Consider the following 72,089-nt stretch of genomic DNA (forward strand, 5'->3'; position numbering starts at 1 on the left):
CTAGTTATTTAGAATCATCGATTACCTATGACTTTAAACCATAGGGAATGTTGTAGAAATGTCATCATGCTGGGCTTCTCTGACACATATTGTGTTGATTAGATAACTTGGTTTGTATGAATTTACTACTTAAACATTTGTGGTTCGTAAAGGTTTTTGTATATTGTGAAACCAACGGGTATTGAATTACATATTGCATGAGACTTCATATGCTACCTCATGATATATTCATAAGAATGTTGAGAATATATATGTTGTATGTACAATAATTGAGTGGGAGTTGCTATAGTCTCACGTTTTTTTAGCTGTTTGGATATTCAGATATACAGGTCCAAGCTATGTCACAAATCCAGATGATGCGAAGTCTACATCTGGATATGTGTTCATGCTTTGAGGAGGTGCAGTTTTTAGAAATCAAAGAAATAGGATGTGACGAAATTCTCTACCATGAAGGCAGAGTACGTGGCATACTGTTTGGTGATCGAGGAGACCGTATGGATTAAGAAATTTATTAATTGACTTGACTTTCACTTCGTACGTTGTGAGGCAGTAAGAATTTTCTGCAACAACACGATGACGATATGCATGTCAAAAGAGCCACGATTCCATAAGAACTCTAAGCATATAAAACCATGTTTTTATCACCTAAGGAATGAGACTATAATATTGTTCAGCCATAGAACCAAAATGTTTGGTGCTGGTTGTATGGCTACAAAAGGGAGCAGTTTATTTGAAGAACTCTTTTGAGCCCATGAACATAAGACCCCATGCGAAGAGGGTATGTGATAGTCTTTTGCGACAACAGGTCCATGATTCGCGATGCGATGTGAAAGATGAGTTACGACCATTTTTTGGATGAGATCCGAGCAACAAAGAGAAAAATATGTTGCCTTTATAAATCGTTTTGTGAAAGGATTAATGACGAAAGTCATGATTAATGTATTGAGAGAATAAGTAAAAATGCTTGAGAGATATTGCAATTGGGAGAGAGAGAGAGATGGGAATGAGAGAAAGTGAGAAAGAGAGAATGTAAGGCCTTCAAAGGCCAAGTGGGAGATGTTGGGTTTTAAAGGCCTTATGAGTGCTTGTAAAATGAAATGATATAGTGGAACATGAACTCAATGAAATGATATAGTGGGCCATACTAAGCAAACGATGTTTGCAGATACCAGACTGTGCTTGGCGATCTAGGTCAGTCGGTTGGGAAAAACCCATGTTACCTGGGCATAAAGAACAAATCGAGAAGGGTTCTAATGGGTTAGCCCTTGATGATATCGGAGAATATGCCCGGATGAGTGAACTGAGAGACTGTGTGACCCTTGTGTGTGATGGTGGGCTACAGAGATGGGAGCCAAAGCCTCATCCATGTACCATCACACGGCATACATATCGATCAATCGTTCGAAAACGCTATAAATCCACCTTTTAGCGTATGCATGTGCGAGAGATACCCCTATGCACCATAGGAGCTATGGTCGCATCATGACTAGGTGACCTTGACTCATCTATAGGGGAGGACTTGAAATCCACATATTGGGATTGCGATCCTTTGGCTTACCGGCCGGACTTTGATGACCCGCTAATGAGCCCCTACTTCATGAGAAACACTGGGTCGGTCTGATAAAACAAGTGCAATCTGTAGTCTATAGTTGAAGGTGGAGTGCCTCAAGATTGTTGATTCTTAAACTATATGGATATTTTTCCCATCAAATTAATTTATTTGTACTTGTTTTATGATGGAAATTATTTTAAGATTATTATTTGAATTTTTATGGACCCCTAAATATTTTATTTATAATTTTTGAAATTATAAAATTAAATTTATTGATTTTACAATTGTTGAAATATTCAAATAATATTTTAAAATCTTTTTATTAATTTTAAATATATTAAAATATCACGGGGGCCCATTGTGCACATGGGCCCGCCATATTTTTAGAAGGTGGGGCCCATGAGTGCCTCCCTTGGGTGGCACGCCCCATCCTTATTCTCTTTCATATTTTTTAGTGATATGACATGTGGCCATATCCCGCGCCATCGGATGGTGGTGACTCAGTGTGGGGTGTAATAAGTCCGATTAAGGTAATATCCGGCACTCTTCTTTTGTTTCTTGTAATCTTATCTTTTATTCTCAAGCATAGTGCATAGTTGTTTCAATAACATCAAGTTGTTAAGATCTTGATTTTATTGTTATGTTGCTTTTATTTTGAAATTTATCTGATTATAATAAAGACCACATGTAAGTGATTCTTTTGCCAAAAAAAATGGGTGAAGGGAATATATATATATATATATATATATATATATATATATATATATATATATATATTCCTCGATAAATAATCACATAAGTCTTTTTTTCGGTGCCCAGTGCCCTCCATCTCTCTTGGGCAAATGGCCAAAGGCCCCTTTTACCCTTCCCTTTTTTGTCTTTTTGCTTTTATTTTTATTTTTAAAATGGTTACTGCTTGAGCAAGTCCACTCCGACTCGCCCGAATAACTCGGTTTTGGGTTAGGCCCGAGCAAAGTTCTAAATTGGTCCCTTATTTTCTCCATCCCTATTTCCTTATATTATTCACTTTTCTCCCTCCCCATTCCCTCAATTATATGAACTAGCGATGGACACGTGCTTCACATGTGTTTCAAGTTATGATTTTGAAATTTCTATTTCATCATACCTAACAAATTAGTTGATGCATTTATAAATACTATAGGACATGATAAATGTTGTAGCAATTTTCTTGTCAATTCAAGAATCTTACCTAACTGTAGATCGACAGATCTATGAAAACGTGAAAATCTTGAAAATTAACGGTCCAAAAATGCATTACAAAAGACACTATTTCCAAAACTTAAAATCCATTTTTTTTTTCATGTCCATGCATCTTGATGCTGAGATGATCAATTTGAAGATATTTAGACATTAAAACAACATCTTCTAGTGAAATTTTTGAAGTAAGCTCAAATTTGATTGATTAGAGCCTCGACTCCATATAAACTTTTTTCTAATATATTGTATAATAATATATTATATAACATGGTTGAATAGAATTATATATTAAATAATTTTTTATTATATTATATAATATAATTTTATTATTATTATTTTTTTAATATTTGAATTTTTTACTATTTTTTTTTTTAAAATTGAATTTTCATTTCATTGCATTACATAATAAATATATAAAGGCTTCACATGGCTTCCCAAGGGCATATTCGTCTTTTTGATATAACGTAATATATTATAGTATAATATTGTGTTTCAAAGTTGCTTACCACTGAACTTTTCGGAGCTTTCGGCGGTAGAGGCAAGGCGCGTCTCCACGAGAAAAAGTAAATTCAGGTAGACCTTGGGTGAGTATTATGCACTTAGTCCCTCGATTATATATCGATAAAAAAAACTTTTTATAAACACACAAAATAAGTTTCTATATCAACGAAAAAATTAGATATCATAAAAAAATATTAAATATATATTTAATTACAGATGCAAAATCAGCAGGACCACCAACATTGAACTTACGAGGATATTTTGCTAATTATTGGATCAAATCGAATCCAAAATGGTGCATGGTACTGCTACAATGTGAATGCCTGAATGCAAAAGAAGCCAAGATGGGCCTCATACGAACAAAAAAGCAAAAGTTACAGGCCCAGAAGTTATTATATATCAATTAGCATCATTGACCTGGTTCTCCAAAGAGAAACACCCTCGATGAAAGCCATCAATCCTCTACTCTCTACGCAATAAATATCCACCAGATTTCCGGTTTGAATTGAATATTGAGGTACTCGAATCATTGGTGGGTGCACCTATGGCGATCCTAGACTCGTATGGCACCTTGGTTTGCATGAAAATATTTTTTAAAAAATACTTTAATATGAAAAATTCTTTGGTATGGTCAAGAGTGGAAATATTTTTAAATCGATTAGTTGTGAATTGGTGTGAAAATATATACTAAGACTGAATGGTATGAAAATATTTCCAAATTTAACCATATGAGAGAATTTTTTCATATGAAAATGTTTTCAGAAAAATATTTTCACACAAATCAAACGTGCTACTAGTGTTATTAAATTTCATATTTTTTGAAAAATATTTTCATATGAAAAAATTCTCTCATGTGATTCAGTGTGAGAATATTTTTATACAAATTGTTCTTAGTGCATCTTTGTAAACCAATTGGCAACTAATTGATATAAAAATATTTTCATATTTAACCACATGAGAGATTTTTTTTATGTGAAAATGTCCTTTGGAAAATATTTTCACGCGAACCAAACATGTAATTAATAACTTTAATTTTCTTTTAGATCATATTTCATGAACCTTATGATTAATTTCGCATATGTGTGGGTGTTGTGTACACCTTAAACAATCAAAATGAGGCGCTTCTTCACATTCCTTGAGAAAACTTTACATACCTTGAAAATCTACTTCTACCCTAATGTAAAATTTAGAGCTTAAAAAATGGTGCAAATCAAGCAAATATACAAAAATTTGAAAATTTTAAAAATAGATGTTTCTGATAGTATGTTACAAGATGCATTATTTTTAGGACTTCAATTTTTTCATGGTAATATATTTCAAGATTTAGTTGATCAATTAAAAGGTTCTTCAATGTTTTTTTATGTGTGTCTTATTTCCACAATATAAAGTTGACATGTTATATAAATTTCTTCACACACACATGTATATATACATATATAATGAAAACGAAAAAATATATACAATGAACAAGGAGGTCACAACATTATTGACCATTAGATTTGAAATCGGATGGTTAGAGATGTGCCATTGTTTGAGTACAAATTTCAATATAAAATTTCTCAAATGTTGGAACATACTTTCATCTATTAGATTTCACATCTAATAGCTAAAAATAATTGTGACCTCTTTATACCAAAAATAAATAATCTCATAGTATACACCCATCTCGAAAATCTTCGATATCCAAGGCGTATTGGAGGGTTTGAGCTGAGCCATTAAATTTTCCTACCTAATGTTAGTTTTTGACCAAGGCAAGATGTAAAATTTAGATCGTGTGGCAAGAAAACTGTACTATTTTCCATATTTAAAAGCACGATCTCACTTCAAGAGATCCACCACACTTGGGGTTGAGATTCTACTCAATCCAAATTATTAAAAGGAAAAAGTTTATACAAGGATGAGGCCCTAAACAATCAGATTAAGGTTCATGTCTAAAATTGACTAGAAGATATTATTTTGATGTCGAAAAACCCTCAAAATCAATCATCTCGACTTTGAGATGTATATCCATGAAAAAAAAAAGATTTTAAATCTGAAAAATTATGTATATTGTAATAGATTACTTGAGCCATCAATTTTCAATATTTTCAAGTGCTATAGATCAGCTCAATCTATACTTTTTTTAAATTTTCAGGCAGTCACAACATTTTTTTCTCCACTAAGAAAACTTTCTTCATAGAGATGGAAAAAGTTTATATAAGGATGCAACCTTATAATACAGAACTACGGATGCACCTCAAAAATCCATCGAAAAATGTAGTTTTAATACTAAAAAATCCTTTGATTGATCATCTCGACATTGAGATGTATGACCATAAAAAATAAAAAGATTTTAAGTCTCATAAATAGTGCATTTTACAACATATTATCTACACCGTCCATTTTCAAGATTTTCATATGTTTCTAGATCTACTTTATTTTAACCATTTTTAAAATTTAAATTTTATAATTAGACATAAAAATAGATTTTGAGATAATCCTAAAAACATTTTACATCAAAATTATATACCACGATAAAATTTGAAGGTGCACCTTACCTCTACAACTACGAAGGCATCCATATGCCAACTGCACCCTTTAGAGATATGCCTTAATATAATTTTTTGGGACCTCAGCCTTATACAAACCACACCCATTAAATAATAGGTGAGGTTTGTATAAGGTATCAACCTTATACTATTGAACTAAGGTGTACCTCAAAACTATGTCGAAAATGCAGTTTCAGTACTGCAAAGCCTTAAGTTGATATGGAAATCTATTGTTTCCCCAATTATGAAATTTAAAGTTCCAAAAACGGTGATAATCAAGTAGATCTAATAAACACTTGAAAATGGACAGTCCGAAATAATGTGTTAAAAGATGAGCTATTTTTAAGACTAAAAATCCAATTTTTTTCCGGCATGACAACCTTCACTACGAGGCTTTTTTGGTGCACCTTACCTGTACAGTATAAGGTTGAAACCTTAAATAAACTATTTCCTTAAAGAATAAGAGTAGTTAGATATATATTCAACGATCCATAACTTTGGGGATCTAGATTCCTTAAAAACATTAAGAATAAGAGTGCATTAAGAATAAGAGTGATGAAATATTTCAAATTTAAAGATTTATTATTTCTTCATGTGTCTATCAAAGTCAAATATTTTAAAATTTAAATCTCTATTATTTATTCATCTGTCTACCAGTTATTCGTCTATATTTTATCTCTCGTTCCTTTGACAATCACGTGTTTCACATACTTGCTTTCCACAGTAAGAAAGTGATTTTCGCTCAAATGATTGATAGACCTCCAATAACATGCTTTATGGCTATTTGATAGTAAGAAACCGATTTCCCTCAAATGATTGATTTGACCTTCAATAAAAAAAGCCTCGTGGCTGTTGAATGGCAGAGCAGATATTCATTCCTAAGGCCAAAACCATGGACAATTGAACATAAAAGAAGAAGAGAGAGAGAAGAAGAAGAATTGGGGTGGATTTTTCATGGAGAACAGCAAACATGGCCTTCTCTCTGTAAAACATGAGGAGCTCTGGTCCGATTCGGATAGTTTTGAAGCCAAAAACTGTGAGTTTTTCAGGCGAGTTGGTCGCGGTTTTAGAGAGAGAATTGATGGGGTATGTGATAACGCTTCTTATGCTTGGGAATTTGCAAAGGCAGATCCAAGAAGAGTGATTTTTGGAGCTAAGATGGGTTTGGCTTTGGCCACTGTTTGTTTGATTGGTTTCTTTGATGTGCCATTAATGGATCTCTCGAGCTTTGTGACTTGGGGTATCTTCGCAGTCGTTGCTGTTTTCGAGTTCAGCATAGGTGCGTTCAGTGAGCTTCTCTCTCTCTCACTCTTTCTCTCTCTACTTCACATTATTCTCTATTCAGAGTGAAATCGTCTTGTGTTTCTCTGTTAATGGATTCAATTTCTTAAATTTCAGGAGCAACATTGAGCAGAGGTTTCACCTTGTGCTTAGGAACTGTATTAGCTGGAATTCTGGCTCTCGGCCTTTCGGAGCTTGCAGCACTCATGGGAGATTGGGAAGAAGTACTAGTTGCTTTCATTTTCCTCATAGGTCAGGCTCTCAAATCCCAAGTTCCTGAGAACTTTTATAGATGTCATTTCACTGGAATCTCCTCTGCGTTTGTTATTTTTGAATCAAGATTTGCTGAATTTCAACGGGAGAATTTCTCCTCTGTTTCTTCTTCAATGTTTACTCAATTTCAATGGTTTTTGCTCTGTTTTCTCTCTCTACAGGCTCATCAGTCACCTTCATGAAGATATCTCCAAAGTTTAAATCCTATGATCTGGGCTTTAGACTGTTCTTGCTCACGTTTATCTCGGTAATGGTCTCTGCTTATCGAAAGAGGACATTTTTAGAAACAGCAGCTCAAAGATATACAGTGATAGTATTTGGGCTCTCTGCTTGCTTTATTGTTAACCTCTTCATCTATCCAATTTGGGCTGGAGAGGACCTTCACAAGCTCGTAGTCAAGAGCTTTAATGGAGTCGCTACCTCTTTAGAAGGTCTGAAATTATATGACTGGTTCCTCAATGTTTTCTTCTATGGCATTTTTTTTATACTGAGCATTGAAGGTCTTAAAAACGGCTTTCAGGCTGCGTTGATGGGTACCTTCAAGGACTGGAAAGAGAGAGGATCGGTTCGAAATATCTTGATGATCCTGTTTATAGTGGGTTCAGATCAGCTGTGGAATCGACGAGCAGAGAGGATACTCTGGTATTTTTTTTGTTCTGAATTTCTGATGGATTCTTTATGCTTTTCCATGGTCAGAGAACTAGAGATTTTAATAGATTGTTTATTCATTGTCAATATTTATTGATCATTATTTTTCATTTCGATGGTTCGGTTGGAAACCAGTAAACATTTTGTTCAATGGATTCTTTAATTTCCATGATCAGATAACCAGAAATTTTCAGTGATTTCCATAATCTATTTAGAGGTTTAAAACTTGCCCCAAATCATGTCGTGTCGATTAGGTCAGAGAACTAGAGATTTCCCTAATTTTGGAAGTTCTGATATCTCTGCAACTTTAGAAGCTTCATCTTTGATGCATCCTTTCGAAAATTTTCATGTTCAGAGAATCAGAGACCTAGTAAATGCGTAAACTCCCCAGTTTCATGTACTCTTTTTCCTTCAATTTCTATGGCCAGAGAGCCAGAGTTTTCTATCATCAAAAAAGAAAAAAAGGGTCCACCATTTTTAGTGAATTTTTCTGCAATTTCCATGACCAAAGTACCCGAGAGATTTCTGGAACTTCAAAATTTTATTCCTTTTCTTAAACAGATTGGATTTGCTCTGTGGGAGCCACCCCATGGCCCTTACAAGATGATGAAATATCCATGGAAGAGCTATGCTAGAGTAAGCGGAGCTTTAAAGCACTGTGCTTTCACTTTAATGGCGTTACACGGCTGCTCAGTTGCAGAGATTCAGGTACCTTCTCTCTCTAATGAGGTAACATGAAATGCTGATGGCTTCTCTAACCTCTCTCTCTCGTTGGGTGTGATGAAACCCTAATTTTGGCAGTAACGAATACGTCGTTAGAATTTCTAAGCTCGAACGAAAACCAGAAAAAATAAAAAAAAATAAAAAAGTCTAAAAGCTGCATGCGTCTAAGATTACACGGACAATTATATTAGGGTTTGCATGGGAAATAGGTGATTTATTTGGGATTGCCTCCCAACCGAAGTCATGGATTGCAAAACCCAATAGAAAAAGTCCTCTCGGCCAGTGGTATCACCTTAGTACCTGGTCATCATGTTATTGTTTTTATTCTCATTAATATCACTACTGTGGTTTTCATTCTCATTAACACCATCATGTATAATACATTTTAAAATTAACTCCTAAACCATTTGAAAAAATGGACAGTAGCCTCTTATTTTGTAATAGGATTAGTAATCTTCTCTATATTTGGGCTTTCGGCTGCATGTAGCATGTTCTCGGGGGAGCATAGTACATAACAACTACCTTGGGCAAAATTGTTACTTGGGGAATTTTTTCAACCCGAAAATTGGGGATCTATCTAAGTAATGCTAGATGATTCTTTTTAAGATAAAAAAGCTCGATTTTGAGTTCCCAAATGCTTGGAAATTTTGCTCTAGATATTGGACGGTTCCAATTCAATATTGGGATGTCAATATTTTTTTTGGCATATAAAGAGCGAATATATATATATATATATATAAATATAGGATTAGCCCACTAGCTCATATGAACATATAAGCCCAACGATTCATATTGAATCTGGGTCAATCTGACGATCACAGATGTCCAGTAGTTTTTGAATTTTAGTTTTTTTTCTACAAATCTAAAGCACTTGAAATTTTAAGTGTATGTTCTTCTCATCAAGTCGCATCTAATAAAAATAAAAATAAAAATATTCGTAAAAAAAATTGATCAAAATACCTTCTGAAGAATTTCAAGGGTATTTTGATCAATTTATTTCATGTAAAATATTTTTTTGATATTTTTCAAAGATTTAACTATTTTTTATGAACACATGTCTAAATTTTCAAGTGATTTTGATTTGCAAAAAAAAAAACTAAAATTCAAACACTATCAGGCATTCGTGATCGTCAGATCAACCCATAATCAATCTGGGATGTTGAGCTCATATGTTCACATGAACTAGTGGGCTAACCTCATCTTTTTCCTATATATATATTCTTTGATATTGATCCTTCGGATCTAGAGATCACATCCCTAAAATGTGGCATCCCAAAAAAGAGCAAATCTTTGCACTTTACATAAAGACACCCTAGTTTCTCATAACTAAGGCCCAATGGAGTAATAGGATTTTGCAATGGGATTTATTGTTTTAGTGTGTTAGGTGGTCGGATTGATCACCTAATAGTTGGATTTTCTTTTTTGACAATGTAGTGGTTGGATTCTCCTTATTTGAAAGCTTGGAATCTTTCTAGGCTTTGGCTTAGTTGGTAGCTTAGTATCAAACTTGTCCCAAAATTGCTCCTGGAAAGTTAAAGCCTAGTTGGTAGCTTAGTATCAAACTTGTCCCAAAATTGTTTCTGGAAAGTTTTTGATTATATATATATATATATATAAATAAAAGTGTTCTAACAAAATGCTCCAAAAAGTTATGAGGAAATTTTTTTTTTGGTTTTCTTTTTTATTTTAAAAAAAGTGTTTGGTGAATCATCCGACTCACACTATTTTCTTGCGGTCTCCCAACAAAATATATCTCAAATATGTTTTTTCAATCCAAATTGTTATGGTTTGATAATCTAGACCATGACAATGATCTGATTTTGGAATTTTTCTTTTTCAAAAAATATAAATGTTATCTTTTGAATTCATTTCATCACCATCCATTTTAACTTACAGTGGAGGTAGTATTTTTTGATCTATCATAGAGATGGACGTTAGATAAGGGACCGAAACGTAATTGGTGAATCGGCTGACTCACCAAAACCATATCTTTTTTTTTTTGTCTCTCTCTTGGAGTCGTTCCCAACGTGAATCAAGGCGAAGTTAAAACTATAATATTAAACAACTCACTTGTTCAAGTTTTTTTTTCTGTCTTTTTTGTGTAGCTAGGCCACCTATTAAGTAGTTTGGACAGACCAACAATTTTCCCATTTTTAGACAGGTTCTCCCTTGAGGGATATGTAACCAATATATTGTACTACTTGTTTATATCCTGGTTGATGATAAACAGCTCCTCTGACCATCAAACTTAACATGGTGCGGGGGACGGTTGACGGAGCTGTTTATATCCGAACAAGATAAAAATTGGTAGCATAAGGGGGACCCTTTATTGTTATGTTTCTTATTTCTGTTTTATTGTTATTATTATTGATAATTAAGTGGAGAAGACAGGCTCCTACCCATTTTTGCAAATGGTTTTAGAGTTATTTTTTTTAATGACTGTTAAAATGATAACCACATTGTAGTAACTTGGGTGTGGGGTGCTACCCCTTTATTCATTCTAATAAAAATATGGTTCTATACGACCCCACCTCCTTTCCCTATTATTGTCATGTATGTCTTAAATTTTGAAATGGCCTTACCACAAAGGCCAAACCATGACTAAGGTGCGTGGGCTGAGTCTGGGTTCGGAAAGGAGATGTGGTCCTGAATCCAACCCACTAGTTAATACTCCATATGTAAGCTTACATAAGCAGGACAAAGGTCAAAATTACAAAGCATTCAATAGATGGATCCAAAACTCGTGGCTCACCTACTCTCTTTTACCTTCCCACTGCATTCCTACCCTCCTTGCTCACTCTATCTAAGCAAAGTGGAACTCAAGCTCTTTTAAATATCTTTTTTTCTTCTTTTTTTTTCCAAATTTATTTTAGAAGAAAGAAAATATACGAGAGGAGGTAGTAGAAGATTGAGGATGGATCCCTTCGTTTGTTTAGGACAAGGAAGGGATTCTTTGGCCCAGTTATCTTAAAAATGGAGTGATGGTTCTCATTGGTCTAGAAATTTCTTGCCCATAAATTGGTTCTTTAGATTTTTTTTTCCTATTGAAAATCATAATGATCATCATCATCCAAGTTTTATCTCAATTATTTGGGATTGAGTACACGAATAAGGTTCTTCCATTCTTCTCTATCAATCGTCATACCCTCAGTAAGATTAAACGTCACTATATATTTTTTCACTATTTCTATCCATGTTCTTACCTTTTTACAACCTTATGCTTGAATCAAATCTCACCCTCTAACTAGTATTGTATTAGGTCTATGTTACATAAGGTCAACCTTCCTAAATTTACTTTATTTCGTCTTATCGCTATTGAAAATAGATAGAAAAATAGTGAAAACTAGAGAAAACCAATAGAAAAATCAATGGATATTAAACCTGTTGGTGCCACTGGTTCTAAGATCGCTTAATGATATCTCAAACCCTTTTCTTTTATTTTTTTTTTTGTTTTTGTTTGTAGTTAGAGAGATGGGAGGGGGAGCCATGTCAAGGGGTGGCAACGGGTCGGGTAGGGTCTAGTACCAGCCCCTAATTTATTGTTAAATTTTTAGATTTTTAAATTAAATGATATTATAAGATAATTTCAAATTTATTCTTATTTGTATAGTAAAATAATTATAAAATAATAAAATACATACCAATATTTCTAATTTTAATGTATAATATTGTCTTTAGTTAGATTTCAAAAAATATTTGATGAGAATCTTCATACAGGGAACGAAAGTCTCAATATTCACATATTGATAAAAAAATAAAAGTTAATAATGCAGTAACCCCATTTCTTATTGAATTATTTTTTTTAAAAAAAATTATAATAACTTTTAATAATTTTTTGTGATTTTTTTTAAGGCTTAATCTGACCGATTCAGCCGACTCCCGATCTGGATTGACGATTCACCGATTCGGATAGGTTTTTGGGATGCCTGATCCGAGTCACCCTAAACAATCAAATTAAGGCGCACCTTAAAAATTCACTAGAAAGAGGTTGTTTTGATGCCCAAAAATCCTCAAATTGATTATCTTGACCTCATGATGTATGGATATGAAAAAAATAGATTTCAACTCTTGAAAATAGTGCATCTTGTGAAGCATTTTCTAGACCATCAATTTTTTAAATTTTAAAATGTTTATAGATTTGCTTGATCACAAAGATTTTCAGACTATCACAAATATTTTCAATAATGATATCTTTCGATACCATTTGAAGGTGGGCCTTATTTTGATTTTTTAGGGCATCAACCTTATGCAAACCACACCCATTTAAATACATTTCGTATATTGGTACCCGAAAAACATTACCTAGACCCCACCAGAGCTGGACTTCCAAGATTGGACCTGACCCAACCTGATTCACAGGATCCAATTTTTAAACCCATACCCAAAACCAGATCGGGTTCACCCCTCCGGTCCCTATTCAGGTCCTACTCCATTGCCACCTCTAGAACTGTCGCCCTCTTGATGTATAGCACATGCTGTTTTTCTCTCTCTCTCATAAATGATGAGAAGACTGGCATGTGTTTTTTGTATCAGGTTCGGATAAGTGAAAGGTTACTATTTTCTAAGGCTGAGACATTGCACCGCTAGGCGCTGCATATGAGCCTCTATCTGCATGCCAGTCATGAAGGGGACCACTCTTTTCTAATAATTTTGTTTGGGCACAAAATCATTTAAGAGGTCATAACATCTTATAAAATTATTAAGGGACTCAACACAAATCAATTAACATTAAATAGTTTTATAGAGTTTACCTTTTAGTTTTGATTTTACTTACGTACTTCCTCCTTAAAATTGTCCAAGTTAGTTGGAAAGTAGAACCACAAATGAGCAAGGGTGTAGTAATTTGACCATCTAAAAGGTCCCAACCAAATGATCGGAGTACTTTTGCTTGTTCAAGATTTATCAAATTATTAAAAACTTTATCCTTGTTCAGATTTCCCAACCCTAAACGAGAGCAATTTCAGCATAGTTTAAGGTAGTTTTTTAATATACAATTGAGTGAAACAAAAAATAAGAATTGAAGCCTTTAATGTCAATTAGAATCTCTTTTACTGCCTTAATGATTTTGTTAGAGGCGTGTATCCTAACTACATAATGGGAATACCCTTGCTTGTTCAAGATTTATCAAATTATTGAAAGGCTTATATTTGTTTAGGTTTCCAACCCTGAACAAGAACAATTTCAGCCTAATTTAAGATATTATTTAAATATCTTTTACCACGTTAATTATTTTTTTAGAGGTTAGTACCACTTAAATAATATTTTACCTAAATACATTGCTATATAGGTGATAAGCGAGTAATTGGCCAAAAACATTATATAACTAGGTGTTTTAAAACCCGAAATTGGATCTAGATTGCTCCTCTAGTGAACGGACCTGGATAAATAATTGTAGTCCAAAATGCCTATTTTTCAGAGATAAAAAATTTAAAATATAGTAAAAAAAATATTAAAAATTAAATTAGCTGGAAATTGCTCAGTTCCCTAACTCAGGTCACCTATTTTTCGAGGTACATTGCTTGGTTATACGACAGAACCGAGCTATTCAATGGGATGATTTCCAATTCCACAAGTTGAATACTGACGGTCGTCGAAACTCAAATAGGTTTGGGTTGGATATTAGTACAAATCAGTGTTTTACAAATCACCCACTAACTTGTGTCGAATTACTGGATCATCGATCTTGATCTAGTTTGAATTGGTTTGAATTAGTAATAAAAAAAAATATAAAAAAATAAGATAAAATAAATTAATATAGGAATTTATAGGGTTAGGATTTAAGGGGATCCAAGAAAACAATAGATAACGGATAGGGGCATATCTTCCTCACTGAATTACCCAAAAAAAAAGAAAGATAAGCATAAAAAAAGGGGAGAAAAATATGAAAAGGGAAGTTTTAGGGGGGAATCGAGCCAAACTCATATCATAGTGGTTCAGACTCGGCCAATTTTCACTTAGATTGGTGATCCGGATTGGAAATCATCATGTTTTACAATACTAATGCAAACCATGCTTATATATATATATATATATGAAAACTCTTAAAAATGCATATACGTGATTTTGAACAGCGTTTAGCCCCACCACATATATGCTATATCCGTGGTGGTTTATTGAACAACGCCTCATTGGACGGCGCACAGTCCGTGCCTGCCTTCGCATGTTTTTTTTACCCCCATGGCCATGCTATGTCAGTGATGTGTTACGGCCATGGACATTTCCATGACGCTCTTTAATCCTTGTTGTCTGAAAAATCGGATGGCGATGTGCTTATAGGCAAAATCACTGTACCATTTCGCCTATAGGAATTGTAAAGTGGCTTCCACACACATATATGTATATATGATCATTCGACTTTCCATGAACGATAAAAAGGAAAACAAAAAAGAAAATTTTATGGTTAATTTCTTATGAAGAGATGGTTCTTCCAAGGAAAGAGTTTCGAAACGGAAACTAAGGCTTCAAATATTTTATCGAACTATATTACATGGTATACATTCTTTGCTCTTTTATCGTATTAACTCTCTTTTAGCCATTTCTCATCTCATACAATGGATCTATAACTATGAAACAAAGGCTCATATGGTTAGTTGAATGTGTTAATACATTAAGGACACGGTGTTTATGTCTCACACTTAATAAACCTCATTTTAACTTTTTTTAACATTGCTATAAAAGTACTTCATAGCACCTAATATTCCATGTCTATTCTTTAGATAAACCCCCTATTTGAAAAATATTAATTTTAAAGTTCATATTTCTGATAATTCATATCCATGTCAAATATATACACACTTATATGTGGTTGTAACAAAAACTTGCACGATACATCACATGAAAACTAAGTCATATCCAATACTCGATACATCACAGGCAAACTAGGTCATATCCATGTCAAATATTTAATTGAACAAGTCACCTAATATATATATATATATATATGGGATAATTCAGTGGAGAAGGCATGCCCCTACCTGTTTTTTCAAATAATTTAGGCGTTAGTTTTTTGAAGGTATTAGTGGGGCGATGTCAGTGAAATTTGAAGGTGCTAGTGGGGTGATGTCAGTGAAAATGGGAACAAAACCACAATGTGGTGACTAGGCTGTAGGGGTGCTACTATCACGACCCGAGCTCTTTTTCCAGGTGTTACTTATATTGTTCTTGCAAACAAGCATAACTTACTGCCCTCCTTATTCTTTCCATATTTAACAATTGGATTATTACTAAACTATGGGATTACAGGCACCATTAGAGAGGAGACGTGCATTCAGCCAAGAGATGAAGAGGGTTAGCACAGAGGGTGCTAAAGTTCTTCGTGAGCTTGGAAACAAGATTAAGTCCATGGAGAAACTGGGCCATGAGGATATCCTCCTAGAAGTGCACCAAGCAGCTGATGATCTCCAAAAGAAAATCGACAAGCAATCGTATCTCCTCGTCAACTCTGAGAGATGGGAGATAGGGACACGCCAAGAAAACTATGAAATTGGAATGGACACTGAATACATGGAGAATATTATTGGAGTGAAGTCTAAAAGTGAGGCAGTGCTTGGCTTAGGAGAACTGGTGTTGTCCAAGAGTTGGGACCTGAGATATTCTGCAGGTGCTGTTAACCATGGGTCTCATGTGGGAACCAAGGGCAAAGTTCTCCATAAGAAGGTATCTTGGCCTTCAAGACATGCATCGTGTTTCGATGTATTCGATGTAACCAGCAATCTGCAAGAAGAGAGAATTTATGAGAGTGCTAGTGGCTTGTCTTTGGCTACTTTTGCTTCTCTGTTGATAGAATTTGTGGCCAGGCTTCAAAACTTGGTGGATTCATTTGTGGAGTTGAGTGAGATGGCGATGTTCAAGGAGCCTTATGAAATCATCTGAAATTAAACATGGGTTATGGGACAGGTTGGATCGGTGTTTCAGAGCAAAGAGTCGAAGCATATTTCAGATTTGATCATTGGATTTAAGTTTTTGGATTATGGGGATTGAATTTTTTTTGAGAGGGATGAACTTCATCCGTTTTACTTGTGAAATTGAGGCTCGAGAGATGGGAATATCTCAGACAGTGAAAGATTTCATATTCTAAGGAAAATGTGTTGAAATTCGAATTGAAGGCGCTTGCAATCTTCAGCAACATTGCATCATAATTGGGGCTCTATTCATGAGGATGAATATAATGTAAAATCTAATTTAATGTGACTACTTAGTATTCAATAAGGTGGACATTAAATTAATTCTTGAAAATTTATTGGGAAGGTGAAATAGACTTAGGCTTGATTTGTGCTTGATCTTCATTTCTTTTCATTCTAAATGAATTTTTGACATGTCTTGCACATATTATGTAAATGCGTTGTATTTACATCTTAAACCGAACTTTGAAATTTCAACTAATATTAATATCAGTGAAATGTTCGCCATGCTTTGGACTGCCCTCCTTCTCTCCCACCTCTGTCTTCTTTCGAAAGAAAATTGTGACTAACGCTCCGTTTGGCAAGACTAAATTTCACCGTAGCGCCATTTTTCCGTGCACCCATTTAAGAATGATAGGTGTGCAAGCTTGGTCCCTTGCAATTCGAGATTATCTTTTTCAAATTGAATATCCCAAAAATGCTACGGAAACTCTCACAAGACTAAAAAAAATATATTTTTCTGTTGTTAGCAATTATGATTTCCTTGTACTTAAAGTTCTTTCGTTCGCAACTATGATTTTTTTGTACTTCAAGTAAATGGTCTCTTTGTACATTTTTATTTTTCTAATTTGACTAAGACTACTTAAGAGTACTTTTTTGAAGATTTTATCAAAATACACCTAAGTTTTCAATAATTCAACACCTAATAGTCATCATATTTTGATGAGTATTTTGAAATTAAATCGAAAGTTTTGGATCAATGTTAAATAGTTAATATTTTGTGTATATTTTGATAAATTTCCCTGAATTTTTCTGAGGTTGTCCTAAAATTGCAAGTAGGGCTATATCTTTGTCATGGCTGGTCCGGAGAAAAACTAGGCCTAACTATTTCCAAAAAGAAAAGACTGTTTTAGATGTCCTCTCTCTATTCTTGCTCACATTCTCTGTCTGACACACAAAACATATGTGCGCAAAAATTGGTGAGTTCTTGATCCACCTGTTTAAGTTGATACCAATTGCAAAGGCCAAAGCCTAGTTACGAGAGACCACTTAAATAATTATATTCATTACTTTTAAGCAGTGTTTTAAAAAACGCCGAGTCGAACCGGACTCGCCCGGTTCGACTCAGAAATCGCAAAAGTGGATCGAATCGACTGAAAAATCGGAAATCGTCCGGTTTTAGAGAGAACCGGACGATTCTGTACAGTGACTCGCCGATTAACTGTACGGAATCGGCGAGTCGGAACAGTGAATCGGCGAGTCCGTACGGATTTTTTTTTTTTTTTTTTTTTTTTTTTTTTTTTTTTTTTTTTTTTTTTTTTTGTAATCCATGATAGATTTTTTTGTAATACTTGATCGATTTTTTTGTAATCCATGATCGAATTGTTTTTGTTTTTTTGTAATCCATGATCGAATTTTTTGTTTTTTTGTAACCCATGATAGAATTTTTTGTAATCCATGATCGAATTTTTTGTAATCCATGATCGAAATGTTTGTTTTTTTTTCTTGTAATCCATGATAGAATTTTTTGTAACCCATGATAGAATTTTTTGTAATCATGATCGAATGTTTTGTAATACATGATCGAAATGTTTGTTTTTTTTTTGTAATCCATGATTGAAATGTTTGTTTTTTTTTTTTGTAATCCATGATTGAATTTTTTGTTTTTTGCTTTTTTTGTAACCCATGATAGAGTTTTTTGTAATCCATGATTGAATTTTTTGTAATCCATGATCGAATTGTTTTTTTCTTTTTTTGTAATCCACGATTAAATTTTTTGTTTTTTTATGTTTGTTTTTTTTTGTAATCCATGATCGAATTTTATGTAATCCATGATCGAATTTTATGTAATCCATGATTGAATTTTTTGAAAATTTGTGATTTTTTTTTTTAATCCATGATCGAATTTGTTTTTGTAATCCATGATAGAATTTTTTGAAAATTTGTGATTTTTTTTTTTAATCCATGATCGATTTTTTTGAAAATTTGTTTTTTTTTTTTTTTAATCCATATTATTCAAAGGGAAAATGAGAGAGATGATGATTCTGAGGCCACCCTATCCCAGCCATATTATTCACATATCGAGTCCCAACAGCAACAGTGTAGGGATGAGTACGACAATGTAGGTGAGCATAAAGGATGGACAATCTTCGGGGATTTTAGATTGGGAACACAACAAAACACTAACACTCAGGGATTTGGGAATAGTCAGACGCCTGTTAATATCGATGATTCGTTTTTAGATCGAATCAATTAATTGTTAAACGAATTCAATCAATGGCACCAGCGTGACCAAGAAGAACAATAACGTCGTCTATCATTTTATTTTTAGATCATATGTTACTAATTTTATGATTTATTGTAGTCCATGTATGTTGATATACTTATTCTATGATAATTATATTGTTTATCCTTTTGTGTGATGTAAATTAAATGCTGAATGGCGGTTCATGCAGGGAAAGAACATATCAATATTCGCATATTCATTCAAAAACATGAAAATTCTTAATGGAGTACCTTCATTTCTTATTGAATTCCTAAAAAGCAATATTTATAATGAATTTTAATAATTTTTTCGGATTTTTTTGAAGTTTTATTCTGACCGATTCACCCGATTTTCGATCCGGATCTCCGATTCGTCGATCCGGATCGGTTTTTTGGAAGCCCGATCCGGGTCACTGATCCGTTTTTTAAACCATTGCTTTTAAGTGAACATTAAACGAAATGGGTCTACTGCCTATGGCAAGAATAGAACTTTAAGATGTCGGCACCGCACCCTTCCACCTTAATCACCTAGCCTTAAGCCTATTCCTAACACAGGTCTTGTGTGTGAGAGAGAGGTGTATGACATACACCATAGGATGGTCCTTTATTTCTTATATGGATGAAGGTTTACAACATTACCTTAAAACCCGAGTCGACCGGGAGGTTTGGCCCTCCATATCACCGTTGTGGATTAGCACAATCGGTTGATTTGGATTTGGTATAATCGGCAATCCAACAAAACAAAAAAAAGAGAAAAGTTTTATAGAACGATGTTTCTTATATTTTTGTGGTGATTTAAATTTTTAAATAATCATCATCATCATAGGATTTTTTCAATTAATTTGGGTAGGCTACATGAATTTGGTCCGCCGTTCTGTTATATTAAATGCTATACTCTTTGAGACCATAAGTCATTATATTTTTTAAATAATAAAAAATTAAATAAAAAATATAGACTTTGATAAATTAGTAAAATTCTAACATTCTCTTTGATCTAGATCGACGATTTTCAATTTAGATTAACAATTGTTAAATTCCTGTATGAATGTCGCCTTTCACCGCCGTTAATTCACACTGTCCATCATCTCATCAAGAACAACCTACGGTGAATGCCATGATGTGTACCATATTGCATACACTAGTGGTGCATGTTTCATGAGTAATAACTCTTAAGAATCTAATACTGGAACGGCTACAATAACACGTTCAAGATGAAGAATTACAGCCGTCAATTCTTAAAAAACGGACGGTTGATATTTCTTGGGAGGGTTATTTCTGGAGATTTCAAATTCGTGCATAATGCAGGCCCGGCAAAGTTTCCGTTTTCTGTTTTGCGTTTTTTGGTCACAGTGGCGAACGCTACTCTTAGAGAGAGAGCGCGAAGGAGAGAGACGAAAATCTGGTTTAGAGAGAGAGGTGTGGTTAGAGAGAGAAAGACCCTGTTTAAAGGGAGAAACAAGAAAACAGTGTTCTATGTAAGTAATCGAAGATGTCTCTCAGAGTGCTAAACCCTAATGCTGAGGTCCTCAACAAATCTGCTGCTCTCCATATGAACATCAACGCTGCAAAGGGTTTACAGGATGTTCTCAAAACCAACCTTGGCCCTAAGGGCACCATTAAGATGTATGTATCGTCGTCATCATGCTACGTCCCCATGATCATCGTCATTTTCATCACCAATACTATTGTTCTGGTTTCTGTTTCAGGCTTGTTGGAGGAGCTGGAGATATCAAGCTCACGAAAGATGGAAACACACTCTTGAAGGAAATGGTCAGTTCAGTTTAAAAAAGAAATGAAATTTGCATTGATTTTAGGGTTTAGTTTTATTGGCTCTACTTTTCTATGCAAATGCATAGATTTGGTTTGTTGTCTTGTTGGTAATCATTCAAGGGAACTGTCTTCTGTCATTTTTCTAGGGTTTCTGTTACATGTCACAGAGATCTCTGCTATTTGATTGCAAATTTGTCAAATGAGGCATTCTCAAAGTAATATTTCGAGTTGGTTGTGATCTAGATAACATGTAATGAACTATATAATATGTCTCTCTGAAATTGTTGCATAATTCCGAAACTTGAGTAGGTTTAGGTGAAGTTTAAAGTTTACGTTTATGATGTTTATGGATACTCTTTGCTAATTTATATCTCTGGAGTTTGATTTGACAAACCGTTTTCTTTGATTATCAAATCCAGGAAAATGCTCTACTCAACAAAGACAAATACCTGAATCGAAAACTTTACAAGATGGTTTTATCTATTGGCTGCCCATTCTCTTCTTGTCTGATTCTGTATCATATACTTTGGGAGAATCAATATATTCTTGCCTTTTTGTTCCCTTTTCTGTGAATTTTTTGATCATGATATTCATCGGAGAGGCCTGGAAGTGCTGCTTCTTTAATTGACATACTATTTCTGTGATTTGTGGGCCCAACTACGATGCATTGATTGACTTATGATTTTGACTTGTCTGAGAGTTTCGTTGTTTTGATTCTATCAAATAAATATGAGGATCCAAGAGTGATTCTCTACTCTAACTGCTTTTTGGGGGATTAGTTATTGAAAGAAAATTGCTTATTGGGGAAGGCAGAACAGAAGCTGAGTAAAAGACCATTTATTGACATGACAAGGGCCGTTCCATGTTAGCAATCAACTGTTATTGGACATAATATGTTGGCTTTGTAGTAATCAACGGTTATTTGTGAGGGCTTGTAGTTCATTCTTTAAGTGTTAACACATCTTTGCATTTGCCATCTCTGCTCTAATTTTTGACATCCTCACTTACCAAGGGGAGACTTCCTGTGTGTGATTGATGTTAAGCTCTTCTTTTCTGTTTCTTGATCAGTCATTGACATTATGATCTGTTGATATAGATGTTGATGCTATTGTAAATCAGCTGTTATGTCTTCTTTTGTAAATCATTGAAATGCTATTCAAGCTTGGGAATGGTAGTACTTGGGCTTTGTTATTTGGCTTTTATTAGTTTTATTATTGTTTTTTGTTTCTTTTGCAGCAAATGCAGAATCCTACAGCAATAATGATTGCAAGAACAGCTGTTGCACAAGATGATGTAAGTGGGGATGGTACAACATCAACTGTGCTCTTTATTGGTGAGCTCATGAAGCAATCAGAACGCTATATTGACGAAGGTTAGTTATTTTCATCAATTTCTGTGTTGCATCACGCTGTAGCACATGTTGGTTGACATGCTCTTCTTTTTCCCTCACCTATCCCATGTTCTTGGGTGAATAATATGGTATGCATTTCTTTGCTTCGATTGACACTCGATAGTAGTGTATTAAGTTATAGCTATATATATGTGGGGACTTTCTCATGTGACATGTATTTATGCATGGGTATCTGGGAAAGTACCTTGTGTGTATATTATAGACACTTGAGTTTTTCTATTTGGGGCATAGGTGTACTCGGATGCTTGTGTGCACAAAAAGACATGTGCATGCATCAATTAAATAATGTCTTAGAAGTTTCCACTCATTTAAGGGGATCCATGATACCATATCTTACTTAATGAATACGTTATCAATTTTTTTCTTTGTCTTACCATAGTGTGTCAAACTGGGGAATCATAAAGCAAAAGCATCATATCTCCTCGTATTTCCTCATTTCTGAGTAAAAAGGAGTGTGAAGAACCAATAGAAGTAATGTGCATAAGTTCTTCTTTTTGGTGTAACTTGTTACTCACTCATTTGGAGAGCTAATGCATTGGTGTAGCTTCTTTTGTTATTAATTAGTGTCTTGTTAGTTCTTGTTGTTGTTGTTGTTGTTGTTGTTGTTATTATTATTATTTGGATAGGTATTTCTGTTCTAGTTTTCACTTTTTCATTCTATTTTCTTAGGCATGCATCCGCGTGTTTTGGTGGATGGTTTTGAAATTGCCAAGCGAGCCACACTAGAGTATCTTGAAAAGTTCCAAACCCCTGTTGTGATGGGCGATGAACCTGATAAAGAGATTCTTAAGATGGTTGCAAGGACAACACTCAGGACAAAGGTAGTTGGATTTATTCAGCCATTTTATTTATATGATCCCACTTGCAATATGGGCAGCATAAATATTCTTTGCTGACATCCTTGTATTGGTTTTCTTCATTCTCACTCCTACAGCTATATGAAGCTCTGGCTGATCAGCTGACTGACATAGTCGTCAATGCAGTGAGTGGCTATTAAAGTTATTTGAAATACTGCTGTGTCATTCTCTTTGTGATGGTGCAAAATAGTTTACTAGCAACTGAAGCATTCTTTCAGTTGGAAAATTCTATCTTGTAGAGTCTTGAAGTGTCATCTAGTGTGCTCCCCCATCCATCTCTACAATCACAAAAAGAAAGGAGAAAGGAAAACATGGTTTGAATAGAGCCTTTTACTTTTCTATGGGTGTCCTTTCATATAATCACTGTATTTGCTTTATGGATGTTGCAATTTTGTGTGGCTGATTGCCTCAAAAGTAAAAATTTGTGTGGCTTCTTGTTTCCTTTGGGTTTTCAAATTTAGTGGATTTGTTTTTGCCCTTTTTAATCTGACATGTACATGTGTGCTACAGCGCAAAAAAAATGTCTGCTTGTTGTTACCTGTATTTATCTACCTATTGTGCATGATTTAAGTGATCATACATAGACAGAATTTTTAAGCGGAATAGCAGAATTTTTAACAACTGAGAGGCTTACATAGAGAAACTGGACAATCAGCTGGTAGCGATTATTTTGAACTTCCACATACTGGGAACAAATCCTATGTCTCAAGCCTGAGAACAAGAGTCGGACGTGCCACTGGTTACATCCGGGGCAAGGAGTCATCGAGCTAAATTTCAATGGAGGCTCCCTTGGCAACCCTTAGCAAGCAGCTATTGGGGGTATTATCCAAGATAGTGCTCTCTTATTTGGGTCCTATTGGAGTTGCGACTCAGCCACTGCTGAAGTGAGTCCCTCTAGGGGTCCTCAGAAAGTTTGACAACAGTTGGGGTTCCACCCTTGTATTGGAAGGGGATTGCCAAAATGTTATTTCATGGGCATCTTATCCGGATTTCGTGCCATGACTGCTTCTGTTCTTTGAACAATATGTGGAAATCAAGATTAGTTTTAAATGACTTTCAAGCACATATAGAGGGAAGCGAACAGGAAAGCTGATGGGTTGGTAAAACAGGGTGCCTGGCACACCTAGTTCCCTGTCCAAATGCTCAACATGTTTATTATCATGCTAATGATGTCCTTGTGGCATGATGTTTTTTGCCCCTCCTCAACCCATGTCTCCTCTATCTTTTCACATCCCTTCGGTGTCCTTGTCTCTCACATCAACCACCCGTTTTTCCCATTAAATCTTGTTTGTTGTAATGGTGATCGGCCTTGCTGACCATTCTGATATATCACCACCCATATTCTGAGTTCCTCTTGTTCTCTCACTTTCTCTTCACCTAATTTTTTCTCACTCACTTAGCAAAAATAATCCTGATGTACAGCCTATATAGAACAGCAAGCCCTTGAGCACAATTTACAGACACGAAAGTACTGTTTTTGTAAGCATAAATTGCATATATTACAATGAACTCACCTTTTGTAAGAAGAAGTAATAATACATGAACTGATGTATAGAACTTTGAAAGAGATCTCTTTATGTATGATGCAGCTTTAGGAGCCAGGTTTGAAAACTCAGCCGAGTGAACTTGGACTTGGCATAGTTACATGGCCTTGGGTGGTAGCTAGGGGGAGTTCCCATGTACCTTCTGGGGTACATGGAAAGTTGGAAACCTTTTAGAACTAGGGTGGGTAATATATGTTCTTGTCTACTGATAAAGGAAAGCAAAAAGGGGGCCGGATTTTGGCCTCCATTTTTCATCTCTCTCTCTCTCTCTCTAAAAGGGAGGCATAAATGCGCCCACCTATTTTCATCTCTCTCTCACCCCTCTCTCTCTCTCTCTTTCTAAGGGGGGTGGAAATGTGCCCTCCTATTTCATCTCTCTCTCTCTCTCTACATCTTTCTATCTAAAAGGATGGAAATCTGCCCCCAATTTTCATTTTTCTTCTCTCTTTAAGGGGGCAGAATCCCTCCCCCCCTTTTTCATCGCTTTCTCTCAGAAAAGGGGCAGAAATCCACCCCCAGTGTTCATTTCTCTCGTTCTTTATGTACCAGAGTGTCTCCCTCTCTTTTCCCAAATGTCCTCTCACTCTCTTTCCCCAAGTCTATTTCCCCTTTTTCTGATCTTTTATTGAATTTTTCTGATTTTTATTTTTATTTTTATTTTTTGCTTTTTTTGAGGCATTTTAAGGACTGTACCCTACTCGGATGAGACAACTTGGATATGCTTGGGTTACGTGGCTTGGGCAGGGGCTGAGTCCTGAGCCCAAGCTGAGCATTTAAACCTTGCCAGAAACACATGTATCTACATCACAGTGAGATGTGCAGTGATGGCAAAGTGTTGATGAATAAGGACTAATTTAATTTGCACACACATGCAAAAAGATAGGGATTCGGGGGAAGGGAGCGGACAACATGAACAAAAAGTAAATTATGCCATCTGAAAGTTGTGTTAGTGAGAGGTTAAAACATTGAAATTGATATTTTGGATGGTGAATCCCAACAAAACTGAAAAGAGTTCGATGACAACGGTTGAGAAGAGGTAAAATAATTAAAGAAACACATCAAAGTGAAAATTTAGTCATGGGAGTTTTTGGGTGCTATAAGTTTTTTGGGAAAGTTTACTTAATATTGTGGCAGACTCAAAGTTAGATTTCGTAAAAAATTGTTGAAGCAGTCAGCTAAATTTATGGAAGGTTTCAGATTGTTATTTTTAATTGATTGAAAAATTTTATATGAGAAGAATTAAAATTTTTGTTTAGTTTTCGTGATAATTTACTGTCAAGTTGCATTGTTGTGATTGTGCATTGGAAGAAGATATTAAATGTTCTTTTTTGGCCATGATTAAAATCTTGTTTTCCGCATGATGTTGCATATTATATTGTCACTGTTATAATGAATTTTCTATGGATGTAGTTATATCTCTTCACCTCAGGCATTTAATTATTATTTGTAGTTTTAGGTCTCTGGTCTCTTGCTCTATCACTCCATCTCATATTCTAGTGCCTTTGATCCCAATGTACTTCTGCAATGGAGTATCAATGTTGCTATAACATTATGTTCCTTGCAAAGTTGCTGAATTTTTAATTCTAGGAAGTTTGACTCCATTCTTTATACATGTATTGTATCATATGGTTTATAGTGTGCTACAACTCCTTTCTATTAACTTAGGTCTTAGTTTCATCCTTTAACTATTATTTTGGATCTCAATAGGTGCTTTGTATTCGCAAGCCCGATGAACCCATTGATTTGTTCATGGTTGAGATTATGCATATGCGCCACAAATTTGATGTAGACACACGCCTGGTATGTTACTTTTAATTTGCTGTCAATTGTTGGTGCTCATGTCTCAAGCTTTAGATGCTCTACATTTACATTATTAGTCAACAGGTGATGGCGGCATTCTTTTTCATGCTTTGATATTCGAAAATGCTGTGATTTGTTTGAGCATGCTCAAGAGTTGTTCAATCTTTGGAAATGACTTCCTTTATTTTGGCATTTAGAGGGTTTGGAAGGGTGACGAGTGATCACTTGTTTCCCACGTGAGTAGTGTTGTACAACTGTTGATCTTGGTGATCTGAAATGAAGTAAGGGTAAGGGAGACCTACACATTTATTCTTCACCCAAGAAGGATTAGTTGATTTTCTGCAACATTTTATTGGAGAAAAGCGATTACCAATTGGACTTCCACTATTTTAAGAGTCATTCCATTAAACCTTCGAGTAGTTGATTGTGGCAGTCAGTAATCATGTTTACAATTGTTTTATGAAGAAAAGGAACTCAATTATTGGTTGTTTAGTTTCTGGTGAAATGGCTAAAAACCGGTGTTCAAAAGCATAAACTTGATTAAGGACTCAGTCCCTGCCAAAACTGATTTGACTCATCGAGTCAAATAGTTAACCCGAAAAAACTTGATGGATTTTCCAATTGTTCTCTTGAAGCAAATAAAGCTGTCTATAATGGAAATAGAACCCAGCTTGTCTCCTAAGACGTTAACAATGCTGCCACATTCAAGAAAATCATGTATCAAATGCATGTAGAAAATTACAATTCAAGAAACTCATGTGTCAAATACCTGTAGAAAATTACATGCAAGGAAAACTTAGCTCATACCGAGTTTTTCATTCATAGAATTCTCACTGGACGAGCAGAATTAACTTAGGGAAGTTTTCCGACACAAGACGAGTTTTTGTTCTCTACTGGAAACTTGCTCTCTCATGTAGCACTTAGGAAGTGTGGAGTGTAAAGGAGATCGGATGTGTGTAAACTTGGATTTTTTTTTCTTATTCTAATTTTCATGTGAAGAAACCTTATGAAGCCCCATGAAAATTTACTGAAGTATATTTAGTATCAGGGAGTTGGGTTTTGGTTGCTTAGATTTTTAGGGAAGTGCATGCATGTTGTCTAGTGTTGTGGATATGTTTGGTGCTTATAGCAGAATTAGAAGCATGGAATTTGAAAGCAGTAGCCGGTATGCAAGACGGAATCATTTACCTATACTTGCGACAATTGTGCATAAAACTTTGGGCTTGAACTGAAAGGTATCTTGTGGTATGCCACAGCTTCAGCCTTGGAGATCCGTGATACAACCCCTTTCGTAGTTTCTGCACTGCTGCTAGTCATAATCGCCTTAGATCCATATTTTGGTCCCCACTCAAATGTGGCCTCCTTGCCATTCTACCCTCACTGTTGATCAAATTCACTGGGCATGAATATATCTGTTGTGCAGAAGCTTCTTGAGAATCTCTCAATTTGGGAATGTAAATTTTGTTTAAACTAATGTGTTGCTTGATGGGTTTTGGGGTATTGCTTGCTTATGTAAAAAAGATCCATCCTGGTGCTTACAGTTTAGATTGTCCATTTCTGTCAAATATTGATAATTGTTTTCTTCTCTAAATAATTTTAGTTCTCCCTTTGCATCCATGAGGCTTAGGATTCTATTCCACACCATCATTTGCTATTGACTAAGGTTTAATATTTATCATGATTCATTCCATTAATTGCCCAATGAGGATTTGATTTATTTGAAGTAACCTTTGTTTTCGCTATGTTACTCATTTTTGTGATTTTTGTGAAATCGTTGAATTTTTGGCCTTCGCTATTATGGATAGACTTTTTACCTTTATATGAAATTTGTTTGAATTCACTAGACTTACTCTTTCCACTTTTTGGCCATTGTTATTTTCCTAGGTGGAAGGTCTCGTCCTTGATCACGGATCCAGACATCCAGATATGAAGAGACGTGCTGAGAATTGCCATATTTTGACTTGTAATGTCTCATTGGAGTATGAGAAGAGGTCAGTATAGACTTGATAGTGTGTACAAGTTTTTGGTAGAAGTGCATGCATTGTTTTTTTTTCCTCTGGAAATGTAGAGCATGTATAAGTGTTTAGAAGGATGGTTTGGGCATGCCATGCTTGCGTTAAATTAAATTTGTCCTCTTTTGGTACGATTATCTGAAATCATTTTCAATTTATAAACTCCATCTAGAATAGAAATTGTAGTTTTTATTCTCATAAATTATCTTGTCCATCAATGACCAGTTGGAAAACAATGTTTCTTGAATGGAGCTTGTTACATATATTCAATGCTGAATTTCTGTTTAGCGCAGTAAACTACAGACAATGGAATCGTCATCATCAGCAGAGTTTTTTCCCAACTATTTGGGGTCGGCTACACGAATTCTGAAGATTTTGGATTCATGGAAAGATTTGGCAAAGTTGTACGTTTGCTGCCTAAGTAACACAACCCACATCCTTCATCAGGCTTGGGACAAGTTAAGGGAAAGTTTAAGGTCGTCACCCTTCTTAGACCAAGAAATATACATAAGTAAAAGTCCACGAAAAGAAAACACTAGGACCTTGGAGGGTGCCCCAAGCTGGCAGCGTCAACTCTGAATAACGCATCCCCCTATGTGTTAGCTTCCCACCAAATATGATGGAATCCAACGTGAAGATGCTTACACAGGTAAAAGATGTGGTAAAAAATGGGGTCTAATCTCCATGGACTCATAGTTAATCTTTTGACTCCCTGGATGATGTTTGTGTTATCACCTTCCACTAGCAGAGATTCTCCGTAACCTGAGACCTTCCATAAGTGCATTGGCTTTGGCCTTGGTAGAATCACCTAAGCCAAGGTAACCAGAGAAAGAAAAAGAGTTTGGCCATTGATGTTGGAATAAAATTGTGAAACCACCCAGGCCGTGGTTTTTGAGGGAGTTATCAAAGTTCAGTTTAATGGACCTCTTGATTGGTGGAGCCATTAGGAAGAGCAAGAGGTCTAGGAGTTCTCAAGCTAATGATACTTTCCTAGTGAGAGAAAAAGTCTGTCTTAGACAGTAGAGATGTTTTAGGGGCTTAAAATTGGCAGCCCAAAAATGGTAAGATTGCAAGCTTTCTCAAGTAAATTCACTGTGAATTTCCCTATGAAGTTCCTCGAATTATGTTCACCGCATAATGTTCATAATATCGCCATTAGCAAAGGTCTCCAAAGGAAAATGACAGCCTTCTGAATGAATGATGGGAAAGTTGGTTAATTGAAGTAGGGATTACCTAGGTTTGGTTGCAGAGCACAAGTTTCGTTGGTGATTCTTTAAAGTACAAAACAGTACAGTTTGGTGAAGCCAAATGAAATAACTCATATGGAGCACATGAATATGACCATGTAGTAATGTATAATAGGACAATTTCTCAAACACTTTTGTCCAATACTCCAGCAAATGATACTCAAATGGCCACAAAATACTCACTGGTTCTCTTGAAAGAGTGCCTAAAATCTCATAAAAAATTAGGTGCCCAAAGCTTTAAAGAAGCTGATGTCTAATAGAATGGTCCAAGGACTTTATGCACACTATATAGCATATATGCATAGTATAAGAGGGTAACCAAAAACTCAAGAGAATAAGATGAAGATGTTGCTGTAACGGATGAATTACAACCTGTGAACTATAAGGTAAAGGCTCAAAATAGGAAGGAAATGGTAGGGATGATTACCTTAGATCATGAGGACTAGACACTTTAGAGCTTAACATGCACCACCATGTTCATGAGTCTTCACCAAGGGAAAGCGGAAGAAGCTTAATGGATGAAAAGAAAGAATGCAATAGGAGGGGCATGGAGGTTACAAGGTTACTTTCTTCTCTCTCTTTCTAAGATGGTTCACAAGTGTATTGAGAATGAGGGTGAGCAAGGGTTTATATAGTGTTGTGGCAGTGAAATATTGGTTAGTGACTGAATCTAGGCCCTTGATGCTATTCATTTATGGCACATGTGAGGGATGTGATCCTAACCACGCATCCATGCCTAGCCATCAAGATCAAATAAATGTGTTTTGCACACCATTAGCACTTCATAGAACTCTAGATTAAGCCATTTTACTAAATTGTCCTTGTTCCATAAAAAGTTTCCTCATATGTCATTTACTCATTCCATAATTGTTCATAGGACTTTGTGAAAATATAAAACAGCACAAGGATAGGAGCGCCCTTTTGATAATTTAGAAAAGATACTCCAACTAGGATAATATGTCATAGACATGCCAATCACAATTTGCCATTTTATAGAATTCACATGGGGTTAGCCAATAGAATCAAGCCACCTACAAAGGCAGATCAAAGAACAACTTCCATTTTAATACTTAGGGTTTAGATCATAATTTGATAGCTAGTCTCAACTTAGGCACATCTGTTCCATCCCACGTGTGGCAAAACTCCCTGGGATAACTAAAACATCACATGTTATAAAACATACTTTTATTACAAACCTTATAACTTAATGAACCAAACACCTAGTACCAAATGATGGTTGCATGTCTTATTTGGTGACTGAGGGGGAGAATTCCCTTGGCTTGATGTCTTGTCCTGTCATAAGTTTTGATATTGAGTTCCGATGGTTCTAGAGCTTTTGGCTTTATGCATACCCTCTCCATAAGGTCATTGGCCTTAGAATTGATAACCTTATCTGTGGATGCTATTCTAGTAGCATGTAGCACCATTAGACCTAATAAGGGAAACAAAGGCATTGCTATGAAACAACTTTGACATGAAGGACAAAGGAGAAGTTTCATGTGTTGGGAATCCAAATAATACATGATAAACCAGCCCGTACTATTCAATTATCCTAATCCACATATTGTAAAAAGATTGTTGAGAGATTCGAGATGAGTGAGTGCAAGCCCATTGATACACCCGTTGAGAAAAGAATAAATTAAGTATCAATACGAGCCTAAGAGAGGACTATGAGAGAAGTGAGTTGGAAAGAGTACACCATATAGGAGTGTCGTGGGGTTCACTACTGTATGTGACGATGGGTACAAGGCCCGACCTAGCTTTTGCTCATAGCTTAATAGAGCGTTTTCAAAGTGACCCCAAAATTGAACATTGGAAAATTGTTAACAAAATCATGAGATACTTGAAAGGAGCCATTTATTATGCCTTGACCTATGAGATTGTGAGTGAGTTAAGTGTCTTGGGTTACTTGTATTCCGACTACCATGGAGATCTGGATGACTTCAACATTAGGTTATGTTTCATATATGGGGGGGGTGCCATATCTTGGTGCACCAAGAAGCAAGACATTGTGGCTTTCTTTACTATAGGAGCCGAGTACGTGAAGTTATGATCCGCATCCAAGGGAGACATGGATAAATAAATTTCTCAATCATCTTCATCACATCCAGCACAATGGCATATGAGCCTAGGTTGGCTTATATTCTTATTGAGGCTATGCATATGGATTCCTTAACTAAAGGCTTGGCTACTAATTTATTAATGAAACTTGTACATGGTATGAGATTGAAGAGGTTGACATTGCTTGAGTATTTACTCTCTTGGAACATAGCGTGCGTATTTACTCTCTTGCATGATATGAGTATGTTATGAGTATATCGATATCGAGTATGTGAGTATGCTTGAGTTTGTGTGAGTATGCATGAGGATAAGAGAGTCTTTTAGTGCACAAGGCCTCAAAAGGTCAAGTGGGAGAATGTTGGATTTATGGCCTTTAAGGCCTTAAAGTTAAGATTCTCACTGAGTGGGAGTGAGCGATTTTGAGTGCTTAGTGCACTAAGGCACAAAATCATATTCCCCAAGTGCATGAGGCAATGAGTGACATCGATGAGAGAAAGATACTTGTAGAGGTGTGAGGGTCACCTCTGAGTCAGGGCTATATCTAGAGTATGCCTCATAGTTGTTGTGTTGGCTAGGGTTAAGAGATAAAAAAGAAAATATAGAACCCAATTATCTTTAGAGTAATAGGCCTGTATAAGATGGTCATGACTCAAGGGACATGAGTCCGTACCGTTACACAAGAGCACCCTATGACGTGCACTCACAGTTGAACGGGAAGCCACTCTTTTAATGTATGATCCTACGAAGAAGAGTTAGTACACATGTGCCTTGAGAGGAACCCTGTATGTGAGCACTCCGATGTTCCTATGGGTGCACTTGTTATCCATCGAGAATCGGGAGTTGGAATGCTTGAATGGAATGACTTCGGCAAAGCCAGATTATGTGTCCCTGCCATAGATTGTGGAGCGTAGGCTTGTTGGGTCATTTCGAGATAAGTGGACCACCATTCCAGACTAGCCTAGTGGAGTACTCCAATACCTGGATTTCAGCCTAGAGATCTCATTTACCAATTGTCCGATTTTATCATGATGAGAAAATGAGTATTTTCGATAGAGAATCATTTAGAAAATTATTGAGATTTTTTGGGGCCTAAAAATGATATTTTATAAATTTTTTGTGGCAAATTCCAAAGGACAACAAATGAGGGTGTCCACGTGGCACCCCGCAAACCCACGTTACTGCTGATGTCAGCAGGACATTAAAACAAGGGGGTTTGTCCTTGGTTGGAATTGGTGAATTGTTCATTTAATTGATATGGATTTTAATAATTTTGTTTTATAACATGTGTTCTTTTATTTATTCCATGGAGTTTTGTCATACATGAGGGATGGAAACATGTGTCCAGAGTTGATGCTAGCCATGAAATTATAATCTAAACCCTAAGTATTGAGTGAAAATTGTCCTTTGATCCACTTTTATTGGTGGCTTGATTCTATTTGCTAAGCCCATGTGAATTCCATGAAATGGCACATTGTGATTGGCTTATCTATTGGATATTATCCTAGTTAGTATTTTTTTCAAAATTGTCATAAGAGCATGCCCCTAGCCTTGTGGTGTTTTAACATTTTCATGGAGTCTTATGAACTATTATATAATGAGTAAATAACATATGATGAAACTTTTATGTGACAAGGACAATTTGGTAAACGACTTGATCTAGCGTTTTGTGGAGTGATAATGGTGCGCAAATCTCATTATTTGATCTTGATAGCGAGGCATGGATGTGTGGCTAGGATCATAGACCTCCCATGTGTTATTGACGAATGGCATTAAGGGCATAGATTCATTCACTCACAAATATTTCACCGCTACAACTCTATATAAACCCTTGCTCACACCCATTTCCAGCACATGTGAGCTTAGAAAGAGTGAGAAGCGAGAGAGTAACCTCCATGCCCTCTGATTGAGTTCATTCCGTTCTTCCATTAAGTTTCTTCTTCTTTCCTTTGGTGAAGCTTCATGATTGCATGCTAAGCACTAAGGTGTCTAGTCCTATTTTATCCAAAAAAAAAAAAAAAAGTGTCTAGTCCTCATGATCTAAGGTAATCATCCCTACCTTTTCCTTTCTATTTTGAGCCGTTCCCTGATAGTTTACTTGCTGTAGTTCATCTAGTACAACATTTCATCTTATTCCCTTGAGTTTTAGTTATTTTTCAGTACCTTTTTATACTATGAATGTATGCACGAGAGAGAGAGAGAGAGAGAGAGAGAGAGAGAGAGAGAGAGAGAGAGAGAGACTTATGGAGAGATAAAAGGGGATCAATATGGTATAAATAAAGATCAAGTGGGAAAACTTGGAATTAGAAGGTATACTTGTCGAAATAATACGTGGAGTCCTCTTCATGCTTAATATATTATAGATTAGTCTACTTCATTCAGTTTTAGGTTGATTAGAAATACTAGTGCCACATCTTGAGTTTGCCCCTGATGTTTTGCGGTATTTCATGTAGTTCAATGGCATTTGCTAGTTACATTTTGGAGACTTGACTAACCCAAGTCTCCGAATCTATTTGATGGTTTGTCTCTTGCCTTGGCTATCTATGATTCAAAATTAAAGTTTTTGATATTTTGTATTTTCTTCATTTTATATTGTTTGTTTTATATATTATATCATGTATGGTTTTTTTTTTTTATATAAAATCTTTTGTTATAATCTAGTTTACCATTCTCTAAAATATTGTTATTGTGGTAGTAACATAGTAATATAGTAAAATGATCCAGTACAAATTTAAAAAATTTATCTTATTTTTAATTTTCATTTTGTTTTTATTTTTTTTCTTATTTGTGCTAGTCTTTCGTGTGGTTTGACTCATTAGTACTAGATTGGTCTTTTCTGTTCCAATTTAATGGCTATTCTTATTTCAATCACATAGATGTCTTTATGCAATACATTTTATTGATGTGCATGTTAGGAGTACAAGAGGTGAGTTGCAATTATTAACTATGGAAGGGGTTTCCCGATATTTGAACTTCACTGATTACTTGTATTCTGGTTAGAAGATCCGAATTGCACTAGAATTGCCATTATTGATGGGTCTTACAAGTTAGCAATGCCATTTGTAACATGCTCAGAATGCGGAACACTAGCCTTATCCCGTGAGTATTGATTTCTACATGTGAATCGTTCGTTGTTCTCCACTCATCCCTAGCAAGCAGCCTTCTTGTTAGCTTGCTCGTCCAAGTACCTCTAAATCTCATACTGTTTTGCTCACTTAATTAGATAAGTGGGCTGTTGGCGCTTGGGTTGCTGTTCACCCAGAAAAGTGCTCCACAATTTCTGGACATTTTTCTCATGGAAATCATGAGTTCTGGCTTCACTTAATTTACTACACTCGTCCTCGAATTTCGAGAATTTTCTTTTGTTCGCTTTTTATGATCTAGACATAGTTGGTCTTTTTTTGAGGGCACAAGTTGTGCCTTGTTTATATTTCCTTAGATCCATGTTTATGCTCTGACAGCATTTCTTGTCTTTCATTTGAATGCCGTGTCATGTACCAGTGAAATAAATGCTGGTTTTTTCTACTCAAATGCGGAACAAAGAGAAAAGATGGTTGCAGCTGAGAGGCGTCAAGTTGATGAGAGAGTTAGCAAAATCATTGAGCTGAAAAATAAGGTTACTTTGAAATTATTTCTGTCCATTCTTTTAGCTCTTGCGTTTTACAAGGCAAATTCCTTAATTTTTCATAGGTACCGTAATCATTACTTGATTTTGGTCTACTGCAGGTTTGTGCTAGGACTGATGATAACTTTGTTGTGATCAATCAAAAGGGTATAGATCCTCCATCTCTGGATCTTCTCGCGAAGGCTGGAGTAAGTCCATTTGTTTTTCTTCAACCCTCCATCATATCTATTCTTTCTGTTTCTCAATTTATGGATAAATAATGTCAATCTTGGTAAAATAGGTTACAAAACGAAAAGCTTTGCTGGTGAAACTCGTGATTTTCTCAAAGGCATTCATTACGATAATTAGTGTAGGCAAATATATACTCAAGTATGTTTATGACATATTGCTGTTTCTATCGAGTACGTGTTTTACAAGAAAGATTAATTGCTTTCATGTGTTATTTAAGGCATCTGAGAAAGGTTTATTTGTTTTTATAATTACAAGGTAAATGGGAAAACATTGATGCGTTCAAATTTACATATTATTATTCTGTCATTAGTTTTGGAAATCCCTTATTATCTACTGCCTTATAGATGGTTGTTTTCATTAGACTGTTTGTCTTCTACCTTATAGGCAAGTTATAGACGTTCTAATGTTGATAAACAAAAGAATTGAATGTATCCTATGTTTTTGGGGGAAAAAGATGGACCCTCAAATTACTTGTTGAACTTTCCCGTAACAACTATTGCCTGTCTGCTTCAACTGAAGATCAATTCTCATTTTTATATGGGGCCAACTGCCGAGTTTCTGTTTTTTTTATAGATTATTGCTCTAAGGAGAGCAAAAAGGAGAAATATGGAACGCCTTGTTTTGGCATGTGGGGGAGAGGCAGTCAATTCTGTTGATGACTTGTCTCCAGAATGCCTTGGATGGGCTGGCCTTGTTTATGAGCATGTCCTTGGTGAGGAGAAATACACGTTTGTAGAGAATGTGAGGAATCCCTCCTCATGTACCATCTTAATCAAAGGTATGACTATCTTCCCCCCAAATGTTTTTGAAAAGTGACTATCTTTTTATGCAGGAGACCAGGCTTTTATTCCTTTGATGTTGAACTGTGTCTCCACATCTTAGCCAGTCAATTATTCCAGGAATCATCCTCCAAACTGATGTTCCTTGTAAAGCTTTATACTGCATGACTGAAAATGTGAATTATGATGTTTTCAGGGCCAAATGATCACACTATTGCTCAGATCAAGGATGCTGTCCGTGATGGTCTGCGATCTGTCAAAAATACAATTGAAGACGAAGCGATAATTTTGGTGAGCATCGCAACCTCAATGCACTGAATATGATATATTCTAAAAGCAAATAGAATTTGCTGTCTTCTTTGTGTTTGATTATCAAAACTAGGAGTGATAGCTCCTAGTTTGGGTTGAAGATCTCTAACATCACATGCAAAAGAAGGGTATTATTTCATGCTACATATTTGTAAAGGAAATCCTTCTTCATCATAGGAAATCAACCATATGTTAATTTCAATCCAGATTGTGATCCCCTAATGTAGTTGGGGAGATTGTTCAAAGGGAAAAGCCCTATCACTTATTTTCTTTTGTCTTTTATGTTAGCATGTTTTTAACTTTCAGCTTTTTGCACTAGACTCTCTTATTATTTATGTTTTGATAATCCAATATTTAGTAACCTCCAGTATTTTACGATAGGTAGCAGGAACGATGACTACTCCACTGTCTGTAGTTTATAATATTAGAAAAAGAATTCATAAAAAAATTGAGAATGGGCTCTAGGCGGAGTTGGTACCGGTGGCGGGTGTCATGACGTGACATTTAGAGCTCCATTCTCATTAGTTCTCATGAGTTAACATTAAAAAAAAAAAAAAATTGTAAAAATTGTAAAATGCCGTGGGGATGTAATTTTTTAAGCGTTTTCCTTTGTGTTTTTTTTTTCTGTGCTTTTCTTGAATTCTACTGTATAAGAACTGTAGCCATACGAGAAATAGAAGCGAAAATTAATGGTGACAATTCTAAATTGTTCCAATCTGTGAAAAGCAAAATAAAATGGAAAAAAAGAAAGTACTAGCTTTTATGATATCCATGAGAAATAGCTTGAGGTGCTCTTTTAAGTGTGATCCAAATACAGATGCACGTCGCTTATTATAACAGTAAATTTAAGTGAGCAAAGGCTATATGTTAGAACTTATCTTGTTATAAATTTTATTGAAAATGTGGTTTACATACTGCTGAATTCTACTGGCTTTGAAGTAAGTCCTTTGAAGTATCAATTATTAGAGAATATTTTTAATTTATAACCTCTTTTAAGCAATAAAAATCATGTCCAAGGAGAATACAAGTTATTAAGTGAAAGTTACAGTTCTCTGTTTAGGGTTATGGGATAGTCTTCTGGCAAAGTTCTATGGAATAAAATTTGAGAATTTTGACCTTTTTCCTTGGGAGTTGATCTTGGGGTTCGCGGTTTCCCCTGGAAGCTAGGTGCCCAGGAGAATGGATGCCCTGGAAATGGAGCCCTGGATGTTGGGAACGCTTGTTGGTAACTTTATTAGATTCCCTGGCGATTTCAATTTACCTTGTTTGGTTAAACCTTTGAAATTGGGTAACCATGGATATGAAAATTAGCCTGTTTTAAAGTTTGTTACATAGTTTGTTGATTAGAGGTTGATATTTGTCCATTTAATGAAAGTTTTTGTGTCATAACCTATCCATAGCATTAGTAACACAATGGACAGTTCCGAGGAAAAATTCTTCATTCAATTAATCAATAACCTGCTTTTTAACATGTGAACACACACCCTCTCTCCCTCGCATTTGTTGATTTTCTCGAGTCTCCTGTATAACTCATATTTGCTTCTTTTAGAGGGAGTCAAAGACATAATTCCAATCTCACAAAAGGAAATGGCATCAACCCAGGCTATTATTTGTGTAATGGGGTCTCGGTAGCAAGTAGTGTTTTGTTATTCATTAGACTTATTCTTAAGAGTATCAGATCCAAGAATGGGTTGATTACCTATCATATACTTTATATGGATCTCACTTTATATATAAATATAATTGAAAATGAGATGCAAAGAAGGGAAAACCCTTACAGATAGAGGTGAAAACGCATTGCTTATTGATGAATTAAGAAAACTTGAGGTTCAACATTCCTACAAGAGAGACTTCTTAATTTTTTTGACAGTTGAAATCTATTTTACTTCTTTTTGTCATCTAGAAGACATTAGTGTGCCTTTTCAAGGTTTAGTGTTCGATATATAGGAAAGTGACCATTGATCCTTCTCTCCCTCCTCCGTGATAGTTTATTATCTTCAAGTTGTTAATTCGAAGCATCCTAAGGCATTTGTGCCCCAAAACTTATAATCACAAACACTAATTTTGGGTCAATTAAAAAAAAAAAATTCTTTACAAACAAAGAAATGATTTCCATTGTCAATCCCCACATAGATTAGTATCAAGGTTTCAAAAAGTGCTAGGCGGGTCTTAGATGGCTTGGGGGTTCAGACTGCCGAATGCCTAGGCGAATGGTCTAGGCGGCCCAGTAGGAAAAAAAAAGACTCTATAGTCTCTAACAGTATAAGTATAACTGTATATTGTATAAATTATAAGAGTTAGGGATTAAAGGCACACATCAATATTCAAAAGTATACTACACAACACGTAGGAGCACAATTGAGTATAACCATAAGTCCATATATCCAATTATAAATTATCCAGTCTGATTGATAGTAAGTGTGGTCCACATTCCACAGATAGACATAGTTAAAAGTAAAAAATGTAATCTAATATCAATAGGTGATGTTTTGATCAATTTCTTATAATTTTGAGAAATCCTTCGATCCTAAAGAAATCACCATAAATTAGTTTTTTGAGGGTTTTTCTGTCTAAATTGGGTTTTAGGTTTCAAATAAACCTAAAACCCACAAATTTAGCCCTTTAGTATAAAAAAAGGAAGACAAAAACTGCCCCTATCGAATGGGTTTTTTTCCTCTAGGTGGGGCACAGGCCCTTGGCGGCTGCCCTGAGCTGGGCGCTAGGCGCCGTGCCTAGGCGGGTCCCTAAGTGCCTAGGTGGCCACCTAAGGATTTCCGCCTTTTTCCAGCGCCTGTGCCTGGGTGATACTCCTAGGCTCTCTAGACCGCCGAAGCGGCTGCCCAAGCGCTGGGCAGTCCGTTTTTTAATCACTAATTAACATAGGTGATTACTGCTAATCCCCATATGGTAAGCCTAGGTATAAGCATTCATCAAAGTGGGTGCTGGTTTATTTGGGTCTCAAAATTATGTGCAGTGTTATTCCCTTCCAAAATCATCCATTTAAATGCTTGAGAGCTAGAAGGAGATGGAGCCAAAAGATGCAGCCAAATGAAGTTTAGGCCGAACAACTAGGGGGCCTCCAAGGATAACTGTTGAGTCTTGAAACCCCAACATCTTGGGTCTCAGAGGACAATAACGGGCATGATGGAAGTATACTAATCTCCAATGTTGAAACTATGCGTCCTTAGGGGAAATGAGGAGCTAGACAATGTCATGCTTTGGTTAAGATTTTTGCATTCATTGTCAAAGCATTTCATACACAAAAGCCTTATACTTCACGAATTAAAAACGTAGAAGAACAAGAACAACGCGTAAATAGCATTGATGAACCAAAAAATGCGACTGATTATATGATCAGTATATCGAAAATTTTCAATATAATCAAAATTTTCAGTGTGTATAATCACACCATTATACTAAAAATTTTCAGCTTATTGAAAGTTCTGTATACAATTTGTATAGAATTCTTTAGTATAATCACTATGAATAGTTCCAGTATAATCACTATAAGTAATTTCATTATAATTTTGAGAGATCTAATATTCTCAAATTGATGATCTCGACATCAAGATGCATGGACATGAGAAAAAAATGGATTTCAAGTTTTGGAAATATTGTATTTTATAACGCTTTTTTGGACTGTCAATTTTCATGATTTTCAAGTTTTCATAGATTTGTCTAGCTCCACTTTTTTTGAAGCTTTATACTTTATAAATAAAGATCAAAATATATTTTAAGGATGTCACAAAGATTTATAGTATTGAAACCACATTTCTGGACACTATTTGAAGGTAGGCTTTAAGTTGATTGTTTAGAGCCTAGGCTCTAAACAAACGGCACCCCTAAAAAAAATGCAGCATAACCTACTGAAAATAATTTTCCAGTATAATCTATTGAAAATCACAAAAAAGGCAAAATCCTAACTTTCAAAACAAAATGGAAACCCTAATTTTCATTATGATCTATTGTTAAAAATAATAATAATAATTTTCAGTGTAACATATGAAAAATTATAAAAATGAAAGTCTTAATCTACTTAGAGAAATGGTGAGACCTGATAGAGAGAGAAATTGGCCTCAGAGGCCAGAGAGAGAGAGAGCTTGTAAAGCTAGTCATTGTTTTACCTGTCAGCGCTTATAAATTTGATATTTTCCTTAATGATTATAGTTCTTTATTGGCTTTATGAGACTTCAAATTTGATATTCACATTAATTCGGAAGTGATTGTATTTCCTTTTTGTTAATTACTATAAAATGAATGTGAATGGTGCTGAGACATGTTTCACTATACACTGGTGGATGATCCTTTGGCAGGGGGCAGGTGCTTTTGAAGTTGCAGCGAGGCAGCATCTAGTGAACAATATAAAGAAGACTGTCCAAGGGGTATTTTCTGGCTCTTCACAACTACTTTTGAATTTGGATCCAAACCTCCTAAAACTTGTTAACTAATGTCTTCTCAGGCCATGATCTTGGCATTTGACGTATTACCCACTGGCCTAGAATGTTGTTTTAGGTGAGAAATATGTTTCTGATCTTTTTCAATTCTTGGTACAGCGAGCACAGCTTGGGGTTAAGGCCTTTGCGGATGCGCTTCTTGTTGTACCCAAGACACTAGCAGAAAACTCAGGTCTCGACATACAAGACGCTCTCATTGGCCTTCAGGTCCATTCAAACATTGATGCCATCTCTCTCTCATTGTTTGGTGTGGTCTGGGGAATGATTTGGGGGTGTGGGGTGCATCACATTTTGGTTTTGTTTCTTCTATTTATTGTGTTTTGGTTTTATCTAGGCTGAGCATGATAAGGGTGACATTGTGGGGTTGAACCATCACACTGGGGAACCAATTGACCCCCAAATGGAGGGTATTTTTGACAACTACTCTGTGAAGCGGCAGATCATAAACTCTGGGTATGATAATGTTTTTTGTTTTTTCTTAAGTATGAAAGTCAATAACTTCTTTTTTGGGATCCCGTTTATGTTCTTTTTCATCTGGACAAACTAGCCTTTTTTATTTGATGCAGGCCTGTGATTGCTTCCCAATTGCTTCTTGTGGATGAAGTTATTCGTGCTGGCCGCAACATGCGGAAGCCAACTTAGTCCCCGAGCTTGAAGAAAGTAAATTTTTGTAACCATGTCATGATTTTGTTTGGATTTCTCTTGAGTTTAAGATAACTAACTTGGAAGAGTGGGGAGATTGTTGGGGTTTGCCTTGAGTGTGTGCGCGGTTCTTGTTTAGTGGGTGGGAAAAGCTCCATCTTCTTGGATCCTCTTCCATGATTAGAGTTTTGTGGGTGATTTAGAATGGGTAGGTCTGAAATTTTTGTACTATATTGTTCTCTTTTTAAAACGGCAGAGACCAAATGCTTGTAAAATTTGTGGGCACTTTTTCCATATTTAGAAAATGAATGCTGCATACTTGAGTCTCTCTCCCGCACAGAGGGTAATCCAGGGTGGTTGCAAGTGTCTTCTCTTGTTTAAAGAATGTTGCTTCTTGTTGAAAGTAATAAATGGAACATGGATGAGAAATCTTGTGTTCTAAATATTACATATGAACGGCATTTTGGTATGTGTGAACCTGATCTCGTCCGGGTCGTGCAGCATTTGTTTTAGTTTGGCTTAGTGTTCGGATTTGATTGTTTACTTCGAAAAACAAACAAAACATTGATTGGGCTTTTCTTTTTTTTGTACGTCTCCCGGAGGGACTTTGTAGTTTATATGAGCATTAAAGATAAGCTTGATTTAGAAATGTCTAATGGTATGGCTGGCAACCGTCAGGGCTTGGCCCTGACCCTATTGGTCTGGCCCGAACTGAACCGAGGCCCTGGTTCTATCCTAGCCTTGACTGGGCTAGGCGAGGCCAAATACTATTAGAGAAAAATGCAAGAGGGAAAAAATAAGAAAAAAAAGGTTGGGCTGAGCCGAACTGGGTTGACCTTATTCTATCTCAGGTCTAGATGCAGTACTTGGGCTAGGCTCAGGCCTAGTTTGTAGGGCTTGGCCTGTCCAGCTTATTTCCCGCCCTGGCTAAGGAAGTACGCCAAGCTTGTTAATTTTAGGAGTTTAATTTAATTTGTTCACTTATAATGCTTTATTTATTTTATTTTTTGTTTAACTGGTTTGTATCATGTCAAGATTATTGGATTACTCAACTATTCCTAATATATGATATTTTTAGGGTCTTAAAATTATGAATATTTATCCTAAAAATATCCTCAATTCGAAATAGAGGATTAGAAATTGTGAGACATGGGATGAAATTTTATTGTATCTTATCTTTTATTGTGGCGATAAGGTATTATCACCACAAGCAAGGAGTATGTCATAGAGTTTAAAAAAAAGAAGATAGAGGTGATTAATCATAGAGTTTAAAGAAGAGAAGGAGTATGTCATAGAGTTTAAAAAAAAGAAGATGGAGGTGATTAATCATAGAGTTCAAAGAAGAGAACATGGGTGATTAGAGGTTAAATTCTTTCGAGGCGACTGCGAAACTTCCTCTTCCTAATGAGGATACTCTTATTTGCATTGACGTCCTTCATGTCGTCGAGTGAGGCATGATCTCATTTCCTTGTCCAATGTTGATATGGATGGTTTTAACATGAATGTAAATTTGGGTAAAAGGACTCTTATAAAGGATGAGATGGTAGGAGCAAAGGCCACTCTTTGTGGGAATTTATACCAACGTTGAAATCAATGGAATAAAAGTACCACCTTCCTCTTATATTACTTATTCCTCTTATTCTAGAAAGCTCTATTGTATGATTTAGAAAATTAAAGAAACATCGGTTATGAAAAATTGTCTCAAACGATGAAAGAAAACTTAATCTCTTATTAAGAAATAGGAAAATTCAAATGTCAAATTTGTTTACAGGGTAAATATTAGAAAACCATTTCCTCAGTAATAAGCGCAAAAGATGTTTTAGACATACTGAAAATCGTCAAAGATTAAATGTTGAAATTTTGGAAGAGATGAATATTTGATCAACTTTATTGATGATTATTCATGCTCAACATGCAAATTTAATTTACCATAAAATGAAGCTTTAGAAAAGTTTATATTAAGACATTGACCTTAGTGGATCTATCATAAAGCAAAAAGGCTATTAGTCTACATTGAGAAACTAAACCTACTTGACAATTGATAGATATAAGGCTAGGCTAATAGCAAGGGGCTTTACTTAGGTTGAAGGAATAGCTTATAAGGAAAAATTTTCCCAGGTTACTAGAAAGTCCTGCATTAAAATAATCTTAATACGAAATAATCATCATGACTTTGATATCAATCTTTATGGTGAGATTCTTAAATAGTTAGACGGAAGAAAATATTTTTGTGAGGCAACTGGAGGGATATGAGTCCAAAAGACATGATTGTAAGTTAAGTTCCCCTATGGGCTAAAATAGTCCTCAAGGTAGTGGTATTTAAAAATTATTGAATCACTAAAAAATTATGGCTTTGTTAAAACAATTTCTGGCTGCTATGTATACATTTGACGTAGTAGGGATAGTAATCTCATTTTAGTATGATATGCAAGAGTAATGACACTATGCGATCCTTCCATACCCATGTGAGTATGACCCCAAAGGATCACTATTAAATTTTGACGCAGATCTCTAGAAAAGTTATCACATGGGTGTGGGACTTTTTGGTGAATGGGTTTATTGATAACTTTCCTAGAGATCTGTGTCAAAATTTAATGGTGATCTTTTGAGGTCTTACTTGCATGGGTGTGAGAGGGTCTCATATTATCATTACTCTATATACAGATGTCATTTTTCTAATAGATAGGACTATTAAAGATCTTTTGAGTGACTAAGGCTATCCATGTTCTTTGGTGGGGCTATACAAAATTCTTCAATGTGACAAACTTTATTACAATTAAAACATCTTTGTTATTTCTTAAAGGATTTTTCTTCTTTCATCTCTCCCTTCTTTTGTTTTTTTTTTTTTTTTTTTATTTTCGTTAGTATTAAACTTTGTATACTTCCTTTGCTTGGCTATAAAAGCTTTCTTTGGGCTCGTTCATTTTTCTCTTTAGCTTAGTCATTCTCTTTCTTCCCATGTTTCTTTCAAATCTTTTTAATATATAATTCTTGCTTGCTCTCATCTCCCTATTTCTTGTAATTTTTATACCAAGATTTTTTATTTGTTACTTATTTTTTAAGTTCTCCAAAGTCCATCTCAAATTCTGAAGATGACCATAGCCTTGAGGACTGTTTAAGGCCATAGATAGACTTCTTTAATTTGCGTATTCTGTTTTCTTGTTCCTAAGACTCATATCCCTCGAGTTGTCTCATTAAAATATCATTTTCTAACTCACTATTCCGGAAGGTTGTCTTTACACCTATTGTGGCGCTAGTTTTTATCAATATCTTTCTATAAATTTGGGAGCTTATACCACGTGTTGGCCCAATCACGTCAGATCTTTTTGGTTTTTGAAAATAAATGGAGCCATATAAGCATAAAAATTGATATTTCAATTAAACCAGAAAAATTGAACGCTTGGCATGCAATCTTAAATCCTTCATTTTGTGCTAAAATCAAATCGTTATGGTTTGCTAGAAGTCTTATCATCAGTTTAAAAATCATGCATTAAGATCAACAATATTATCATGCACAAAAAATTAAAACCTGAAATTGAGTATGATGTGAACTTTATCCAAGAGCATTAATAAACCCAAAGTAAATTCCCAGCAATGCCTAGATTGAACTCCATCTAAATCATATCGAACAACTACAGATGATGCCTTAAAGGTTTTCTCCTTAAGGTTTTCTCCTTACTCATGTAACTTTTCCCAAATTTCAAGTACTAATTTAAATATAAAATGGGAACAAAATCATAAGAGAAACTCATTGATTTTCTAGAGATATGAAAACCTTGCTTAGTTCCTTGCCTAGAGAGAAATTTAAAAGTACCATTCTAACGCAAGTTTTTTGTTCTTGGAACATTCATAATGAGTTGTATGATTTGATGACCCTTGTGATTGGGTTCTCAATAATCGACAAGTTGGCTAGTCATCACGATCATGTCATCAAAGTATTCTAACAACGATTGCTTCTCTCTTATGCTTCTTAGTGAGTTGAGTATAAGGACGTGCCTCTCAACTCTATAAGAGCCCCATAGTGATCATAGGATAGTTACAATACCATGTTTCTATTGTTCTTTTTTTCTCACACACGCCATTCATGGTTTCTAGGTAGCAACAAAACATGCATGCAAGCCTATACAAAATCAGTGTGTTTCTTCTATGATTTTGTTTCATTTTTTTTATTGCAAATATTATTTGAAATTGGGAAAATGTTCCATGAGCAACGAGAGAACCGTATAGCATCATTCCTACTTGTTCGTTATGATTTAGAAGGAGCTCTAATCTTGATATACTTGTTGGAAATTTGTGCTTGGTTAATTAGCTCCCGGATACGGTTCACAAAATGCATATTCTATTTGGGGTTTTGATTTCTTGTGCATGATGAAATTTGTGATCTTAATGCATGATTTTTTAAGTGTTTATAACATTTACAGCAAACTGTAGTGATTGATATTTGGCATGAAAAGAAAGATTTAAGTTGGAAGTGTGCATGCTATGTATCTAATGATTTTCGTAGTTTAATTGGAATATAGCTTTACAGGCTTACATAACTCCATCTATCTCGGAAAATTAAAATGATCCGCTGTAATCGGGTAAATGAATAATAGATCATCACAACAAATACACTTTATTAAGTAAATTAATTTCGAAATTGCACCATGGTTCATGCAGTATAGAACCAGAAAGTTTGCAGACTCAACTGTCAAGTAATAAGGAGCTACTCTTTTATGTTTGAGAGGAGTTTGATACCATTCCAAAGGTTTATCTCAACCATGCACATTATATGTGCTGGGTGAGTTTGGTCATTAAAAGCTTTATGAGTGCTTGTAAAATAAAATGATATAGTGGAATATGAACTCAGTAGGAATGTAGTCTTTTGTAGACCATACTAAACAAACGATGTTACCTGGGTGTAGAAAACTATTCGATAAAAATTATAATAAGTCATCTCTAGATGAGGTCGGAGTATACTCGGATGAGTGAGCCAAAAGACTATGCGGCCATTTTGTGTGATGGTCGCCTTCAGAGACGGGGGCTAAAGCCTCATCCATATACCATCATACAACATGCATAATGATAACCGTTTCGAGAAAGCGAATCACCTTTTACAGTGAAGCTTATGCATATGTGAGAGATACCCTTATGGGTCATAGGAGTTGTGATCGCATCAAGTCTAGGTGACATTGGCACGTCTCTATGACAGAACCTGAAATCCATAAAACTGAAATTACTACCCATTGGCTCATCAGCGAGGCTCTGGTGTCCCACTAATAAGCCTCTGCATGAACTATGAGTTATAGGAAACACTGGGTCGGTTGATAAAAAGTGTGAAATGTAGTCCACGGTTGAGGATGGAGTGCCCCAAATGTTTATTCCTAGACCATGTGGATCTTTATCCCATCTAATGAATTTAATTATGTTTATTTTATGATAATATAATTTTAGAATTATTATTTGAATTTTTCTAGATCTCTAGATATTTTATTTACAAAATTTTAATTTATAAAAACAGAGATACTGATTTTTTTTAATATTTAAAAAATCCAAATTAATTCTAAAATCCTTTACTAATATTTAGAAAATATATAAAGAGTATGGGGGCCCATTGTGCATATGGATCAACCATGCCCAAAGTATGTGGGGCTCACGTAGCCCTCGTTTCGGTGGCACGTCCCACTTTTAGGAGCCTTTCATATTTTATACGGGTTGAAGATGATAAGAGTAATACTTTTGGATTAGAGGCAAAGTCATTATGAGATTTGAGAAGGTGATTTATCTTATGAAAGATTTGAATGAAACTTTTAAAAAGCATGATAAGGCTTGTGAATATTTTTGGATAAAGGACAATATTATGATTAATATTATTTTATTTGATTTATATTGATGGGATAATGGTTAAAAAAAAAGAAGAGATAAATGTTCTAGCAATTTCCATATTGATCCCCATCTATGGTATGGGGGCTCAAATCTTTCACTCCACAAGTCACCCATGATCAATGACTTATATTCGATCTGTAAGAAGAAGCTAAAGAAATTCTTAATCCTATTTTTTATTTATAAAAAGAGGACCCGTGCCCATAATTCTCTACACCAAAACTTTCTATCGCTCTCTTTCATCCATCTAAGGGCTACACCCCACTTGAGAAAGTCTTTCTCTCTCATCTTGGAAATCTCTCTCTCTCTCAAGAAAGCCTAAAGGGGTATGCCCCACTCTCGCCACCTCTTGTAGGCTATGAAGTTCTTGTTTTTCCATATCTCAACTATGGATTTATACCTAAGGGTTTAGACTATGAAGTTTTTATCACTCCCATCTCTCAACTACAGATTTATGGCTAAGAGTATAAGCTACGAAATTCTTTTCTCTCTCATCTCTCAACTATAGATTTATGACTAAGGGTTTTAGAGTGTAGTAAAAAAAGAATCTCTCTCTCTCTCAAACTAGATTGTTAAAGGAATTAACTTAGGGTTCACGTTCTAATGGTGTGGCTTGTCCAAACTTGCTTTTCCGGTCTAAATTGAAGAATAACCATTAGACCCCACACCATCAGAAGGTAGTGACTCAGTTTATTATATCTTTTATTCCCAAGCATAAAATGAGTGATTTCTCTTGTTAATGAAAAAGTATGATTTGAATAGCTTCAAGTTCTTGAGATCTTAATGTTTTTTTTTTTTCTTTTTTCTTTTTTATTTGAGGTTATTATATTGGAAAAGGACTTCTAATGAGTGATCTATGGAGAAAAAGAAAAGAATTCAAATATATATATATATATATATATATATATATATATATATATATATATATATATATATATATATATATATATATATATATATATATATACTTTTGCTAGATCACACGTGTCCTTTCAATATGTTCTCATTTGAATAAACTTAAGGAGACAAAAAAAGAATCAAATTAATCTGAAAAACTCATTTTGTACATAAGGCCGTATTGAAACAATTTTAATCAAAAGAATCATTTAGATGTACATTAAGATTGTCATGCACAATCCAGTAAGAAGGCAACCTTTTAACGATAGAATACACTCTGATCATTACACCTCTGGTTGATTGTACATGCCGTACCAAATCCGAACACACAGGGGGGGGGGGGGGGGGGGGGGGGCGAAGAGAGAGAGATAGAGAGTGCTACCAAGCATCGACAACACTAAAGCCTGCAATCTTTCTCAACCCTTTCTCCTTGATCCTCGACCTAATCTCTACTACATCTCCCCATCTTCTCTCAGCTGCATATATGTTCGAAAGCGATATGTAATAGCCAACATTTTCAGACTCCAAGCCAAATACCCTCTCGGCAGCAAACCTTCCAATCTCAAGATCACCATTGTCTTTGCACCCACTTAACAAAGCACCCCAAACCCCTGCTTTAGGCTCCCTAGGTATTGCCTTAATAAACTCACAAGCCTCTTTAAGCCTACCGGCCCGACTAAGTGAGTCCACTATACACACGTAATGCTCAGTACTTGGGCTCACTCCGAAGCCCTTAAACATTAAGTCAAAATGAGCCAAGCCCTCATCTACCAAGCCTGAATGGCTGCAAGCCCTGAGAACACTGATGAAAGTGCTTTCATTTGGCTTCACCCCTAAAGAAAGCATCTCTGAGAAGAGAGAGAGTGCTTCTCTTCCATAACCATGAAGCCCGTAAGCCCCAATCATTGCATTCAAACACACGATGCTTCTCTCTCTAACATCTTTGAATATCTGAATTGCTTCTTCTAACCTTCCACATTTGGCGTACATATCTATGAGGGCAGTGCATACAAAAGCATTTTGTTCAAACCCATTTTGAGTAATATGATCATGTATGTGCTCCCCTAGTTTGAAGTCTCCTAGTTGAGCACATGCTGATAAAACACTAGCCAGGGTCATCTCATTTGGCTCGAAATCCATTTGATAAAAGAGTTCTCTGGCTTTATGGGGTTGTTTGTTCTGTGCATAACCAGATATCATTGAATTCCATGAGCATAGATTTCTTTGATTAGGGATACTACCAAATATAAGCTCTGCACTTTTGATATCCTTGCATTTGCAGTACATAGATAGTAATGCATTGATTAGATGGAGATTGAATTCCAGTCCAATTTTGAGTACATATCCATGAACCCATATGCCTCGGTTTAGAAGTTTGAGCTCACCACAAGCACTAGAAACACTCACAAGGGTAATAGGGTCCGGATTTATAGGTATAAGAAGCATTTGGTCAAAGGTTTCCAAGGCTTTTCTGCAAAATCCAGTTTGTGCACATCCAACTATAACCGTGTTCCATGAAACCACATCTTGCACAGAAATGTCCTCGAACACTGACAGCCCAGATTCTAAATCTCCACAGTTTATGTACATGAAGACGGTGGCATTTTGGGCAGCTACGTTTTGTGAAAAACCCGATTTGATTTCCCAAGAGTGGATTAATCTCCCAAATGCAAGTGACTCTAAACAGTCACAACAGGAAAGAACACCTATTAAAGTAGCTAGGTTACATCTCTGACTAGAATTCAGCAAATCTCGAAAAAGAATCACGGCATCTCTTGAAAGGCCATTATCTGAATATCCCGCAATCATGGTGTTCCATGTGATCAAATCTCTCTCATCCATCCTTTCAAGAAGCAACATTGCTGATTTTATATCAGAGCATTTTGTGTACATGTCTATCAAACTGTTAATCACAGTCAAATCCAAACCCAATTCTCTTCGAATCACAAATCCATGTATAAACTGGCCATGCTCCAACAGTTTTGATTTTGAGCAATGTGAAATTAGAATCACCACAGTAACCAAATCAGGCTTGAAACCATCTGATTCCATCTCTTCCAAAAGGCCAAAAGCTTCTGAAACTCTTTCATTCTCTATGAAAGCATTGATCGTTGAATTCCAAGAGACCAAGTCCCTAGAAACCAATCCTTCAAAGACCTTACAAGCATATTCAATATCATTGATTTTTGAGTAAAATGAAATGAGCGAATTACACATAGAAATATGAGCATTCCCAAACCCTCTTTTGAATCCCCAACAATGAATAGACTTTCCAATGTTTGGGTTCCCTAAATCATGGCAGGCTGAAATTATGACCGATAGAGTTATTGAATCTGGCATGGCATTGGATAATACCATTTTTTTGAAAAACCCAATGGAATTTTCAGACTTTTGGCAATGTAAACACCCCCAAATCATCGTATTCCAAGCTTCAGTTTCTCTAAAATGCAATCTCTCAAAAATGGTATTTGCACTCCTCAAATCCCTACACTTTGCATACAAATCAATGAGAGCATTTTCCACTGAAAACCCGGAGTCCAATGCATGCCTTAAACTAAACCCATGAATGGACATACCCAAAGTCAGAAGTCGCAAATGGGATAATGCAGGGAGAACAATTACCAAAGTAGCGGAATCAATCCCCACATTGTCCATTTGCATTTGCCTGAACAAATCCAAGGCTTCTTCATAACACCCATTCCTTCGTAAACCAGCAATCATTGAGTTCCAAGCCACCAAATCTTTGAAAGGAAGGCTTTTAAAGAGAAACCAAGAAGAACCCAATTCACCTGTATTCGCGTACATGGTGAAGAGAGAAGTTGCAGAGGAAACATGAGATAGACATCCACTCTTCTCAGCCAGGCAATGGAGACACTTGCCTTGTTGTAGAGAGAGATTCGACCGAATGGCTGAAAGGGCAGTGAGGAACGTGGTTGAATCTGGTTTGATGCCTGATTGCCTCATGAGGTTTATAGAGAGAAAGGTTTTGTTGGGGCAATGAGTATAAGCACAAAGGAGCGCGTTCCATGAGCTTAAGTCTGGATGGGTTATTTCGTCGAACAGTTGTTGGGCTTCTGGAGAGAGAAAGCATTTGGCATAAAAGTGGAGGACGGAGGTTTGGAGAAAGGGATCGTTGGGGTGGAGACCAAGCTTGATGCAGTGGGAATGGAGAGCTCGGCCTTCCGGCACGGCTGAGAGGGAGGCGCAGGCCCTGACCTTTAGAGAGAGAAAGCGGGCATGGGGTGAGAGTAGGCCTAGTCTGGGCATAGATCAAGGCCACTCTATCTCTACATATCAAGTGAAGTTAAAAGTCAAACTCAGGAACCGATGGCTCCGGCCTTTCCCCTTCCCCTCACAAAAGTTTGGCACGGTATGTACAGTCTCTTCCCCTCTCTCTCTCTTTAGTACTTGGGCTTTGTTATTTGGCTTTGATTAGTTTTATTATTGCTTTTTGTTTCTTTTGAAGCAAATTCAGAATCCTACAGCAATAATGATTGGAAGAACAGCTCTTGCACAAGATGATGTAAGTGGGGATGGTACAATATCCACTGTGCTCTTTATTGGTGAGCTCATGAAGCAATCAGAACGCTATATTGACAAAGGTTAGTTATTTTCACCAATTTCTGTGTTGCATCACGCTGTAGCACATGTTGGTTGACATGCTCCATTTTCCCTCACCTATCTCATGTTCTTGGGTGAATAATATGGTATGCATTTCTTTGCTTGGATCGACTCTCGATAGTAGTGTATTAAGTTATAGCTATATATATGTGGGGACTTTCTCATGTGACATGTATTTATGCATGGGTATCTGGGAAAGTACCTTGTGTGTATATTATAGACACTTGAGTTTTTCTATTTGGGGCATGGGTGTACTCGGATGCTTGTGTGCATGAAAAAACATGTGCATGCATCAATTAAATAATGTCTAAGAAGTTTCAACTCATTTAAGGGGATCCATGGTACCATATCTTACTTAATGAATACGTTATCAATTTTTTTCTGTGTCTTACCAAAGTGTGTCAAACTGGGGAATCATGAAGCAAAAGCATCATATCTCCTCGTATTTCCTCATTTCTGAGTAAAAAGGAGTGTGAAGAACCAATAGAAGTAATGCAGAAAACTATGTATTACTAAATCTCATGCTTATGGTGCATAAGTTCTTCTTTTTGGTGTAACTTGTTACTCACTCATTTGGAGTGCTAATGCATTGGTGTAGCTTCTTTTGTTATTAATTAGTGTTTTGTTAGTTCTTGTTGTTGTTGTTACTATTATTATTTGGATAGGTATTTCTGTTCTAGTTTTCTCTTTTTCATTCTATTTTCTAAGGCATGCATCCGCGTGTTTTGGTGGATGGTTTTGAAATTGCCGAGCGAGCCACACTAGAGTTTCTTGAAAAGTTCCAAACCCCTGTTGTGATGGGCGATGAACCTGATAAAGATATTCTTAAGATGGTTGCAAGGACAACACTCAGGACAAAGGTAGTTGGATTTATTCAGACATTTTATTTATACGATCCCACTTGCAATATGGGCAGCATAAATATTCTTTGCTGACATCCTTGTATTGGTTTTCTTCGTTCTCACTCCTACAGCTATATTTATATGATCCCACTTGCAATATGGGCAGCATAAATATTCTTTGCTGACATCCTTGTATTGGTTTTCTTCATTCTCACTCCTACAGCTATATGAAGCTCTGGCTGATCAGCTGACTGACATAGTCGTCAATGCGGTGAGTGGCTATTAAAGTTATTTGAAATACTGCTGTGTCATTCTCTTTGTGATGGTGCAAAATAGTTTACTAGCAACTGAAGCATTCTTTCAGTTGGAAAATTCTATCTTGTAGAGTCTTGAAGTGTCACCTAGTGTGCTCCCCCATCCATCTCTACAATCACAAAAAGACAGGAGAAAGGAAAACATGGTTTTAATAGAGCCTTTTACTTTTGTATGGGTGTCCTTTCATATAATCACGGTATTTTCTGTATGGATGTTGCAATTTTGTGTGGCTGATTGCCTCAAAAGTAAAATTTGTGTGGCTTCTTGTTCCCTTTGGGTTTTCAAATTTAGTGGATTTGTTTCTGCCCTTTTTAATCTGACATGTACATGTGTGCTACAGCGCAAAAAAAATGTCTGCTTGTTGTTACCTGTATTTATCTACCGATTGTGCATGATTTAAGTGATCATACATAGACAGAATTTTTAAGCGGAATAGCAGACTTCTTAACAACTGAGAGGCTTACATAGAGAAACTGGACAATTAGCTGGTAGCGATAAAGCTTGACAACAGATGGGGTTCCACCTTTGTATTGGAAGGGGATTGCCAAAATGTTATTTCATGGGCATCCTATCTGGATTTCGTGCCATGACTGCTTCTATTCTTTGAACAATATGAGGAAATCAAGATTAGTTTTAAATGACTTTCAAGCACATATAGAGGGAAGCGAACAAGAAAGCAGATGGGTTGGTAAAACAGGGTGCCTGGCCCACCTAGCTCCCTGTCCAAATGCTAAACATGTTTATTATCATGCTAATGATGTCCTTGTGGCATGATGTTTTTTGCCCCTCCTCAACCCATGTCTCCTTTATCTTTTCACATCCCTTCGATGTCCTTGTCTCTCACATCACCCACCCGTTTTTCCCATTAGATCTTGTTTGTTGTAATGGTGATCGGCCTTGCTGACCATTCTGATATATCACCACCCATATTCTGGGTTCCTCTTGTTCTCTCACTTTCTCTTCACCTAATTTTTTCTCACTCACTAAGCAAAAATAATCGTGATGTACAGCCTATATAGAACAGCAAGCCCTTGAGCACAATTTACAGACACGAAAGTACTGTTTTTGTAAGCATAAACATGAAGTCACCTTTTGTAAGAAGAAGTAATAACACATGAAGTGATGTATAGAACTTTCAAAGAGATCTCTTTATGTATGATGCAGCTTTAGGAGCCAGGTTTGAAAACTCAGCCGAGTTAACTGGCCTTGGCGTAGTTACTTGGCCTTAGGTGGTAGCTAGGGGGAGTTCCCATGTACCTTCTGGGGTACATGGAAAGTTGGAAACCTTTTAGATCTAAGGGTAATATATGTTCTTGTCTACTGATAAAGGAAAGCAAAAAGGGGGCCCGATTTTGGCCTCCATTTTTCATCTCTCTCTCTCTCTAAAAGGGAGGCATAAATGCGCCCACCTATTTTCATCTCTCACCCCTCTCTCTCTCTCTTTTTAAGGGGAGTGGAAATGTGCCCTCCTATTTCATCTCTCTTTCTCTCTCCATCTTTCTATCTAAAAGGATGGAAATCTGCCCCCAATTTTCATTTTTCTTCTCTCTTTAAGGGGGCAGAATCCCCCCTCCCTTTTTCATCGCTTTCTCTCAGAAAAGGGGCAGAAATCCACCCCTAGTGTTCATTTCTCTCTACCTCTATGTAGCAGAGTGTCTCCCTCTCTTTCCCCTTTTTCTGATCTTTTATTGAATTTTTGGTATTTTTATTTTTATTTTTTGCTTATTTTGAGGCATTTTAAGGATTGTACCTTACTCGGATGAGACAACTTGGATATGCTTGGGTTACTAGGCTTGGGAAGGGGCTGAATCCTGAGCCCAAGCTGAGCAATTAAACCTTGCAGAAACACATGTATCTACATCACACTGAGATGTCCAGTGATGGCAAAGTGTTGATGAATATGGACTAATTTAATTTGCACACACATGCAAAAAGAAAGGGAGCGGACAACATGAACAAAAAGTAAATTATGTGATGTCAAAGATGTGTTAGTGAGAGGTTAAAATATTGAAATTGAAATTTTGGAGGGTGAATCCCAACAAAACTGAAAAGAGTTCGATGACAACGGTTGAGAAGAGGTAAAATAATTAAAGAAACACATCAAAGTGAAAATTTAGTCATGGGAGTATTTGGGGGCTATAAGTTTTTTGGGAAAGTTTACCTAATATTGTGGCAGACTCAAAGTTAGATTTCGTAAAAAATTGTTGAAGTAGTCAGTTAAATTAATGGAAGGTTTCAGATTGTAATTTTTAATTGATTAAAAAATTTTATATGAAAAGAATTATAATTTATGTTTAGTTTTAGTGATAATTTACTGTAAAGTTGCATTGTTGTGATTGTGCATTGGAAGAAGATATTAAATGTTCTTTTTTGGCCATGATTAAAAATCTTGTTTTCCACATGATGTTGCATATTATATTGTCACCGTTATAATGAATTTTCTATGGATGTAGTTACATCTCTTCACCTCAGGCATTTAATTATTATTTGTATTTTGTGGTCTCTGGTCTCTTGCTCTGTCACTCCATCTCATATGCTAGTGCCTTTGATCCCAATGTGCTTCTGCAATGGTGTATCAATGTTGCTATAACATTATGTTCCTTGCAAAGTTGCTGAATTTTTAATTCTAAGAAGTTTGACTCCATTCTTTATACATGTATTGTATCATATGGTTTATAGTGTGCTACAACTCCTTTCTATTAACTTTGGTCTTATTTGCATCCTTTAACAATTATTTTGGATCTCAATAGGTGCTTTGTATTCGTAAGCCCGATGAACCCATTGATTTATTCATGGTTGAGATTATGCTTATGCGCCACAAATTTGATGTAGACACACGCCTGGTATGTTACTTTTAATTTGCTGTCTATTGTTGGTGCACATGTCTCATGCTTTAGATGCTCTACATTTACATTATTAGTCAACAGGTGATGGCGGCCTTCTTTTTTCATGCTTTGATCTTTGAAAATGCTGTGAGTTGTTTGAGCATGATCAAGAGTTGTTCAATCTTTGAAAATGACTTCCTTTATTTTGGCATTTAGAGGGTTTGGAAGGGTGACGAATGATCACTTGTTTCCCACGTGAGTAGTGTTGTACAACTGTTGATCTAGGTGGTCTGAAATGAAGTAAGGGTAAGGGAGACCTACACATTTATTCTTCACCCAAGAAGGATTAGTTGATTTTCTGCAACATTTTATTGGAGAAAAGCGATTACCAATTGGACTTCCACTATTTTAAGAGTCATTCCATTAAACCTTTGAGTAGTTGATTGTGGCAGTCAGTAATCATGTTTACAATTGTTTAATGAAGAAAAGGAACTCAATTATTGGTTGTTTAGTTTCTGGTGAAATGGCTAAAAACCGGTGTTCAAAAGCATAAACTTGATTAAGGACTCAGTCCCTGCCAAAACTGATTTGACTCATCGAGTCAAATAGTTAACTCGAAAAAACTTGATGGATTTTCCAATTGTTCTCTTGAAGCAAATAAAGCTGTCTGTAATGGAAATCGAACCCAGCTTGTCTCCTACGACGTTAACAATGCTGCCACATTCAAGAAAATCATGTATCAAATGCTTGCAGAAAAATTACAATTCAAGAAAATCATGTGTCAAATACCTGTAGACAATTACATGCAAGGAAAACTTAGCTCATACCCAGTTTTTCATTCATAGAATTCTCACTGGACGAGCAGAATTAACTTAGGGAAGTTTTCCGACACAAGACGAGTTTTTGTTCTCTGCTGGAAACATGCTCTCTCATGCAGCACTTAGGAAGTGTGGAGTGTATAGGAGATCGGATGTGTGTAAACTTCGATTTTTTTTCTTATTCTAATTTTCATGTGAAGAAACCTTATGAAGCCCCATGAAAATTTACTGAAGTATATTTAGTATCAGGGAGTTGGGTTTTGGTTGCTTAGATTTTTAGGGAAGTGCATGCATGTTGTCTAGTGTTGTGGATATGTTTGGTGCTTATAGCAGAATTAGAAGCATGGAATTTGAAAGCAGTAGCCGGTATGCAAGACGGAATCATTTACCTATACTTGCAACAATTGTGCATAAAACTTTGGGCTTGAACTGAAAGGTATCTTGTGGTATGCCACAGCTTCAGCCTTGGAGATCCGTGATCCAAACCCTTTCGTAGTTTCTTCACTGCTGCTAGTCATAATCGCCTTAGAACCATATTTTAGTCCCCACTCAAATGTGGCCTCCTTGCCATGCTACCCTCACTGTTGATCAAATTCACTAGGCATGAATATATTTGTTGTGCAGAAGCTTCTTGAGAATCTCTCAATTTGGGAATGTAAATTTTTGTTTAAACGAATGTGTTGCTTGATGGGTTTTGGGATATTACTTGCTTATGTAAAAAAGATCCATCCTGGTGCTTACGGTTTAGATTGTCCATTTCTCTCAAATATTTATAATTGTTTTCTTCTCTAAATAATGTTAGTTCTTCCTTTGCATCCATGAGGGCTTAGGATTCTATTCCACACCATCATTTCTAATTGACTAAAGTTTAATATTTATCATGATTCATTCCATTAATTGCCCAATGAGGATTTGATTTATTTGAAGTAACCTTTGTTTTCGCTATGTTACTCATTTTTTTGATTTTTGTGAAATTGTTGAATTTTTGGCCTTCGCTATTATGGATAGACTTTTTGCCTTTATATGAAATTTTTTTGAATTCACTAGACATACTCTTTCCACTTTTTGGCCATTGTTATTTTGCTAGGTGGAAGGTCTCGTTCTTGATCACAGATCCGGACATCCAGATATGAAGAGACCTGCTGAGAATTGCCATATTTTGACTTGTAACGTCTCATTGGAGTATGAGAAGAGGTCCGTATAGACTTGATAGTGTGTACAAGTTTTTGGTAGAAGAGCATGCAATGTTTTTTTTTTCTCTGGAAATGTAGAGCATGTATAAGTTATTAGAAGGATGGGTTGGGCATGCCATGCTTGCCTTAAATTAAATTTTCAATTTATAAACTCCATCTAGAATAGAAATTGTAGTTTTTGTTCTCATCAATTATCTTTCTCCATCAATGACCAGTTGGAAAAACAATGTTTCTTTAATGGAGCTTGTTATATATATTAAATGCTGAATTTCTATTTAGTGCAGTAAACCAGAGACAATAGACTCGTCATCATCAGCAGAGCCTTTTTCCAACTATTTGGGATCGGCTACATGAATCCTGGAGATTCAGGATTCAAGGAAAGATTTGGCAAAGTTGTACGTTGGCTGCCTACCTAACACAACCCACATCCTTTATCAGGCTTGGGACAAGTTAAGGGAAAGTTTATGGTCCTCACCCTTCTTAGACCAAGAAATATACATAAGTAAAAGTCCACGAAAAGAAAACACTAGGACCCTGGAGGGTGCCCCAAGCTGGCAGCTTCAACTCTGAATAACGCATCCCCCTATGTGTTAGCTTCCCACCAAATATGATGGAATCCAACGTGAAGATGCTTACACAGGTAAAAGATGCGATAAAAAATGGGGTCTAATCTCCATGGACTCATATTCAATCTTTTGACCCCCTGGATGATGTTTGGGTTATCACCTTCCACTAACAGAGATTCTCCGCAACCTAAGACCTTCCATAAGTGCATTGGCTTTGGCCTTGGTAGAATCACCTAAGCCAAGGTAACCAGAGAAAGAAAAAGAGTTTGGCCATTGATGTTGGAATAAAATTGTGAAACCACCCTGACCGGGGTTTTTGAGGGAGTTATCGAAGTTCAGCTTAATGGACCTTTTGACTGGTGGAGCCATTAGGAAGAGCAAGAGGTCTAGGAGTTCTCAAGCTAATGATACTTTCCTAGTGAGAGAAAAAGTCTGTCTTAGACAGTAGAGATGTTTTAGGGGCTTAAAATTCGGCCCAAAAATAGTAAGATTGCATGCTTTCTCCCAAAAATAGTAAGATTGCAAGCTTTCTCAAGTAAATTCACTGTGAATTTCCCTCTGAAGATCCTCGAATTATGTTCACCGCATAATGTTCATAAAATCACCATTAGCAAAGGTCTCCAAAGGAAAATGACAACCTTTTGAATGAATGATGGGGAGATAAAAAGTTGGCTAATTGAAGGGGTTACCCCGGTTTGGTTGCAGAGCACAAGTTTGGTTGGTGAATCTTTAAAGCACAAAACAGAACAGTTTGGTGAAGCCAAATGAAAATAACTCATATGGAGCACATGAATATGACCATGTAGTAATGTATAATGGGACAATTTCTCAAACACTTTTGTCTAATACTTCAGTGAATGATACTCAAATGGCCACAAAATACTCACTGGTTCTCATGAAAGAGTGCCTAAAATCTCATAAAAAATCAGGTGCCCAAAGCTTTAAAGAAGCTGATGTCTAATAGAATGGTCCAAGGACTAGACTATTCACACTATATAGCATACATGCATAGTATAAAAGGGTAACCAAAAACTCAAGAGAATAAGATGAAGATGCTGCTGTAACGGATGAATTACAACATGCAAACTATAAGGTAAAGGCGTAAAATAGGAAGGAAATGGTAGAGATGATTACCTTAGATCATGAGGACTAGACACCTTAGAGCTTAGCATGGACCACCATGTTCATGAGGCTTCACCAAGGGAAAGCGGAAGAAGCTTAATGAATGAATGGAAAGAACGCAATAGGAGGGTCATGAAGGTTACAAGGTTACACTCTTCTCACTCTTTCTAAGATGGTTCACAAGTGTATTGAGAATGAGGAGCAAGGGTTTATATAGAGTTGTGGCAGTGAAATATTTGTAAGTGAAAGAATCTAAATCCTTAATGCTATTCATTTATGGTACATGTGAGGCATATGATCCTAACCACACATCCATGCCTAACCATCAAGATCAATGGATGTGATTTACACACCATTAGCACTTCATAGAATTCTAGATTACGCCATTCTACCAAATTGTCGTTGTTCCATAAAAATTTTCCTCATATGCCATTTAGTCATTCCATAATTGTCCATAAATCTTTGTGAAAGTATAAAACACCACAAAGATAGGGGCGCCCTTATGATAATTTAGAAAAGATACTCCAACTAGGATAATATGTCATAGACAAGCCAATCACAATTTGCCATTTTATAGAATTCTCATGGGGTTAGCTAAGAGAATCAAGCCACCTACAAAAGCAGATCAAGGAACAACTTCCATTTTAATACTTAGGGTTTAGATCATAATTTCCTAGCTAGTCTCAACCTAGGCACATATGTTCCATCCCACATGTGGCAAAACTCCTTGGGACAACTAAAACATCACATGTTATAAAACATATTTTTATTACAAACCTTATAACTTAATGAACCGAACACCTAATACCAAATGATGGTTGCAAGTCCTATTTGGTGACTAAGGGGGAGAATTCCCTTGGCTTGATGTCTTGTCTTGTCATAGGTTTTGATATTGAGTTCCGATGGTTCTAGAGCTTTTGGCTTTATGCATACCCTCTCCATAAGGTCATTGGCCTTAGAATTGATAACCTTATATGTGGATGCTATTCTAGTAGCATGTAGCACATTAGACCTAATAAGGGAAACAAAGCTATGAAACAACTTTGACGTGAAGGACATAGGAGAAGTTTCATGTGTTGGGAATCCAAATAATACATGTGAACCAGCCCGTACTATTCAATTATCCTAATCCACATATTGTAAGAAGATTCTTGAGAGATTCGGGATGAGTGAGTGCAAGCCCATTGATACACCTGTTGAGAGCAGAATAAATTAAGTATCAATACGAGCCTAAGAGAGGACTATGAGAGAAGTGAGTTGGAAAGAGTACACCATATAGGAGTGTCGTGGGTTCACTACTGTATGCGACCTTGGGTACAAGGCCTGACCTAGCTTTTGCTCAAAGCTTAATAGGGTGCTTTCAAAGTGACCCCAAAATTGAACATTGGAAAATCGTTAACAAAATCATGAGATACTTGAAAGAAACCATTTATTATGCCTTGACCTATGAGAATGTGAGTGAGTTAAGTGTCTTGGGTTACTTGGATTCCGACTACCAAGGAGATCTGGATGACTTCAACATTAGGTTATGTTTTCATATATGGGGATGGTGCCATATCTTGGCGCACCAAGAAGCAAGACAGAGTGGCTCTCTATACTATAGGAGCCGAGTACGTGAAATTATGATCCGCATCCAAGGGAGACATGGATAAAGAAATTTCTCAATCATCTTCATCACATCCAGCACAATGGCATAAGGGCCTAGGTTCCATAACAAGTCAAGGCACATAAGGGCACATTATTATCATGTGAGAGATGAAGTTGGGGCAGGTGAGGTAGATGTGGCTTATATTCTTATCGAGGCTATGTATACGGATCCCTTAACTAAAGGCTGGGCTACTAATGTATTAATGAAACTTGTACATGGTATGAGGTCGAGGAGTTTAACATAGCTTGAATATTTACTCTCTTGGAACATAGCGTGCATATTTACTCTCTTGCATGATATGAGTATGTTATGAGTATATCGATATCGAGTATGTGAGTATGCTTGAGTATGTGTGAGTATGCATGAGGATAAGAGAGTCTTTTATGTGTATAAGGCCTCAAAAGGTCAAGTGGGAGAATGCTGGATTTATGGCCTTTCAAGGCCTTAAAGCTAAGATTCTTACTGAGTGGGAGTGAGCGATTTTGAGTGCTTAGTGTACTAAGGCCCATAATCATATTCCCCGAGTGCATGAGGCAATGAGTGACATCGATGAGAGAAAGATACTTGTAGAGGTTTGTGGGTCACCTCTGAGTCAGGGCTATATCTAGAGTATTCCTTAGTGTTGGTGTGTTGGCTAGGGCTAAGAGATATCAAAAAGAGAATATAGATCCAAATTATCTTTAGAGTAATAGCCCTGTATAGGATGGTCAATACTCAAGGGACATGAGTCGGTACCGTTACACAACAGCACCCTATGACGTGCACTCACAGTTGAACGGGAAGCCACTCTTTTAATGTATGATCCTACTAAGAAGGGCTAGTACACATGTGCCTTGAGAGGAACCCTGTATGTGAGCACTCCGATGTTCCCATGGGTGCACCTGTAATCCATTGAGAATGAAGAGTTGGAATGCTTGAGTGGAAGGACTTCGGCAAAGCCAGATTTTGTCTCCTTGCCATAGATTGTGGGGAATAGGCTTGTTGGGTCATTCGAGATAAGTGGACCACCATTCCGGACTAGCCCAGTGGAGTACTCCAATACCTGGATTTCAGCCTAGAGATCTCATTTATCAATTGTCCGATTTTATCATGATGAGAAAATGAGTGTAGTCAAATATATACTCATGTATGTTTATGACATATTGCTGTTTCTATCGAGTACGTGTTTTACAAGGAAGATTAATTGCTTTTGTATGTTATTTAAGGCATCTGAGAAAGGTTTATTTATGTTTATAATTACAAGGTAAATGGGAAAACATGGATGCATTCATATTTACATATTAGTATTCTGTCATTAGTTTTGGAAATCTTTTATTATCTCCTGCCTTATAAATGGTTGTTTTCATTAGACTGTTTGTCTTCTACCTTATTGGCAAGTTATAGACATTCTAATGTTGATAAACAAAAGAATTGAATGTATCCTATGTTTTTGGGGGAAAAAGGTGGACCCTCAAATTACTTGTTGAACTTCCCTTAACAACTATTGCCCGACTGCTTCAACTGAAGATCGATTCTCATTTTTATATGGGGCCAACTGCCGAGTTTCTGTTTTTTATAGATTATTGCTCTAAGGAGAACAAAAAGGAGAAATATGGAGCACCTTGTTTTGGCCTGTGGGGAAGAGGAAGTCAATTCTGTTGATGTCTTGTCTCCAGAATGCCTTGGATGGGCTGGCCTTGTTTATGAGCGTGTCCTTGGTGAGGAGAAATACATAGAGAATGTGAGGAATCGCTCCTCATGTACCATCTTAATCAAAGGTATGACTATCTTCTCCCCAAAAGTTTTTGCAAAGTGACTATCTTCTTATGCAGGAGACCAGGCTTTTATTCATTTGATGTTGAACTGTGTCTCCACATGTATTAGCGAGCCAATTATTCCAGGAATCATCCTCCAAACTGATGTTCCTTGTAAAGCTTTATACTGCATGACTGAAAATGTGAATTATGATGTTTTCAGGGCCAAATGATCACACTATTGCTCAGATCAAGGATGCTGTCCGTGATGGTCTGAGATCTGTCAAAAATAGAATTGAAGACGAAGCGGTAATTTTGGTGAGCATCGCAACCTCAATGCACTTAATATGATATATTCTAAAAGCAAATAGAATTTGCTATCTTCTTTGTATTTGATTATCAAAACTAGGAGTGATAGCTCCTAGTTTGGGTTGAAGATCTCTAACATCACATGCAAAAGAAGGGTATTATTTCATGCTACATATTTGTAAAGGAAATCCTTCTTCATCATAGGAAATCAACCATATGTTAATTTCAATCCAGATTGTGATCCCCTAATGTAGTTGGGGAGATTGTTCAAAGGGAAAAGCCCTATCACTTATTTTCTTTTGTCTTTTATGTTAGCAAGTTTTCAACTTTCAGCTTTTTGCACTAGACTCTCTTATAATTTATGTTTTGATAATCCAATATTTAGTAACCTCCAGTATTTTACGATAGGTAGCAGGAACGATGATCACTCCACTGTCTGTAGTTTATAATATTAGAAAAAGAATTCATAAAAAAATTTAGAATGGGCTCTAGGAGGAGTTGGTACCGGTGGCGGGTGCCATGACGTGACATCTAGAGCTCCATTCTCATCAGGTCTCATGAGTTAACATTAAAAAAAAACAAAATTGTAAAAATTGTAAAATGCAATGGGGATGTAATTTTTTAAGCGTTTTCCTTTGTGTTTTTTTCCCCTCCGCTTTTCTTTAGTTCTACTGTATAAGAAATGTAGCCATAAGTGAAATAGAAGCCAAAATTAATGGTGACAATTCTAAATGGTTCCAATCTGTGAAAAGCAAAATAAAAAGGAAAAAAAGAAAGTACTAGCTTTTATGATGTCCATGAGAAATAGCTTGAGGTGCTCTGTTAAGTGTGATCCAAATACAGATGCACCTCGCTTATTATAACAGTAAATTTAAGTGAGGAAAGGCTATATGTTAGAAATTATCTTGTTATAAATTTTATTGAAAATGTGGTTTAAATACTGCTGAATTCTACTGGCTTTGAAGTAAGTCCTTTGAAGTATCAATTATTATAGAATACTTTAATTATAACCTCTTTTAAGCAATAAAAATCATGTCCAAGGAGAATGCAAGTTATTAAGTGAAAGTTACAGTTCTCTATTTAGGGTTATGGGATAGTCTTCTGGCAAAGTTCTATAGGATAAAATTTGAGAATTTGGACCTTTTTCCTTCGGAGTTGATCTTGGGGTTCGCGGTTTCCCCTTGAAGCTAGGTGCCCAGGAGAATGGATGCCCTGGAAATGGAGCCCTGGATGTTGGGAACCCTTGTTGGTAACTTTATTAGATTCCCTGGCGATTTCAATTTACCTTGTTTGGTTAAACCTTTGAAATTGGGTACCCATGGATATGAAAATTAGCCTATTTTAACAGTTTGTTGCATAGTTTGTTGATTAGAGGTTGATATTTGTCCATTTGATGAAAGTTTTTGTGTCATAACCTATCCATAGCATTAGTAACAAAATGGACAGTTCTGAGGAAAAATTCATCATTCAATTAATCAATAACTTACTCTTTAACATGTGAACACACACCCTCTCTCCCTCCCATTTGTCGATTTTCTCGAGTCTCCTGTATACCTCATATTTGCTTCTTTTAGAGAGAATCAAAGACATAATTCCAATATCACAAAAGGAAATGCCATCAACGCAGGCTATTATTTGTGTAATGGGGTCTCGGTAGCAAGTAGTGTTTTGTTATTCGTTAGACTTATTCTTAGGAGCATCAGATCCAAGAATGGGTTGATTATCTATCATATACTTTATATGGATCTCACTTTATAGATAAATATAATTGAAAATGAGATGCAAAGAAGGGGAAACCCCTACAGATAGAGGTGAAAACGTATTGCTGATTGATGAATTAAGAAAACTTGAGGTTCAACTTTCCTGCAAGAGAGACTTCATAATTATTTTGACAGTTGAAATCTATTTTACTTCTATTTGTCATCTAGAAGACATTAGTGTGCCTTTTCAGGGTTTAGCGTTCGATATATAGGAAAGTGACCATTGATCCTTCTCTCCCTCGTCCGTGATAGTTTATTTTCTTCTAGTTGTTAATTTGAAGCATCTTAAGGCATTTGTGCCCCAAAACTTATAATCACAAACACTAATTTTGGGTCAATTAAAAAAAAAAAAAAACTTTAAAAACAAAGAAATGATTGCCATTGTCAATCACCACTTAGATTAGTATCAATGTTTCAAAAAGTGCTAGGCGGGTCTTAGGTGTCTTGGGGTTCCAGATTGCCCAATGCCTAGGCGGATGGTCTAGGCAGCCCAGTAGGAAAAAAAATGACTCTATAGTCTCTAACAGTATAAGTATAAATGTATATTGTATAAAATATAAGAATTAGGGATTAAAGGCACACATCAAAATTCAAAAGTATACTACACAACACATAGGAGCACAATTGAGTATAACCATAAGTCCATATATTCAATTATAAATTATCCATAGTCTGATTGATAGTAAGTGTGGCCCACATTCCACACATAGACATAGTTAAAAGTTAAAAATTTAATCTAATATCAATAGGTGATGTTTTGATCAATTTCTTTTAATTTTGAAAAATTCTTCGATCCTAAATAAATCACCAAAAACTAGTTTTTTGGGGGTTTTTCTCAGTCTAAAATGGGTTTTAGGTTTCAAATAAACCTTAAACCCACAATTTAGCCCTTTAGTATAAAAAAAAAAGAAGACAAAAACTGCCCCTACCGAATGGGTTTTCTGCCTCTTGGTGGGGCACAGGCCCTTGGCGGCTGCCCCGCGCTGGGCGCTAGGCGCCATGCTTAGGCAGGTTCCTAAGTGCCTAGGTGGCCACCAAAGGATTTCCGCCTTTTTCTGGCGCCTGTGCCTGGGTGATGCTCCTAGGCCCTCTAGGCCGCCGAAGCGGCTGCCCAGGAGCTGGGCAGTCCGTTTTTGAATCACTAATTAACATAGGTGATTACTTCTAATCCCCATATGGTAAGCCTAAGAATAAGCATCCAACAAAGTGGGTGCTGGTTTATTTGGGTCTCAAAATTATGCGCAGTGTTATTCCCTGCCAAAATCATCCATTTAAATGCTTGAGAGCCAGAGGGAGATGGAGCCAAAAGATACAGCCAAATGAAGTTTAGGCCGAACAACTAGGGGGCCTCCAAGGACAAATGTTGAGTCATGAGACCCCAACAGCTTGGGTCTCAGAGGACAATAACGGGCATGATGGAAGTATAATAATCTCAAATGTTGAAACTATGCGTCCTTAGGGGAAATGAGGAGCTAGACCATGTCATGCTTCGGTTAAGATTTTTGCATTCATTGTCAAAGCATTTCATACACGAAAGCATTATACTTTACGAATTAAAAACGTAGAAGAACAAGAACAAAGCATAAATAGCATTGATGAACCAAAAAATGCGACTGATTATATGATCAGTATATCGAAAATTTTCAATATAATCAAAATTTTCAGTGTGTATAATCACACCATTATACTAAAAAAATTCAGCTTATTGAAAATTCAGTATACAATATGTATAGAATTCTTTAGTATAATTACTATGAATTGTTCCAGTATAATCACCATAAGTAATTTCATTATAATTTTAAGAGATCTAATATGATCACTATATATTTTCAGTATAATCATTATAGCAATTTCAATATAGACAATTTTCAGTTTATATTATCAGTGAATGATCAGTTATAAATTTTTAATACTATTATAAATTTTTTAGTGCGCTCACTGTAATTGAAATTTTCTAATATGATTGCAATTCAAAACTCTCATTTCAAATGAAAACCCTCATTTGGTAATTTTCAGTATTTTTCAAATCCCATTTCAAATCAAAACTCTCTTTTTGATACCTTACTTTTCAGCATAATCTACTGAAAATACAAAAATCCAAAAATCTAATTTTAAAATCAAAACCCTCTTGAAAACCCTAATTTTCAGTATAATATATTGTTTAAAAAAAGGGTATATAGTTTATATAGAGCAGCGGGTCTAAACAATGAAATAACAACCTACTTCAAAAATTTCACTAGAGGATGCCCAAATATTCTCAAATTAATGATCTCGACATCAAGATGCTTGGACATGTGAAAAAAATGGATTTCAAGTTTTCGAAATAGTGTATTTTATAACGCTTTTTTGGACTGTCAATTTTCAAGATTTTCAAGTTTTCATAGATTTGTCTATCTACACTATTTTTGAAGCATTATACTTTATAAATAAAGATAAAAATATATTTTAAGGATGTCAAAAAGATTTATAGTATTGAAACCACATTTCTCGACACTATTTGAAGGTAGGCTTTAAGTTGATTGTTTAGACCCTAGGCTCTAAACAAACGGCACCCTTAAAAAAGAATGCAGCGTAACCTTCTGAAAATAATTTTCCAGTATAATCTATTGAAAATCACAAAAAAGGCAGAATCCTAACTTTCAAAACAAAATGGATACCCTAATTTTCAGTATTATCTATTGTTAAAAAAAATAATAATAATTTTCAGTGTAACATATAAAAAATTATAAAAATGAAAGTCCTAATCTACTTAGAGAGATGGTGAGACCTGATAGAGAGAGAAATTGGCCTCAGAGAGCAGAGAGCAGAGAGAGAGAGAGCTTGTAAAGCTAGTCATTGTTTTACCTGTCAACGCTTATAAATTTGATATTTTCCTTAATGATTATAGTTCTTTATTGGCTTTACGAGACTTCAAATTGATATTCACATTAATTCGGAAGTGATTGTTACTATAAAATGAATGTGAATGGTGCTGAGACATGTTTCACTATATACTGGTGGATGATCCTTTGGCAGGGGGCAGGTGCTTTTGAAGTTGCAGCAAGGCAGCACCTAGTGAACAATATACAGAAGACTGTCCAAGGGGTAACATTGTGGGGTTGAACCATCACACTGGGGAACCAATTGACCCCCAAATGGAGGGTATTTTTGACAACTACTCTGTGAAGCGGCAGATCAGAAACTCTGGGTATAATAATGTTTTTTGTTTTTTCTAAGAATGTCAATAACTTCTTTTTTGGGATCCCGTTTTATGTTCTTTTTCATCTGGACAAACTAGCCTATTTTATTTGATGCAGGCCTGTGATTGCTTCCCAATTGCTTCTTGTGGATGAAGTTATTCGTGCTGGCCGAAGCCAACTTAGTCCCCTAGCTTGAAGAAAGTAAATTTTTGTAACCATGCCATGATTTTGTTTGGATTTCTCTTGAGTTTAAGATACTAACTTGGAAGAGTGGGGAGATTGTTGGGGTTTGCCTTGAGTGTGTGCGCGGTTCTTGTTTAGTGGGTGGGAAAAGCTCCATCTTCTTGGATCCTCTTCCATGATTAGAGTTTTGTGGGTGATTTAGAATGGGTAGGTCTGAAATCTTTGTACTATATTGTTCTCTTTTTAAAACGGCAGAGACCAAATGCTTGTGAAATTTGTGGGCACTTTTTCCATAATTAGAAAATGAATGCTGCATACTTGAGTCTCTCTCTCTCACAGAGGGTAATCCAGGGTGGTTGCAAGTGTCTTCTCTTGTTTAAAGAATGTTGCTTCTTATTGAAAAGTAATAAATGGAACATGGATGAGAAAGCTTGTTTTCTAAATATTACATATGAAAGGCATTTTGGAATGCGTGAACCTGATCTCGTCCTGGTCATGCAGCATTTGTGTTAGTTGGGCTTAGTGTTCGGATTTGATTATTTACTTCGAAAAACAAACAAAACATTGATTGGGCTTTTCTTTTTTTTCGTACTTCTCCCGCAGGGACTTTGTAGTTTATATGAGCATTAAAGATAAGCTTGATTTAGAATGAAAGAGAAAAAAAATAAGAAAAAAAAGGTTGGGCTGAGCCGAACTGGGTTGACCCTATTCTTTCTCAGGTCTAGGTGCAGTACTTGGGCTAGGCTCAAGCCTAGTTTTGTAGGGCTTGGCCTGTCCAGCTTATTGCCCGCCCTGGCTAAGGAAATGCGCCAAGCTTGTTAATTTGAGAAGTTTAATTTAATTTGTTCACTTATAATGCTTTATTTATTTTATTTTATGTTTAACTGGTTTGTATCATGTCAAGATTATTGGATTACTCAACTATTCCTAATATATGATAGTTTTAGAGTGTTAAATTATGAATATTTATCCTAAAAATATTGTCAATTTGAAATAGAGGATTAGAAATTGTGAGACATGAGATGAAATTTTATTGTATCTTATCTTTTATTGTGGCGATAAGGTATTATCACCACAAGCAAGGAGTATGTCATAGAGTTTAAGAAAAGAAGATGGGTGATTAGAGGTTAAATTCTTTCGAGGTGACTGCGAAACTTCCTCTTCCTAATGAGGATACTCTTATTTGCATTGACGTTTTTCATGTCCTCGAGTGAGGCATAATCTCATTTCCTTGTCCAATGTTGATATCGATGGTTTTAAAATGAATGTAAAATTGGGTAAAAGGACTCTTATAAAGGATGAGATGGTTGTAGCAAAGGCCACTCTTTGTGGAAATTTATGCCAACGTTGAAATCAATGGAATAAAAGTACCACCTTCCTCTTATATTACTTATTCCTCTTATTCTAGAAAGCTTTAGTGTATGATATAGAAAATTAAAGAAACATCGGTTGTGAAAAATTGTCTCAAATGATGAAAGAAAACTTAATCTCTTATTAAGAAATAGGAAAATTCAAATGTCAAATTTGTTTACAAGGTAAATATATAGAAAACCATTTCCTTAGTAATAAGCACAAAAGATGTTAGACATACTGAAAATCGTCAAAGATTAAATGTTGAAATTTTGGAAGACATGAATATTTGATCAACTTTATTGATGATTATTCAAGCTTACCATGCAAATTTAATTTACCATAGAATGAAGCTTTAGAAAAGTTTACATTAAGACATGGACCTTAGTGGATCTATCATAAAGCAAAAAGGCCATTAGTCTACATTGAAAAACTAAACCTACATGACAATTGATAGATATAAGGCTAGGCTAATAGCAATGGGCTTTACTTAGGTTGAAGGAATAGCTTTGTCACGCCCCAGGAATTTACAATACAGATATTCTTGAGATGTGACAGTCAAAACATATATACATCTCTTGATAGGACAAATTTATAGTGGCGAATTCTTACAAAGTAACAAAAGAAAGTTAAGCACAACTACAATATCTTTCAGAGCTGATCCTGAATGGGAATTCAAAATGAAACCGCAGTTATCCTGAAAAAAATGTTTACTATAATTTGATGAGTTTGGCTACTCAGGAGGTGATCATCATAATCCTAAAAATAATCATGGTTGAAAGATATCAATATTTTCAAAAAAGAGATCTATTAACAGAAATGCATCAACAGTTTCACTTTAAAAAATGCATAATTAAGTATAATTCGAATAATTGAAATGCGTATAACATTTTAACGTCAGTGCATAATTCAAAAAATTTCACAAAATACCCTACTGGCGTCCCAAGTAGGTCACCTATATACCCCATCAGCGTCCTGATGAGTCCACTTAATCCCTATCGGCGTCCCAGATAGGTCCATTTAATCCCTGTAGGTCCACTTATACCTCACCGACGTGCCGGATGAGTCCACTTAATCCCTACCGACGTACCGGATATGTCCACTTATACCTCACCGGCTAATCGGATGAGTCCACTTGCATACTTAAAGTATTTCTAAATCTCTTTAAACATTCGAAAGCAGCAATATCATGTACTCAACATATCACTGAAATTATTAATATGAATTTCACTGAAACCATTGATAACAGTCACTTTCAATAACATTTCAAAAATAACCAGTCAAATATTTTGGGCTCAAATTTAGAAAGGTAGCAGTTCGTAAAGACATTCTAGTATAATTGCCAATCTAATATGTATAGAAAACCTCTTATAGAAATTCAGGAATATGGAATTATCACAATTTATGAGATGTCAATTTGCAAATAAGCATTTCACATACAATGCTATAATCAAATGCAAAAATATCAGTTTTCAAATAACAAGGCAGTCATTTGCACATGAATTTTATAATGTCTAAATATTCAAAAACAGTAGAAAGAAATCTCACAATTTTACTAAAAACAGAAATATCATATTTATTTTTAATAATTTTACAGTATCTAAAATTTTCTAACAATAGACAAGAAAAATAAATAAATTTATTTCTAAGAATTTACAGCATTTAAAATTTCTAACATAGATTAAATATCACAATTTTATTAAAAAGATTATTTTTCAAAATAATGAGGTTGCTTGCGCATAAACTTTATCGCGCCTAAAATTCATAATAATAACCATAAGTAATTATTTCATCTCATTTTTAAAAAAAACAGATTATTTTTCAAGATAATGAAGTCACTTACCTAAAATATTTGAGAGGGAGCTTCCGATAAAAATTCGGCTAGAGAGAGAAAAAGCTCACTGCGTTCCGACTAGAGAGAGAAAGATCTCAAAAATTTTCTAGGGTGGGAGTCCTCGCCTCTCCTATTTAAATTCTTAAGACACCTTATTATTTTATCTTATTAAGTTACACCTAAT

The 72,089-nt window shown here is 35.8% G+C and overlaps 4 protein-coding genes and 2 non-coding genes across 6 annotated transcripts; 5 read left to right on the forward strand and 1 right to left on the reverse strand.

Moving 5' to 3' along the window:
* The first annotated feature begins 6,575 nt into the window (after positions 1-6,575).
* Positions 6,576-17,003, forward strand: LOC18429069 (aluminum-activated malate transporter 9). The gene is made up of 6 exons (XM_006838362.4): positions 6,576-7,078; positions 7,198-7,332; positions 7,515-7,784; positions 7,874-7,995; positions 8,563-8,709; positions 15,967-17,003. Exons 1-6 carry the CDS (start codon positions 6,754-6,756, stop codon positions 16,594-16,596), a joined length of 1,629 nt encoding a protein of 542 aa, XP_006838425.1. The 5' UTR covers positions 6,576-6,753; the 3' UTR covers positions 16,597-17,003.
* Positions 17,004-20,433: 3,430 nt separating this feature from the next.
* LOC18429071 (T-complex protein 1 subunit zeta 1) lies at positions 20,434-42,176 on the forward strand. The gene is made up of 15 exons (XM_011623172.3): positions 20,434-20,732; positions 20,816-20,879; positions 22,116-22,251; positions 22,960-23,111; positions 23,225-23,272; positions 26,399-26,491; positions 28,376-28,482; positions 35,310-35,424; positions 35,535-35,621; positions 36,238-36,442; positions 36,640-36,734; positions 41,066-41,134; positions 41,306-41,413; positions 41,541-41,659; positions 41,773-42,176. Exons 1-15 carry the CDS (start codon positions 20,599-20,601, stop codon positions 41,846-41,848), a joined length of 1,608 nt encoding a protein of 535 aa, XP_011621474.1. The 5' UTR covers positions 20,434-20,598; the 3' UTR covers positions 41,849-42,176.
* On the forward strand, positions 24,406-24,498 carry LOC148782557 (small nucleolar RNA Z43). Its single transcript, XR_016055192.1, has one exon. It is a non-coding gene; the product is annotated as a small nucleolar RNA Z43 (small nucleolar RNA).
* A 6,575-nt stretch (positions 42,177-48,751) lies between the features above and the next one.
* LOC18422333 (T-complex protein 1 subunit zeta 1) lies at positions 48,752-69,036 on the forward strand. Its single transcript, XM_020666062.2, is given in 12 exon segments — positions 48,752-51,977; positions 52,074-52,209; positions 52,937-53,088; positions 53,294-53,341; positions 56,136-56,228; positions 58,116-58,222; positions 58,816-58,861; positions 63,116-63,314; positions 63,514-63,608; positions 68,375-68,441; positions 68,444-68,546; positions 68,656-69,036. Coding segments are annotated over 12 exon segments (1,341 nt in total). The 5' UTR covers positions 48,752-51,761; the 3' UTR covers positions 68,735-69,036.
* LOC18421960 (pentatricopeptide repeat-containing protein At4g19220, mitochondrial) lies at positions 48,986-51,571 on the reverse strand. Its single transcript, XM_006826725.4, has one exon. It carries the CDS (start codon positions 51,569-51,571, stop codon positions 48,986-48,988), a length of 2,586 nt encoding a protein of 861 aa, XP_006826788.2.
* Positions 54,231-54,324, forward strand: LOC148782558 (small nucleolar RNA Z43). Its single transcript, XR_016055193.1, has one exon. It is a non-coding gene; the product is annotated as a small nucleolar RNA Z43 (small nucleolar RNA).
* Positions 69,037-72,089: the final 3,053 nt, after the last annotated feature.

Source organism: Amborella trichopoda, chromosome 4, assembly GCF_054954075.1.
Source record: "Amborella trichopoda isolate Santa Cruz 75 chromosome 4, AtrichopodaSantaCruz75HAP2 v2.0, whole genome shotgun sequence".
NCBI classification, from domain to species: Eukaryota; Viridiplantae; Streptophyta; class Magnoliopsida; order Amborellales; family Amborellaceae; genus Amborella; species Amborella trichopoda.

Excerpts from the sequence above, each read along its gene's own strand:
- LOC18429069 (XM_006838362.4), top strand. The coding sequence starts at position 6,754 with ATGGAGAACAGCAAACATGGCCTTCTCTCTGTAAAACATGAGGAGCTC. Across the intron at positions 7,079-7,197 it reads TGTTTTCGAGTTCAGCATAG|GAGCAACATTGAGCAGAGGT; the intron begins GTGCGTTCAGTG and ends CTTAAATTTCAG. Across the intron at positions 7,996-8,562 it reads CGAGCAGAGAGGATACTCTG|ATTGGATTTGCTCTGTGGGA; the intron begins GTATTTTTTTTG and ends TTTCTTAAACAG.
- LOC18429071 (XM_011623172.3), top strand. The coding sequence starts at position 20,599 with ATGTCTCTCAGAGTGCTAAACCCTAATGCTGAGGTCCTCAACAAATCT. Across the intron at positions 23,273-26,398 it reads CTGACATAGTCGTCAATGCA|GTGCTTTGTATTCGCAAGCC; the intron begins GTGAGTGGCTAT and ends GGATCTCAATAG. Across the intron at positions 26,492-28,375 it reads TTGATGTAGACACACGCCTG|GTGGAAGGTCTCGTCCTTGA; the intron begins GTATGTTACTTT and ends TTATTTTCCTAG.
- LOC18421960 (XM_006826725.4), bottom strand. The coding sequence starts at position 51,571 with ATGAGGCAATCAGGCATCAAACCAGATTCAACCACGTTCCTCACTGCC.